Source organism: Nasonia vitripennis (assembly GCF_009193385.2).
Source record: "Nasonia vitripennis strain AsymCx chromosome 3 unlocalized genomic scaffold, Nvit_psr_1.1 chr3_random0005, whole genome shotgun sequence".
In the NCBI taxonomy this organism is placed as follows: domain Eukaryota; kingdom Metazoa; phylum Arthropoda; class Insecta; order Hymenoptera; family Pteromalidae; genus Nasonia; species Nasonia vitripennis.
Genome location: NW_022279624.1, coordinates 561,788 through 633,876, shown reverse-complemented (window position 1 = coordinate 633,876; position 72,089 = coordinate 561,788). Strand labels below are relative to the sequence as shown.

Below are 72,089 nucleotides of genomic sequence, written 5' to 3'. Positions count from 1 at the left end.
GAGCACTCGAAGCGGCAGCCTCTCCGCCCGCGCGAGGATTGCCGCGACCGTTTCCCTTCGGCAAGTTTCCCTCTTACATATCTCTCATTAATTTGTAACAACTTCGTTTAGAATGCCCTAGTTTTTGGCAATAATAGCAAACGAAATTCGCCGGTAAATTGGAATTCGGATTATTGGATATTTGATTATTATGATTGTATCTCATATTGTTATTCAGGCTTGTCCCATTATTCGGATTATAACGATTGTTGCCACTATTACTATTGTTGTAAGTATTCTGACGGCCTTCAGAACGATTACTGTTTCCATTAGTAAAATTATTAGGACGATTATTATTTCCGTTCTCGCGATTTTGAAAGTAATTATTTCCTTGGCGTGGTCTATCAAAACGAGAGTTATTAGTAGTGACGAGTCCTGAGCTGCGAGAAATGTTATTATAACGAAAGTTACTCTCGAATCCATTCAGATTATTATTACGATTGATTATTATCTCGATTGTTGTTATTATTTCCGTTAAAAGACAAGGGATGAGCGTTGTTCGTATTCCAATTCGATTGCGGAGATCGATTATTATTTAATTGTAGGCAAAATTTTAAACAATTCATTGCGACATGTCCAGCTTCATTGCAAAAATTTCACGTTACCCTGAGGTGGCTTCTATAACGTTTACTCTCCGAGTTTCTTTTGGTTTTTATCGCACTTCTTCCCTTCTCGAGTTTTCGTCACTCTCTCCCGTATACGCAAAGTCCCTCTCAATTTCTATCGCCTTCTTATGAGCTTTCTCTAGTGTTTTCATATCACCCATTCTGGTTTGTATCTCCCATCTAAGTCCTCGAATAAAAATTCTGATGCCGAAAGTCTTTGCGAGCACGTCGAGCACACATTCGCGCGCTTTTTTGGTGTTTTAGATAACATATTTTATCAGCATGTCTTGAGCCGAAAGAATGTATTTATTACCTTGTTTCGTACGCTCTAATGGTCCTTTTCCGGCGAACACGCAGTCAAAAAATTCCACGAAATTAGACCATTCGGCAGAAGTAAGCATCGCTAGATCGCGAATTACGGCGAAGCTGCGTATGCCCTCTTTTAGAACGACATTTCTGAGTGTTTTTAGACATTTGCGTCTCGTCTGTTCTCATCGCAATTGCGCCTGGCGCTGCTATAAGAGGTAGCGAGGCTGCTTATCGCATGATGTGTGGCTGCAGGCTTCGTGGGTGATTTCGGGTCTCGCGAGCAAGGGTCGCTTACCGTGTAATCAGTTTCCCGAGCATTTACGAATACCGATGCGTTCCCGGTCGGGCATTCGTACGGGCTGGCTGGCACCGCTGCTGAAGCAGGGGCAAATTGTTCACTTCAGCACCTTGTGACCGGTTCGTCCTGCGCGTCGGCGGTTTCAGTGCCCGCGGCTTTATCCAGAGGACCGGCTGCGCGTGAAGCTTTCTTCTTCGTTCGACTCTTCTACCCGAGTATCGGTGAGTTTTCCCTTTTGCGCTTTTCGTCAGAGGACGGGGATGAGTCGCGAGTCGGGTTTACCGGATTGGCGGAGGCTTGTGGGGCTTTTATCCGAATGTACGGAGCAATACAGGCCAGTCAAATTTAATAATGTAAAAGTGCGGAGGCATTCGGCACCACGATGTGACAGAACAGTCGCTTATCTCCTGGGAGATCATAGTAAATGCAAATGTTCACTCCGAACTCGTAGGCGAAAATGAACGCGCAATCGATAGTCCCATACTCAGCGTGAATCTTTATGATGTTCTCCGTTTTGGTCGGCACTTCGCACGAACTTAGCATCGGCGAGGCCAAGAGCCGTTGCCTCAATTATAGAACTGACATATTGAGCTTCATCAGTTTTATTAACTTTTTTTCATAAGCTTTTGCTAAGGCTCCTCACGCCCAGCGACCCAGACTCGGGGGGAACCTGAATGTCTGCAACGGCTCCAGCTCATTGGCGACTTTCCCCGACGGTGAAATTTGTGAATCCCACTTGTCACTGCTCGAGCTGCTGGGCTCATAAAGCTTTTGCGAGGCTGCGCCTCGGGATCGCTGAGTGCTTCGCGTCTCGCGACCTACCAGCTCTACATACTTTAAGTACGGTAGCACCTCAGGGGACATGATTGATGCTCCCGAGGTCGATGAAATCACGGATTTCACCGTGCGCATCGATTCATCCGAGTCCGTACTTTCCTCGCACGTTGGCGACACTGGCGGCGCTTGCACTGCCGGGGCCACGGAGAAAAATTCAATCGACGCGCGCAAGATTCCCCGGATTTGCGCAAGCTCGATTTCGCCCAGCGAGTATCTGTTATCCGCTTGTCTATTCAGCACCACGCTCGTCAGTACGCACCCGAACCATATCGCGTCCTTGTAATCCGGCGCGTAGACGAAGTTCTTGTCCTTTACTTCCGTGAACCATTGAATTTTAATTTTCGCACCCCCGTGATAAACATAGTGAAGCGCGCGACATATATAAAAATCGTCGTGTTCGTTTCGGACTGCGAAAAACTCGATTGTATAGAAAATTAGCGCATTTTCGTTGGGTGGTTTCTTGATCTCGACGTTGCTTATCGACGTCTTGCACTAGACGACTGCTGGCGAACTTTTACGTGATCCCCCAGTGGAAATAAAAAATATGCCAATCTGTGCCAGAGCTGTGACAAAACTGTGCCAAAATGTAAATATTTTGGATATTTGACACACTTATGGCACAGTTTTGGCAGTTTGGCATAATCAGTTTGAAATAATTAGTTTTACTACAATTTTCTACTCAATTTTCGTGCATTATGGCACATTTTGGAATGATATTGGCACAGTTTTGCTGGATATTGGCCCAGTTTGTCACGATATTGGCACAGTTTGGCATGACATAGGTACAGTTTGGCACAGTTTAGCATGATTTCGGCACAGTTTGGCACAGAATTTTTTTCCACTGAGGTCGGTGTCGTTTTACAGCACCGGATTGCGCGACAGCGTGTCGGCGTTCGCATTATTAACTCCGGGGCATTACACGATATCGAAATCGTAGCCGACAAGCGCTGCTTTTAACCGATTAAACCGTAGGTTCGGCTTTTTCGTAGTATAAAAGTGTTTGAGCGCTTCATGGTCCGTGCAAATCGTGAATTTCTGCCCATACGGGTAGCAGCGGAATTGCTCCTTAGCAAACACGATCGCGAGCAGCTCCTTATCATACGTTGGGTACCTAAGTTCGCTGCGCTTCAAGCATCTCGATGCATACGCGCACGGTTGGTCTGAACCAATTTTGCGTTGGCTCAAAATCGCCCCCAAAGCAAAGTCGCTCGCATCCGTAGTTACGAGAAACGGCTGCGAAAGGTCCGACGCTTTTAGTGCCGGTTCCTCCGACATGAGCTTTCGCAAAGAGTCGAACGCGGCTAGCTCGGCTTCTCCCCAGACGAACCCTACGTCCTTTTGCAGGAGCCTGAATAGCGGATAAGCAATTTTAGAAAAGCCATTAATGAAGCGGCGATAATAACTAAACAAGCCAATTGCTTGCTTCAGCCGCCGACTATATACCCGAGCACCTGAGCCTCTTTTTCAAGAACTGGCATTTTTTTGGCTCGACTGTTATATTTGCTAATAACAGTAGCAACCTTTACTTTCACGACGGAGATATCCGTACCGGATTCAGCAAAAAATTTGCCCGTGCGTTTTCTTAACTGCGGGCCATTTACGGAATAATAGGGAACAGACATGGTTCTGCTATATACATATAAATACTTATATACAGTAGAAAATAGCATAAGAATACGTTATGCATCAATTTTTTGCTGATTTAATACCTCTAGGCCCTAATATGATTAATTAAAAATTCTTATGTTTGAGTAGTTTTTAAAACGGCAGCTCTCCAATATGGCGGCTCAAAGGATAAAGACCTAACCTAACATACGGGCTTTTGAGTACATAAATTCAGTCATCATGAATCTATTTTGATTTTGAAGCATTATCCCTCACCTCTTATGATTTTGGAAAAAACAATAAGGTTATTTTTTGTATTAAAATTTACATGCGTTTATACATCCATATATTTTTTCATCCTTTGCGCCGCCATATTGATCACGTGAGCTCTCAATCGTTTAAACGTATCATTAGGATTTATTTTTGTAGAAAACGAGCATTGCTCCTCATCCCGCTCTTTGTCTAGACGCTTGTCGCTTGAGGATCGCGACAAATGTAAATCTAGTTTAAATTCCCGAAATTATTTTTGTTATCGCAATCTGAGTCTTGGTTTTTACTTTCGGCCGAGCTATCGCGACGATTTTTATTATTCCAGTTTTTATTATTCTTCTGGTTGGACTTATTGCCGTTGCCATTGCTATTATTGTTGTCGTTGTCGTCCTTATTCTTGCCCTTAGCGTTGTTGGCGTTCTTATAATTATTAGAACCGGCGTTGGCATTTGTATTGTTCGACCCAGCGTTCTTATTATTGTTCGAACCGGCATTTTTATTATATTATTCTTTTTCTGATAGGGGTTGGAGATCGCTCGCTCGGACGCGTGCCGGACCAACGCAACGCATGCGTCGACCGAGTGCCCATGCTGGTTGCAGTAAATGCAATGCGCCCGCGGATTTTCGTTCTGATCGGAACCTTCGTTCTGTTGCTGTCCGCCGCTTGCGCCGACCTCTTCTGCGGTGGCTCTGCGTATCTGTGCAGTGGGTTTAGCAACTAGAGGCATTGCATTTCCGGCATCTCAGCCGCTTTGTTTGCCCTCGAATTCAAAAGCTGCGGTGATTGCCGCGCTTAAATCCTTCGAGAACCTGCAACAGACCTGGTAGTCCAGTGGAGCTTTCTTGCATATCCTCTAAGCGCTTGGCCAAGTCCTCGATGCGCTGCTCGCAACGACCGCTCCTGCACCCGCTGCTCGCTGCGCTGCCTATCGAGCTGCCGCTATGCGAGCCCAGCTGCTCGTACCGCTCGCAAAGCTGTCTTAACGTGGGCGACGCTCAGCGGCTAGACTCATCTTCGCCTCCGGCGATATGCTCTGCGTGTACAACGCGAGCATTCTTTTGCAAGTAGTCCGAGTCGCTGCCCTGCGTGAGTCTCCCTTTCGTGGGGACGTTCGATTTTCCTCGCAGGCTACGCGGGTCGCCCGACGCTCCTGTCCTGGCCAACTGTATTGAGCTTGTGCCTGCCCTACTGAAAAAAATCAGATGACAATCAACTGATTATTAGCTAATAATCAGCTGATAATCGTGCCAAAACGTCAGCTGATTATCAGGTGATATCAGCTTAATATTTTTATTTAAGCTGATAGTTACATATATGCGATGAAATGCTAGTGCTAATCAGGTGATAATCATCAAAAATTGTTTACCTTTAGTATATTTTTTCGAAGTTGTTTTAAATATTTAAAATTTATTAAATGCACATAATGAGGGCCAATACGGCTTTACCATTCGGATAATAACACCAAAACACTGGCTGTGAGCTGCAAAATTTTTATTTATTACCCTAATGGAAATAAAAAATGTAATAAATTGTAATAAAATATAAGAAAATGTAACAAATCGTACCAATTTGTACGTTTTTGTTGGATTTCGGACCTCTTTTACGTTTTATTACTGATCGCTCTCCATCTAAACGTCGCGATCATCACATTGCTCTACGGTTCTCCAGTCCTTCGCGTACCTACGACTACCTCTCGCCCATCCTAGGTCCCGATCTCCCCTTTGCTGCCAACAGCATCGGTAATCACGACTATTATCCACCTCTTGCCTCAAACTAAACGGTCGACCATATTGTGTGGACGATGGCGCGATGATGCTAGGCCACTCGATTCGACTCGATACCCTCGACTTAAGTAAATTACTCACGGCGTAGAAGCAATCATTACCCGAATGGAGTCTCTTATATATTTCGACATTAATCTCGTTTATATCATTTATGGTCGTACCCAGATACCTGAATTCGCTAACCTTTTCAAAAGTAAAATTCCCAACTCTGACATCTTCCTCCCCTCTGCAGATGCCTATGTAATGTCCCACGTTTATATACCTATAGTACGAATGCGTATAACGCCTAATAGACGGCATCCACATACACACAAACCAACGAGAGCTGTACCGATTGCGACAATACACTACCGAGCGCAGAAAATCGGAGCGAGTGCTCTGACCTTCGCGTCAGCACTCCTCGCGCGCGAAACACGATTGCAAGACATACGCGACGATCCTGTGTGGCCGGTGCTGATTGGGCGACCGCGATCTTCTTCATCTAAATTACAAAACTGCTTGCATCGACACCGAGGCTTTAAAAACCCTGGAGCCGATCCACGCACCACCCTTTTTGCGTAGTTACTTGCTCACTATCGGTTGTAGTTGATTCTAAGGAGAAGCGGCGGTGTTTGATTGTGTTAGTGCTTGGAGCGTGCTAAATCCGTCCAACACCTTGGGAGCGTGCTAAATCCGTCCCTCGGCATAACAATCACCGGAAAGCCCTTTGAATCCAGACTCACACCGTAGAGAGAAGTACAAGCTAAGGTCCGTCGAGTGGAATCTCCGGCGTTAGCAGTGCAGTTGATCAACATATTTTATTGCCACGAGTAATCGTGTAGAGTAACTCAATCAGTATTGGCCACGTACGGATCGTAGAAAAATCCTGCGTACCTACTAAGATTATAATTGTAAGTCTTTACACTACATATTTTAAATACGATACTATCAACGAAACTATTAGATAAATGTCGAACATCAAACGTCTGTGAAGTGCTCTGGGTCAATTAAAAATAAATCAATAACAAATAATACAAAATACAAATTCAGCGAGTAATAAATTAATTGAAACCACCATAAATCATATCCTCAAATAGAAAGTCAATAGCTCCTACTAAATCATCATCGAAATCACAAAGGTAAGAGAGATAGCACTACGATAGAGAACTCGGATACATCGAAGTCCGAACGAAACCATCAAGAGCAGACAATACACCGTCCACGCACAAGAGTGTCCGCGCACAAGTAAGTCCGCGCCGGTCCCATCTCCAGACAACAACAGTGCATTAGAGAGTCCGCGCCGTACTGTCCGCGCACGCGTCCACTCGTGCTTAAAGACAGACAAATTATACACCCAGACATTCAGTATTATTCATTCAACCCTAGTACTCCCTAGTAACAATAAAGCTCCCGAGCTTATGCTAGTTTCCACGAACTAAATAATTATTTGTGAACTCGCGCAGCCCGCATTTATACCAAATACGGTCTTTACAAAATGGCATCCCTTGTGGGGAACTAGCCATTGTTACTAGAGTAACAATTTCTAGAATTTCTTCGAGAAGTCTTTAGATTAGATTTATTTTAGAAGTTTTTCTTTTGAAACCTATAAAAAGTAAAATACGAAAATGTCGATCGATTTAAATCAAACTAGAGAGCAGATTCTCGCTATTGAGGACGTGCAAGCTAGAATTAAGGCGTTGGACCAGTTTTATCGTGTCCAGCAGGCGGAACGTGATCGTCAAATGTTGGACGTGTCCCGTGGTGTCATGGAGGCAAGTCAGACTCAAAATATAGCTAGAGCGGTCATGCACATACCCGAATATGACGGAACTAATATGCATCTTAAAGAGTTTCTTCAGGACGTGGATAACGGATTTACGCTACTTCCACGAGAACAAGAGCCACAGTATTTAAGGTTAGTAATTTCAAAATTGAGAGGTAGAGCAAGGCAAATGTTAGAAGGCCACACGTTTACCACATTATCAGATCTCAAAAAGCACCTAAAAGAAAGCTTAGCTCCTAACAAATCATACGGTCATTATTTGAATGAAATTCAATCAGCCACAATGAGGAAGGGAGAAAACGTTCGGCAATTTTACGGACGTTTGAATGTATTGATAAATTCAGCTGTCACAGCCGTGAAAGAAGGATTGACAGAAGCACAAGCAGCTGTGGACCAAAGGCCGCACCTCGAGTTGCTAGCGCTGGAGTCCTTTGTTAATGGGTTACCGGACGGCTGGAGGACAGGTCTGGTGGACTCGGCTCCGCAAACCCTACAAGCAGCCTACAATTCAGCCCTCAATTATGAGAAAGCCAGGATAAAAATGACAGGTGACAATTACGTGTATCCCCGAGTACACTATGTTTATTGCAACCCTGATCAGAGACCGAGAGAAAGAGAAAATATTCCAGACTTTGTTCAACCAACGAACATCGCAGATAAAAATTATGAGGACGCAGTAGAAACTGTAACGAAGAGAGTAAATTTCCATGAGGCAACACACAGAAGAGACGAAATTGCTCACGCATACAACGCGAATGATACATACTTTCCAAAAACCGTGATTGAGAATGGGAGAATAAATGCTCCACCTCAATTGAGATACACGCCAGCACCCGAACCCACGGGTCCAATAAGTATATTGAAACGGCCACAAACCCAGTCGAGAAGCAGATCAGTGTCTCCAGCACGAGGATACCCTCCTGGGACTGTGGACCACGGACAGTATGGACATCCTTATCCACCGATGGGACCATACCCGTATATGCCTCCTCCGCCGTTTTACTATTACCCTCCGGGGAATACCCCTTTTGCTTTTCCATACAGTAATCCATATATGCAACATCCTATGCAAGGACAAATGCAAGGATATGGATACCAACAGCCATGGATATCAATGGAAGGCAAGGCGATGGAATTCAAGGGTGATAGGAACCGATCAGCGTCACCGTATCGGGGAGATAAAATTCATTTAAACTGGGAGGAAGCTCGTCGGAAGGATGCGGCGACGGGCTCATCGACACAGCAACAGCGTCCAGCGAGCCCGAGGCCAAATCAGACAGCAGAAGGCCAACACAGATTATACGACTCACGACGAGAGTCAAGAGAACTCCAACAGTAAAATTGGAAATCGAACAACTAACGGTACCAGAAGCTCTGTGCATCATAGATACCGGAGCTGAGGTAAATGTAGTTAAACATGACTCATTACGACCAGAAGTAGTCATAGAACATGATAACTTTATAAACATCATGGGAATAGCACCCAAAGGATTCGACACCTTAGGAACAGTAAAACTAACTGTTATGGGTAAGAAACACATCTTTCATGTGTTACCCTCAAGTATACCTTTACATGAGGACATTATATTAGGCAATCCGTTTCTCTACGGAGAGAAAGTGAATATTCAGTTCGGCGATGAGGTCCTAATCACCGAAAGCCAACCAATAACACCAGTGCCTTTTGTACATAAGCATTTCCCCGAAAATCAGGAGGACGTGGACATAAAATATGGCCAAATAAATGTTGAAGGACAATCTTCGGAAGGTAAAGAGACGGCCGTAAAAGAGTACGAATTTCCGTATGAGTCCGAAGCCATCGATCCTAAAGTTCAGGACTTGCCGACCAGACCGTACAATCCAAACGGATTCAAATTGAAAGCTAATACAGTTTTCAAGCTACCAGCTAGAGCCAAGGTTCCCGTGAGAATACCCGCTACGGAAGATTCAGTACAAGGGCAGGCCTACTTAAGGCTGATCAAGACCGTCCCGGGAGTATACATTGGGGAAGCTGCAGTAATGAATGAAAAGGGTTACTGTTATGCAATGGCCATAAATACCAGAGAAGACCCAGTAGAAATCGAAATCTCGCCGCAACATCTTGAAGAATTCGATTTAAGTGAAGATGATGACTTCCTGGACTTTCCACTGGAAGGCGAAGCTCCGAAAAATTCGGAAGAAAGAATAAATTTTATTATGGAAAAGGTTAGAAAAACGTATCATAAGAGACACGAATTGAGACAGATACAACGAATAGTGAAGAAATATTCACATTTGTTTTATCTACCTGGAGATCCAGCACCTAGGACATCTTGTGTGAGACATAAGATCCGGACGACGGATGAGGAGCCAGTCCGAGTAAAATATAAAAGAGGACCAACAGGACAAGAAGAGGAGTTGTTCAGTCAGTTACAGAAACTCCTGGACGCTCGAGTCATCAGACGTTCAAACAGTCCATTTTGCAGTCCGTGTAGAATTGTTCCAAAGAAACCAGGACCGGACGGTAAAAGGAAATACAGGTTAGTGATTGATTATCGCAAATTGAATGCAAAAACAATAAAAGATGCGTACCCATTGCCTAACATCGTAGAGATTCTGGAGCAGATAGGAAGCGCAAAGTACTTTTCGGTTTTCGATTTAGCTATGGGTTTCCATCAGATAGAACTAGAACCGGAGGATATTCAAAAAACTGCCTTTAACACCAAGTATGGTCATTTCGAGTATGTGTGTATGCCATTCGGATTGGCTAATGCGCCCCCAACATTCCAGCGTTTAATGGACTGCGTTTTATCGGGCTTACAAGGAGTAGAAATGTACGTTTTTCTAGATGATATAGTGATTTATGCAAATACCTTAGAAGAGCATGAGGAGAAAATTTATAAAGTGTTTGACCGGTTGTCCGATGCAGGGTTACGCTTGCAAATAGATAAATGTCAATTTTTAACTCCAGAAATAATATATTTAGGCCACATAATTGATTGCTATGGAGTAAGGCCAGATCCAAGTAAAATTTCGGCAGTTAAAAACTTCCCGAAACCGACAAACCAAACGGAGGTCCGTCAATTCCTTGGACTAGCAGGATACTACCGACGTTTTATTAAAAATTTTGCAGACAAAGCCCGACCTCTTAATTCACTTTTACAGAAGAACAAGAAGTGGGAGTGGGCTTCTGACCAAGACTCGAGTTTCGAAGTATTGAAACAGGCCCTATGTGAGGCGCCTGTTTTAGTATCAGTGGACGTCGAAAAGCCTTTTATATTGACTACTGACGCCAGTGATGGAGCCATAGGAGCAGTCCTTAGCCAAGGTGAACCAGGAGAAGACCACCCTGTAGCCTACATGTCCCGTTCTCTTAATAAAGCAGAGAAAAACTATTCAACAACCGAAAAAGAATGCCTGGCTATGGTGGAAGCTGTAGACTATTTTAGACATTACCTGTATGGCCGGCATTTTACTGTGTTCGGAGATCATGAACCTCTGACCTGGATGGACTCCCTTAAAGACCCAGTTAGTCGGCTCAATAGATGGAGAATGCGCTTGCGAAATTACTACTACACTTTTAAGTACAAACCTGGACGATTAAACATTAATGCGGACGCGTTGTCTAGAAATCCCGTTGATAAGCACGATCAAGAAAATTTAGGCAATGAAGGTAAAAATGAAGATAGTAAAAACCAGGGGGAGGAGGCGCGAGTAATGCCGATTAGGCCGAGACCAACAAAGACATCGTTAGTTAGACAAAATCGTAGCAAAAATAAGTCGGAGGAAACAAAAGAAACGAGCAAAAAGAAGACTGGACAGAAAACCAGTTCGAGGAAAGATGCGCCACCAATTCCAGCCGGAATGGAAGGCGGACAGGCTGATTTGGATGGAAGCACAATTGCAAAAAGGTTAAGACAGAGAAGAGCGGACACCGCAAAGACGGTGGCCTTCTCGGAGCCAGAGGTGACTGAATTCTCGTCCGCTAGTGAAGAGCAGTCCACGGACGTCACACTAACGGAGGACCACAGTAACGAAACATCAGACGCACCCCCTATACCGTTAAGGAATAGGTCGATTCTTCCAAGTTTAGTAGAAAATGAATTAAGGTCTGAAAGCGACATGAATTCGGAAGAAATTGCAAATTCAGGTAAAAGCTTGGGAGAAAGTGAAGTTGAGGAGGTTTTGCGAGATAAGCCGGTAAGAAAAAAAACGTCCGTTCCACAAGTCCAAACAAAAACTACGAAAAGCATTCTAAAAACACCTATGAAGGACTCATCGTCATCTAGTAGCGAGGGTGAATTAATGAAACCGCAGTTACACTCAACCATGAGAAGGTCTGTACCGGGACAAGTACATAATGAACAAGAGTTGGACGAGCTGTCTTGTATCGAGAATGCAAGAGGGGCCCAAGAGATGAGCGCAGAGGATCTGGGTTCGATAGAGGAGAGAGTCCAAGAAACAACTTTTAACCAGAAGTCCTCACTTTGTTGGGACAACTATATGGAACAACACCCAGAAACGGTAGTGCAGGACAGCTCAGCTGGAGAAGATCTTACAGATGAAGAGTGGAATATCGAGAATGCGTCTAGCTTAGTGCCAGAACGGAAGGCTAAGTCCCTTTCACCGTCACCGTCAAACCCAGCGGATGGATTTCCAGAAGACTTGGTTAAACTCAATAAAAATCATTCAATACCAAGCGGCGCAGTAAGGGAATGGATGCTTGAGTATGCACACAAGTATGCAAATCCAATTCGTGCTAAGTCCCCTCTAAAAGTAACTAATGCCTGCTCCACGGCTTGGCATGGAGAAATGACGGAAGTACCTTCATGGAAGAATCTATCAACAATAGAGCAGGAGGACAGTGAAGAAGAATCCGAGGAGGAAAAATTCGTTCACCAGAACCAGCCGAATAAACTAACAGAAGACGACGAGAAACTAAGACAACCTGATATTACGGAAAATCTAAAATCCACGGAAGACGGAGGACGTCCCACGCTTGTGTCGAACATTGGGTCAACCACGATCGACACCGATAAACAATTTCCAGCCACAGCACCGTTGCTCAATATAGGGGAACCAATTGTTGACGGTACTATTTTGAGATTATTAAGCACGAGAGAGTGTGTGACGTATTTAAAGGACAACATAGTTCACTTTGTGCCTAAAGACCTAAATCTGTCCACAAGCACTAATAGACTGCTTACCGATATAGAGGCCATTTATCGAGACGATCTGATGAAGGCTAAGGCCGACGTGGGAGACGTTATAATAACAATCAATCGTAAGAGATATGTATTTAGCCTTGTAGTAACTGAAAAAGTTGGAGACGAAGTTAAACCTAGTAATTTGCTAAAGTGCTTGAACACACTAAAAGCACTTATAACTGAAAAGAAACTACGATCGTTTAGGATAGCTAGAACAGGCGAACTCACGGATAAACTTCCTAGAAGAGTTTTAGTGCAAACATTCAAAGATTCCTTTAAAAATGTTAAAATAGCAATAACATTCTGCTACGGAACGTGCAAAGTGTTGGCTCCAGAGTACCGGTTAACCGTGCTACAGGACTATCACAACAGTCTGTTTGGAGGACATAGAGGGATGGGCAAGACGTACAGACGTATACGAGAAAGGTATCAGTGGAAGGGCATGAAGGAGGACGTACAGGAATTTGTCCGTAAATGTGAAATATGTCAAGAACAAAAATTGGTTCGGATAAAAACCAGGGAACCTATGGTTATTACTGATACGCCTTCGGAAGTTTTTCATAAAGTAGCTATCGACACGGTGGGACCGCTGTGTAAAACAACCGAAGGAAATATGCATATCCTCACTATGCAATGTCAGTTTTCTAAATTCTGTATTGCTGTACCCATCCCAAATATAAAAGCCATCACCATTGCAGATGCTTTAACGAGATACTTGTTTGCCCAACATGGAGTACCTCGCATAATATTAAGTGACAGAGGTAAAAGCTTCCAAAACAAATTACTATTAGAGTTGTCCGAAATTTATCAGTTTAAGCTAAATACTACAACCGCATACCATCCGCAGTCGAACGGATCGTTAGAGAGGAGTCACGCTGTCCTAGCGGATTTCTTAAGGAATAAAGCATCTAGCAAACAGGATTGGGACAAGGTTATTCCTTTCGCCATGCACGAGTATAATACATCAATACATGCTTCAACCGGCTTCACACCGTTTGAGCTAGTGTATGGGCGTCCAGCGAGAGCACCACACCGATTGCCGGATGAGTTTGAGCTTGAAACTTACAATGATTACGTACAAGAACTAACAGAATGTTTAAAAGAAATGCAAAGAATAGCAAGGAGCAATCTAGTAGATTCAAAAATTAAAAACAAAAAGTATTACGACAAAAAGGCTAGACCTCTGAAAATAGAGGTCGGCGATGAAGTCAGAGTATTAAAAGAACCAAGATATGGGAAATTAGATAAATATTATAATGGAGAATTCATAGTGAAAGAAATTAGAGAAAACAACAACGTGATAGTAGAATCATCAAATGGAAAACTAATTGTTAAACATAAGGATAAATTAGAAAAATTTTATAGATAAAGCAGTTAATAACAATCAAAAATTCATCTTTTCAGTGTGCCATTAAAAATGTGGAGGACACTGTTTCTGACGCTGTTCTGGTTGACGGACTACCTTGGACTAGATGCAGAGAGTCCACCTTTCTACAAACTTACAGAGCTAAAGCAAAACCCGGGTATATATTACGAATACATGGGCGAGGTGAAAATCGAGCGAGTAAAATGGAAAATAGCAGTCACCCTGGATTTTGGCAAGTGGAACGATCCAATCATTTGGAGAGAAAAACAAATGTTTAAAGTGGTTACAACCTGCAATGAACAGCTAAGTAAACAAGAATGTAAAGAATTCCTTTCAATTGATAAGTTCGAATTATCAATAAAAACCTTAAAATCATTACAAGAAGACCTTCATATATTCTTTGCATCTGAAGCAGCTATATCAGACAACAGATTTACGCCATACACTCACGCTTTATCTAAGCGAGGAGCTCCGTTAGAGTTTATTGGCTGGACAAGCAGACAGCTATTTGGAACTATGGATGCAGGGGACAGAGACCAACTAAATCAGGATGTGGACAGATTATACGAGAAGACATCCAACATTTCTACTTTATTGGCTAGTCAGACTCATATAGTGAAGTCTAACCTAGAATCGCTACATCAAAAACTCGACGACACTCAGAAAACTCTACATGAACAGCACTTGCAATTTTTAAGAGCACAGCATCAATTCGTACAAAACTCTCGTTAACACCATAGAGACTGCCACACGAGGTCACCTACATCCACTGCTTTTAACACACTCACAACAGCGGAGGAGCGCGCGGAGGGGGACAGTCCGCCGAGTCCGCTGAGTCCGCCGAGCCTGCCGAGTCCGCTGAGTCCGCCGAGCCTGCCGAGTCCGCGCGTATATGCACCATCCGACGAGCGCGCGGAGGGGGACAGTCCGCCGAGTCCGCCGAGTCCGCTGAGTCCGCCGAGCCTGCCGCGTCCGCGCGCTCATGTGTACGCAGCAGAGCCGGCGGAGGGGGACGAGTCGCGAGAGACGGCGAGTCCGTTAAGCCCGCCGAGTCCGCGCGTACAAGTGCGACCATTAGACGTCACGGAGTGGGACAATAACGCAAGTCCGCGCGCACGCACACTTACTGCTGTGAGCGCGGAAGGAAACGAGTCGCGAGAAACCGTGAATCAGCTGTGTCCCCCAAGCTTGACCATTAATTCAGAACAGCCAGCAAAGAAGAGAAACAAACATAGTGTGCTACAATATCAGACCCGGGAAGAAGAGCCTAAATTAAAGAAGGCAAAAATTGAAAACCGCTACATATTAGTCCCCAATCAGCAACGGTTATTCATATCAACCGACGTTCTGGAAAAGTCCAGCGAATAGGGGAATTGAGGAAGGACAACCGAAAACAAAAATTAATAAAACAAAATCGCAAAAGAAAGATAAGAAAGGAAAAGCTAAGAAAACGCATAATAATACTGAAACAGAAGAAGAAAAAGAAAGAAAAAGAGAGAAAGATAGAATAAGGAAGCGAGAGCAGAGAAGAAAACTAAAGGAAGAAGCCCAAAACTCCAGACCAAGAGTCCCTCTACAAAGACTAAAAATTACTACTAAACATCCATCATCTCCGCAGCCACCACTATTCACAAGCTGTACGGGTTGCAGAGAGGACTGCTGGTACCAGGGAATTGAACATCACACCACAAACTGGATACTCTGCGTTGTTTGTCGTACTAACTGGGCGAACGGTGAGTGCGTTCATAGAATTCCGTATGAGTGTAGGATTTGTAAGTTAAAAAGAAGATCTTAATAATTCATATATAGAAAACTTTTTTTTCATAAAGCCATATCTTAGATCTATTACACTACATGTAGACTTTATTTTCGTAAGTTATATTCATTCTCTACTAGCGAAACATAGTTTTAAAATTATTGTATAAAATAAATTGTACTCACCAAATTGTCCAGAATGATAAACATGGGACACTTTTTTTTTTTTTTTTTTTTTTTATTTTTTTGCCCCGGCTCCATTGCCGTGGGCGGCAATATTCTGGGGGGGGAGGTGTAATGTCCCACGTTTATATACCTATAGTACGAATGCGTATAACGCCTAATAGACGGCATCCACATACACACAAACCAACGAGAGCTGTACCGATTGCGACAATACACTACCGAGCGCAGAAAATCGGAGCGAGTGCTCTGACCTTCGCGTCAGCACTCCTCGCGCGCGAAACACGATTGCAAGACATACGCGACGATCCTGTGTGGCCGGTGCTGATTGGGCGACCGCGATCTTCTTCATCTAAATTACAAAACTGCTTGCATCGACACCGAGGCTTTAAAAACCCTGGAGCCGATCCACGCACCACCCTTTTTGCGTAGTTACTTGCTCACTATCGGTTGTAGTTGATTCTAAGGAGAAGCGGCGGTGTTTGATTGTGTTAGTGCTTGGAGCGTGCTAAATCCGTCCAACACCTTGGGAGCGTGCTAAATCCGTCCCTCGGCATAACAATCACCGGAAAGCCCTTTGAATCCAGACTCACACCGTAGAGAGAAGTACAAGCTAAGGTCCGTCGAGTGGAATCTCCGGCGTTAGCAGTGCAGTTGATCAACATATTTTATTGCCACGAGTAATCGTGTAGAGTAACTCAATCAGTATTGGCCACGTACGGATCGTAGAAAAATCCTGCGTACCTACTAAGATTATAATTGTAAGTCTTTACACTACATATTTTAAATACGATACTATCAACGAAACTATTAGATAAATGTCGAACATCAAACGTCTGTGAAGTGCTCTGGGTCAATTAAAAATAAATCAATAACAAATAATACAAAATACAAATTCAGCGAGTAATAAATTAATTGAAACCACCATAAATCATATCCTCAAATAGAAAGTCAATAGCTCCTACTAAATCATCATCGAAATCACAAAGGTAAGAGAGATAGCACTACGATAGAGAACTCGGATACATCGAAGTCCGAACGAAACCATCAAGAGCAGACAATACACCGTCCACGCACAAGAGTGTCCGCGCACAAGTAAGTCCGCGCCGGTCCCATCTCCAGACAACAACAGTGCATTAGAGAGTCCGCGCCGTACTGTCCGCGCACGCGTCCACTCGTGCTTAAAGACAGACAAATTATACACCCAGACATTCAGTATTATTCATTCAACCCTAGTACTCCCTAGTAACAATAAAGCTCCCGAGCTTATGCTAGTTTCCACGAACTAAATAATTATTTGTGAACTCGCGCAGCCCGCATTTATACCAAATACGGTCTTTACACCTAGCTTACCCACAATCATGTACTTTGTTTTTAATTCACTCACTTCTAACCCTGTATACTCCACCGCTTTTATGAGGATTTCCGCGTTTCTTGCTACCGTTTCCCTACAATCCCCCAGTATATCCAAATCATCTGCGTAGCCTAGTATCTGCGTTGTTCCATTAAGCGTTGCGCCCAGCTGGCTAACCTGCATTTTTCTAACGACATTGTCACGTCAGCCTACTATGATTTAAACTGGCCAGTCAATACTCACGCGAATACCACGCTCGACCAAAGGAATACCTCACCACGGTAAATGGATCTGTTCCACGGCAGGCATAACGGAGACCAATAAACCAGCAACAGTCGGCAATGCAGAGCATGACAAAACAGCCAAGCCACTGACATGCGCGACGGCAGATGAAAGGGCGTCGATCCTGAATAAACCAGGTCAAACAGGGGGAGACACCCCAGATCTAACAAACAATTAGGAAGCTATAAATCTCAGCCGAACGACCCAAATAAGCGGAAATCGATACGACAATGAGGGAAATTACAATAAAGAAAACTATTACAGATGGCCAGGCTAGGGGACACGTACTAAGGAACATGACTAATAAAAGGGGAGCCACCCCCGCTGAGACACACACCCTCCTTAAATCCTGATTGGCCAGAACCTTCCCTATGCTTATGCATTACCCTCATCCCTATAAATACCAATAGAGAGCAAGGAGGAGTAGCTCTCGTAGTCCGGAGTTCTTACTGGTAGGGCGAAGCTCTGTCCGACTCGCGACTTAAACTATTTTTCTGTAACCGGACTTAGACTCAGAGCGTTCGCCAAGTTTTTGGACTTAGTCATATTTCTACCTCCGACACGAGTTGAACTCAGTCGAGGCCTTATATCCCGTACTAATTATAATCTGACTAATTGAATAAATCACTTCACTCAGTTACTTAATCCTTGCGTACGAATTATTACATTACAAACTTTGCGCCCTTTTGAGATGAGCTACAGCGCCAGAACGAGAGCGAGCTAGCCAGTCGGTAACTACAAGTCCGCTTCGTCAAGGTAAGTCGTTCCTCCTATCATTATTCACCATTTCACGTCAGTGTCGCATGTAACGTTATTGTGTCAGTACATAGTGTCTTAATCTAGCTAATATCAACTCGTACAGAAGTCACTCTGAGTTACGCTACTTGGTGAGCTATCACTATCTCACCGTCAACCAGCTACCGGTCAAATCGCGCCCTTCTTTACCTCTTCCCTAGGCGGTATCGCGTGAGCGGGCTGCGCTAAATAAAAGGTCTCGTCGACTCGGAATTTGTAATTATTTCTATCGTGCGAGTAATCGCTCTATGCGGCCGCTCGGACGTAACAGAAATTGGGGGCCCCTTCCGGTCTTGGTTTTTTTTACTAGAAGCAAGCGCGATTAGATCAACGGAAGCATGGCGTTAGGCGGACCGAATAAAGTCGAAGAAGCATTACGAATTTTAGAAATAAATGCGAAAGCGCTAGAACCCGACACACACAGGGACGATTGGGACATCAAAAAGTACGCAACATACTTTCGCGAGCTGAGAATAAAATGTTCGAGCAAAAAACCCAGTCAACAGTGATACAAACACGCGCCGCGATATGTGACGCTTTAGAAGCAGAAATCGACAGGGAGGAAATTGAGAAAACGATCAACTGCAGCACATTAGTCAATGTAGTAGGGGATTTTATAGCAGCGCGCGTAAACCCGACGTCGCTAATTAAGTTCCTGGCGGGCGACGACGAGGAAGATTTAACATACATACCCGAATTAATTCTCAAACCAGAAATGACGGAAGACTACCAAACATTAAGCCTTCCGAGCAATAGATCTCTTTCTTCGATAATTTAAACAAAACGGGACATTCGTCGAATAAACAAATAAACCCGGACGCAGTAGAAGTCAACAAATTTCAATTTTCAACACTGCGAATAAACACCTTCAGGCCGAGAGAAAACATACTACAATCAAGCGCGGAAGCATATAACAACGCGTCGGTGAGCGTTTTACATAGTAAAGTAGCGGACAAAGTGATGCGAGACTTGCCAAGGTTTGACGGAAAAAACATACCCGTGCACGTATTCGTGTTGCGTTTACAACAAGCCGCAAACGCGCTCACCACGGAAGGAGAACTCGAACTTGCAAAAGTAATTTATTCAAAATTAGACGGCGACGCGTACAACTCAACAATCAATAAAACATTCAAATCGGTAAGAGAAATTAGTAAACATCTCGAATCAACATTCGGATCGGGAAAATCGACGGACGAACTACTCGGAGAACTCGCGAAAATAAGACAAAGAAAGGGAGAAAAAGTTGTTACCTACTCTAACAGAATCCGAATTTTGGACGTAAACATAAAAGCGGCAGCAAATATGGAAAGAAAGTCGAGGCCGAGTTTTAACGCTGAACTGAGTCGAAAATTAATATATTATTTCAAGAAAGGACTTGATTGGCCAATAACACGAGGCTTGGCGAATTTAATGACGTTAACGAAGCAATAACAGCGGCACACAAAATAAAAAAAGTTGTCTGCGCGAGAAATCAGACCTATCTATCTTTATGTTTTTCGGGTCGCTGAATTCGAATATAAGGTTAGTTAGGCCCCATCTCGTTAGGTTCAAGGTCAGTTCAAGGTCAAACTGAGAAGAAATGGTTAAAAGAAATAAAAATGCCATACATTTATGTTTTTTTGGTCGCTGAATCCAAATCCGGAATCAGTTTGGCCCCATCACGTCAGGGTCAAGGTCAAACTGAGAAGAAACAGTTTAAACCGATTAAAATGTCATATTAAAACTTTCAAAAAATGGAAAAAGATACCGAAAAATTGTAAAAAATCTTATTTAATCACATAATATCTTTCTTGTGTACAGAGAAAAGTTGCTTTCGTTTATATTTTTTTCTTATTTTGCTTTTTTCCACTAGCTTAGTAACTCTCGATGTCTTTCTTTACTCCTTTTTTCTCTTGTAACGAACTCTTTTTACTTCAAATGACCTATGCAATGGGTTTCTTCTTCTCTTTTTGTTATTTGTTTTAATGTCTCTCTTTAGTGTCCAGCAAAAATCTGCCATCATGTTGACATTCCATCTTCCTTGGTATCGATTCTCCATTACACTTATATCTTGATGAAATCGTTCTCCCTGTTCTTCACTGACATCTCCTAGATTAAGAGGGAAGTAATCAAGATGGGAATGTAAGACATGCATTTTATAACTCATCAAGCAACCCAAATTTTTGAAATCCTACAACATTTGTTCAACTAGTTCCTGATAGTTCTCACTCTTTTTATTTTCTAAAAAGTTCTCACGAACAGTTTTAAAACTTTGCCATGCAGCTTTTTCTGTGTCGTTTATTTTTGTGATAAATGTTTCGTCTTCAAATAGAGTACGAATTTGAGGACCATCAAAAATACCTTTTTTTAATTTAGCTTCACTTATTGCGGGAAACTTTTCTCCCAAATACTGGAAACAATCGCCATCTTTATCCAGAGCTTTGACAAACTGCTTCATGAGGCCAAGTTTGATATGAAGTGGTGATAGCAGATAGTTTGATGGGTCAATCAATGGCGTACGTATAATGTTCCTCGATCCTGGTTCAAAATGTGTTCTAGTTGGCCATACTTTCTTAAAGTAGTGATTTACCCTGTTTCTACTATCCCATAAACACAAGAAGCAGGGATTTTTAGTAAAACCTGATTGTTGTCCTAAGATCATGGTTGCAATTTTAAGATCACCACAAATTTTCCATTGATGTTCCAAGTACTTTATTTTTTCCAATACAATTTCTAAATTTTCATAGGTCTCTTTCAGCTTAGTCGAGTGAGCTATGGGAATGGATGCAGACCTGTTTCCGTTATGAATGCTTTGGTATTGAAGTAGCCAATCAAAATGTAAACTGGGTGCCACAAAAAGTTTGCAGTAGATGATATACGATGGTAACACGCTGAGAAAGAGATAAAACAGAAAGAAACTTGAAATTTACAAAACCAATGATATGGTCTTCTCCAACGTGTCAAAATGACTGCTATTTTTGTATTACTAATACCAAAGGTTTTAACACGGCTACTAAATCTAAAATTGTATACGCAGACGTTTCTTCAGTAGTGAAACCTGTGAGAATAGAAGTCAGGGATCAAACTGTTAGTATCGAACCCATGGATGTGAACCGCTCAGGCGAAGTAGAAGAAATGCAAGTTGATGAGTCCTGTGACGAAGAAGGTTCTGAGGTTGAAGAAGAATCTGACGAAGAATCCTCAAACGAAGAATACCTGCCAGCTAGTACAAGAAAACCTTTAACCAAGAAGAGTTAAGTGATCTTATTCGAAATTTAGGATTACCTAAAGATGGAGGAGAATATCTAGCGTCAGTTCTTAAAACGAAAAATCTGTTAGCAAAAGGAACAACGGCCTAACATGCGACTTTTTCGCGCAATCGGGAGCAAGTATCGATTACAAAAACAGCTGCTTAAAAATTGGAGAACATATGATAACGTTCGCTAATAAGATAAATAAGGAAATAGCGGAGATTGAAATGAGCGAGAAAACGGAAATCGAACACAAAAAGACGGAGCGGAGTGCGCTGATAGCAAAAAAATCAAATCAAGTTACTCTAGGAAGCATAAAAAATCTAAATCAAGGAAAAAATCAAGATAATATTCTAAATCAAGGGCGAAATCAAGTCGAAATCGAGAATCTAATTCAAGAACAAAAGCAAGACAGAATCGGCGGAATAAAAATCTAAATCAAGGAAAAAATCAAGATCAAAGTAACAAAAGCAAAAATCGAAAGCGGGAACAATGCCGGAATAAAACCCGAGAGCTAAATCAAGAACAAAATCAGGCAAAAATCGAGAAACTAAATCCGGAAAGAGATCTTGATCAAGAACGAAATCGAAGTAAAAAAGTAAACAAACTCGAGGAAATGGGAAGAGAAAACTCGGTCGAAAAAGAAAGCGCGCTCGAATAATTGGAAGCAATCCTGAAGGACGCGGAGCGGGTCATAAAAAAGGAAGTGCCGGTGGAGGAGATTTTTAATATGCACACTAAAATAATAAGCGTAATCCTAAGCCTCAACAGCCTAGCCGGGTACAGCTCGTAAGGTACAAGGATAGCACTAGAAAGAATATTGGATGCAATTAAACAAGGCACCTGGCGAGAAGCGAAATTCCACAGTGTTTTAGAGAAAGCGCACGAGCAGCTGTCAAAAACTCGCAGGGACCTCGGGTGAGCGGGTAGAGGCATGCGTATATTATCAACCCGCCACGATCATAAAAATCGAAAGGGTAAAAAAGGTGTCCGAGCAACTGCGCTTTGAGCATATTTCCGAGAGCGAGAAAATCGAGGTACAGAGGTTAGTGGAGGAATTCCACGACATATTTCATGTAGAAGGGGAAAGATTGTCAAAAACACCGTTACTTAAATTAACAATACCTACAGTCGACGAGGTACCGGTATCAACTAAGCCTTATCGGCGCTCGCCCGAAGAAAGAGAAGAACAGGAAAAACAGATAGCCGAATTACTCGACGAAGGCATTATCGAAAGGTCCACGTCATCTTTTTGCAACCCGTGTTTTCTAGTACCAAAAAAGCCTGACTCCAAAGGCGTTGTGAAATTCAGATTAGTTAGCGATTATAGCAAGGTCAATGCTAAAACTCTGAATGATCAATATCTAATGCAAAATATACTTGACATTCTCGATCAACTCGGGGGAGCCAAATATTTTTCGGTTTTCGATTTAAAATCGGGCTATCATCAAATAGAAATAGCAGAAGAGTACAGGCACAAAACAGCATTTGCCACGCAGAGCGGACTGTATCATTTTACGCGCGGCAGTTTCGGTCTACGCACATTGCCGGCGACATTTTCGCGCGCGCTCGCAATAGCACTGGCAGGCCTTACAGGCAGCGAACTCTTTATCTACATGAACGACATAATAGTACATTCGGATTCGTTTGAACAACATCTAGAACGAATCAGACGCTTGTTTGAAAGACTAAGAAAGCACGTATTAAAATTACAGGCAGATAAATGCGAATTTTTAAAGAGGGAGGTCGCCTATCTCGGACACATAATATCAGAAGCGGGTGTAAAACCGGACCCTAAGAAAATTGAGGCTGTAAAGGACTATCCCACTCCTCGCAATAAAAAAAAAATATAAAACAGTTCTTAGGCTTTGTAGGCTATTACAGGAGGTTCATTGACAAATTCGCAAATATATCAATACCGTTAACAGAAATGCTTAAAAATGACGCGGAATTCGTATGGACCGAAAAGGCACAAAAAACGTTCGAAATTCTACGCGATAAACTGTGCGAAGAGCCTATTTTAACGTTCCCGGATTTTAATAAACCTTTTACGCTAGTAACTGATTCGTCGGGTTATGCACTCGGAGCAGTATTGCTAAACGGAGAACCGGGAAAAGAGCATCCGGTAGCATATATGTCACGCACACTGACGGAGGCGGAAAGAAAATGGGACACGTATAATAAAGAGGCGAACGCGCTAGTATCGACAATCAAACATTTTCGGCCGTACCTGTTCGGGAGATGTTTCGATTTGATAACGGATAATATAGCGCTACAATGGCTGCGTACTCATAGGGACCCGAATTAGCGAGTTAACAGATGGAGATTGTTGCTCGCGGAATTCGAATTTAACATAATCTATAAACCGGGAAAAACGAACACAGCTGACGCACTTTCGAGAAATCCGGCAGAGAAGGCTATAAATATCGCAACGGCGGAGGATATAAACAAGTCACAGAGTGGCAAGTCGGCGGAGGACGCGGCAGGAGGCAAACCAACACGCAGTAAAGACACCACACAATGCAGACGCGCGGTCGAGGAAAAAGACTACAGGGGGAGAAATATAAAGAAGCTATAGCAGCTCTAATACCAAAAAAAGGCAGGCCGAAAGAAAATCGCTCAAAAGAACGGGTAGAAAAAGAAAACTCAGGAGAAAGTCGGGAAGAAAGCCCGGAGATAAAGCAAACCACCGCGAGGGGACAGGACGATGACGAGCGGCCGGGAGCGGAGGAGCCCGGAACCGAGACAACGGAGACGCGACAGGGTTCAAACGAGGGGGAGGTACAATCGGAAAGCGACAGTAGAGAAACGCAACAGGGGATCGATGTGGGGGAAAGCGACGACCCGGGAGAAGGGGCGGAACCCCCGAACACGACTGAAAATGGAAGCCAACGGGATATTCAAAACTCAGAGGAAGCCATTACCTGCCGAGAACTATTATTGGGAAAATTTAAAGGAAGAGATACAAGCTTTCGTGCGAAAATGTTTAGACTGCCAATTAAAGAAATTAGTTAGAGTAAAAACAAAACTCCCTATGGTGATTACAGACACACCAACAATAAGCATGGAAAAATTAGCCATGGACGTAGTAGGCCCGCTACCTCCGACGGATAGTGGCAACGAATACGTACTAACGTTCCAAGATAATCTGACAAAATTGTCAACTCTGTTACCATCAGCTTGTGCAGGATACTCGGGGCGATTAAGTCCGATTTCTAGACACACATATACTCTCAAAAATCACTTTACCGACTTCTTGCAACACTTGTAAGGCATGGACACTGCTTGAGGTAACGCCAGCGCGCGAGTGCGAAAAATGTCACAAGATTTATACCGGGCAGGCAGCAATCAGGAGGCCGACCGCCTCACATTTCGTGATCGGTTTCGTAAAACTGAATCCGAACTAATCAGAAATTACAAACGTGTTAGCTACCAATACGGATTAAATTTTCTCTGCGAACGGTGCTATTCGGAAACGGCATTCGAATTACGAAATTTAGCTTCACTTCACGTCACTCGGACAGTGGATGAACTCCGCAACGAAATCCCGCCCATCTGATGTGAATACTGCAAAAAAATCATCGGGTTCGATCGATGTCATTTAGATCAGGCGATCAAAAATAGACGGCGAAAATTCTCAATAGTGGGCAGAGTGAAAGAAAAGGTTTTAGCCACGCATATCGGAATCAGGTGGGAGTCAATCTCCGAAAGAACGATAGATAAGATAAACAGCACAGCAGTGCAAGAATCCAAGCGATTACGGGAAAAGAGAGTAAACGAGTACGGAAAGCTATTAGGTGAACAGCGGGCGCAGGCAGCCGACCAGGTACGCGCCGGAACAATTGTCTCGGCTGAGACGCAGGTAGTGCGGTCACTGAACCCTAAACCCTCAATACTACGGAGAAAGTAAAAATTACACGGTCACTACAGATGAACTTACGAAAGAACCCTTCTCGGGAAAAGCGCTCACAGGGGAAAATGAGTCGGATGGGACAGTCGAAATCAAAGAAGAAGTCGAAGAAAATATAGATCACTACATGATAACACGCACCGACGGTGCGATAGGAATTTGTTTTGTAGATAGGAACTCGGAAAACGCGACGCGTCTGGACTAAAGTAACTAGACAACATATTCAATCAAAACACTACGAGCTGACACAATCCAACATCGCGTAATTACTAGGTGAATTAAATGTGAACCTCGCATTAGAGATGAAGTGGAACGCATACGTGGGGACCGGACTTCTCCTGATCCTAGGGACAGTAATGGCGGAAATCGGCATCAAAGTATCCGGGACCAAAAACAACCCCGGACTTATGTATCAACGAAACGACGATATACGCCTCACCTCGGGAGAATGGATAATCGCCACCGGGATCGACACAACCCCCGTCTTCAACAGCGCAGGCTTGTTCCAGCGCGCAGCGGTATTCCTGACGCAGACCGAGGACTATCGAAATGCATCGAACGGAGTCTTAATGAATCAGATGTATCTACTACAGGACAAAATCTTACAACTGAATAAAATGGCAGTTTCGTTCGAAGCAATAAAAGGACCGTATGATATCCGCACGCACAAACACGGGGACAAGGACCACGAGCTATTGGAAGGTGAAGGGATTAATAACTTGATACTACTCGAGGATATGCGGCGAAATAAGAAAGAAGAATTGTTTCAACCTGCCGATCACAAGGTAGTCATAGAAAATGATCTAAACGAAGAGATAAGTAATCTAGAACTCAAGAGGCACGCTCTGATGACTCGACTGGGCTTGAACGAGGAGGACGACGCAAACGCAGTAGAAATCGAGGAGGAGCCGTCCATCGACGAAACCATCCAAGTTCTCAACGAAAACTTAGAACTAGCAAATAAATTGATCACCGTCATGCAGATTAAGGAATACGGGCTATCAACGAGAACGATGAGAAACGCGTTGGCCCGACTCCAACGAAAAGACGGACAAGCGCTGGCAACGCCGTTCGAGTTAATAAACCAAGGGACAATACGCGAATACGGCACGGTAGAAATGTACCTACTACAAAGCCAGCTAATAATCCAGGTAAAAATTCCACTAGTGACCGAGCAGGTATACAGGACCTACGAGCTCGTGTCGATCCCTGTTTTCGACCCACTCGAACTACCTCGGCACACCGCGATGAAAATTGTCCCGAAAGGTGAATATCTCGTAATAAATCCAGATAACAACGAGCACTTCTTTATGAGTAAGGAAGAAATGAGGGAATGTTTGAAAGTACACCGCGTTCGGATATGCAAGGCCAACCGAGAACTAAAGAGAGGCATGGACTGCGAGAGTAATTTGAAAGCATATCCAGAATCGTACAGGGCCCACAGTTTCGGACTCCGAAATCCAGGCTACTGCGACTCAAGAATCACTCATTGTAAACAAAAAAAAATCCCAGCGCTCGTCTGTTTCCTTACGTTAAAATACTTTTCTACGGTCCTATCGCTTCTATTTTGTAAGCTATCTAATTTATCCTTTTTGCGCCTTTCAAACCAGAGTTCGCACTCTTCGTCAAACCATGGTTTGCTCTTTGGCTTTTTCTTTTTACCCAGTACTTTGTTCGCGACCTCTTTTACCGTTTTTTCGATGTCCCCCCATAAGCTATTCGGTTCGTCATTCCCCTTCGGCGATGTGTTTGCTTCTTCAAGTGCCTGAAACCTGTTATTAATTTCTATCTGGTACCTAATTCGCTCTTTTCTATCTCGTTGCTTCTCTATATCGAAGCTTTCTACCTTGTTTGCTCGCTTACTATTTTGATTCGCTACTAGCCTAGCTCTTAATTTGGCTACTACTAGGAAGTGGTCCGAGTCGCGATCTGCCCCTTTGTAAGCCCTTACGTCGAGAACGTTAGTATGACGTCTTTTTTCAATGAGGAAATGATCAATTAGGTTCTGTGTGGCCCCGTCCGGCGATGTCCACGTTGCCTTGTGTACGTCCTTGTGTTTAAAACACGTAGTTTTGATTATAAGATCTTTTGCCGCCGCGAAATTTATGACCCTAATACCGTTATTATTGCTGGCTTCGTGGAGGCTTTCCTTCCCTATAGTAGGCCTAAACATTTCCTCCCTACCTATTTTACCATTGAAATCGCCTAATACTATTCTTGTGTCGTAAGGCGCGAACTGGTCGATTACCTGCTCTAAAGTTTCGTAATAGAGATCCTTAGCTTCTTCTTCTTTGTCCTCCGTAGGACATTGTACATTAATAAATACATATCTGTACCATTCACCTTTGATAATGATGTACGAGAGCCAATCGGATTTGAAACTTTTAACCGAATGTATGATGCTTTTGCTTACGCGAAATCCGGTGCCTAGAGATCCCCCACTCCCGGCCCCATATAGGTACATGAAGTTACCCGATGCTAGTACTCCGCCTTCTAGCCACCGCGATTCCTGTATTGCTACCAAATCTAGATTGTACCTATCAGCTTCCTTTACGAGTGCTTTAAATGCGCCTGCTCTGTATAGACTGCGAACATTCCAAGTTCCGACCCTTAAGTCCCTTTTGGTTCGGATTTGATTTTTTTGAGACATGATAGTATGTTAAACCCGCGCGCTTCGGATCCTGTTCCGATCGTAGGTGAGTCCACCGATCTAGAGGTGATAACCCCCATACCTCTCTAGAACTAGGTATGAGAGCTTTCCGACTTTGACGAGGACAGTGTCAACTCGTCGTCAGACATACTACGGTTTCATTCTCGCATCCTAACGCCCCCCTGCAAGGCAGCGCGCCTTCGCTGGCATCGTTACCGCGTAAGACCAGGTGACGAATCATTCTACACATCCCCTTTCGGGGCAGTTTTCATCGCTCCCGCATCCTCATCGACAGCAGGATTTTTGGCCATTTTTGTAATGTGTGATGAAAGAGATAGATTGAGAGATAAGAGATAATGTGAAGTGTTTTTGTTGTTGTGGTGCTTGCGTAGTGTTTCTAGATGAATGCGTTCGACAGTGTGGGCTCATCACACCCACGCCTGTTCCTATCGGCTGTCCGCGGCTGCTTATTCAATTTATTTGCAGCTAACCTCTTTCTCAGGGACTGTTCCTCTATCCGCAACCTAAGGACGCGCTGTGTAGTGGTGATAGGCACCCACCCGTCCGATCTGGACGACAACGCCCAAGACCCGCTTAGGGTAGCGGCATTGTAACAGGTTACATTTTACTATAAAATTAATAATTAAAAAAATTTATTGACTATATTAGGCGGTAAAATAACATATGTAATAAAGTGTAATAAAATGTAAAAAAAAGTTAACAAATCTGAAAATGTAAGAAAGTGTACAAAAACGAATGAGAAAAAAGGTCCGAAATCAAACAAAAAAGTACAGTTTCTTACATTTTTTTGTTTTATTACATTTATTACAATTTATTACATTTTTTTCCCACTAGGGTATTATTTAAATTTTTTTTTGTTTAAATCAAATTATTAAAAAATAAAAATTTTGCAGCTCACAGCCAGTGTTTTGGTGTTATCATCTGGATGGTAAAACCATATTGGCCCTCATTATGTAAATTTTGATAAAATTTATTAATTTAAAACAACTTCGAAAAAATATACTAAAGGTAAAAAATTTTGTATGATTAGCACCTGATAATCAGCTGATTGTCATCAGCATTTCATCGCATATAAACGCATATGTGTAACTATCAGCTTAAATGAAAATATTAAGCTGATATCACCTGATACTCAGCTGACGTTTTGGCACGATTATCAGCAGATTATCAGCTAATAATCAGTTGATTGTCATCTGCTTTTTTTTCAGTAGGGTGGGGAGGGCTAGAGTGATCGCGCGATAAGTCGCACGATTAATCGCGGAACGAATCGCGTGAATCATCTAAAACAAATTTTCAAATAAAATAAAATTGTTTAAAATGCTAAATTAGTTAGCGGGGTGGCCAGTATAAGTGTTCCCCGTTGGAACGATCAACGTTGAATTAATGCTGATTTCAATATTGATTTTAGTCTGAAATCAGTGTTGATTCTATACTGATTTAATGCTGAATCCATGTTGAATCAAAGTTGAATTAGTCCGAAAACGCAACGTGGATTCAGCATTGATTTTAGACTGAATACAGTGCTGGATTGCAAAGTTCAATCAGGACTGAAATAAAATTGTAAAAAAAGTTCGCTGAGACCTGGGCTCGAACCCGAGACCTTTTGAATAGTGGACGAATGACTTGACCACTTAGCCATTTCGACACTTACATTTATCTCATAATGGAACATAAATGGAATTTTATAGAGAATAGCCGAAAATTAACCTACTCTATCATGATTATTATAATAATACTAGAGTGGACGCTCGACTGGACCTCTCTGTGCACTCGGGAAGGTACCCAGGCTTCGAGACTATTTGCCACCTATAGGTTTCTGTGTATGTTACATTATGAGATATACATTGCAAGTGTCGAAATGGCTAAGTGGTCAAGTCGTTCGTCTACTAATCAAAAAGTCTTGGGTTCGATCCAGGTCTCGGCGGATTTTTTTACAATTTTATTTCAGTCCTGATTGAACTTTGCAATCCAGCACTGTATTCAGTCTGAAATCAATGCTGAATCCACGTTGCGTTTTCGGACTAATTCAACTTTGATTCAGCATTGAATCAATATGGAATCAACGCTGATTTCAGACTGAAAGCAATATTGAAATCAGCATTGATTCAACGTTGATCGTTTCGACAGGGTTAACATCCGGATAGTAACACCCCGCTTAATAATTTTGCATTTTAAACAAATTTATTTTAGATGAATCGCACGATTCGTCACGCGATTAAATGTTCGAATAATCGCACGAATAATCGCGCGATTTTTTTCAGGAGGGTAGCGCTCGTCCGTGATATACCATTCATGATTGTTAATTTGTCTATTAAATTAATCGAATTTTCCATTAAAATAGTACGTTTTAAGTTCTAATTGAACTATAATATAAACGTAGTGAAAAAGCGCCATATTTTATTACAAAATTTAATTAATTCAATAAGCCATTTTATAGTCATGAATGTCTAATATGCAGATAGTGGGCCTCTTCTTTGCTATGTTTTGAACAAGACATGGCTGAACAGCTGTACTGAACGAGCGGAACAGCTGAACTGAAACTATGGTAGAAAGGCTCTAGCAGTCCGGTTCGTGTTCGAAATTCCGGGTCTGTGCTGACGCTGTAAAATCGTTCCGCTTAAAGATCCTTAGGGCTCGGACACGCAGGAAACATAATTCGCGGGACACAATTTTTAACATTAGTTACTATATCTATATATAGCGGAATAAGTAACTTATTTCCAGTTATATCCACTTATTCCTCACTATATAGATATAGTAAACAATGTTAAAACTTAAGTCTGACACCTATGTTTTAGCGTGTCCGAGGCCTTAGTTCCGCGTCATCAACTGATTAAGTTTGTTCTCGTAGTTGTAACCTCTTAAATTGCTGCTTTTCCAGTGGAACACACCCATCGCCTATGATTTCGCGCGTGCTGTAGACTTCCACGCGCAAAACTTGAATTTTAAATTTATATTGAACAAAGTTATAACAAACTAAATTCGAATATTAACTCATTAGTATAAATATATAATATTTGTGTTGATAAAATCTCAAATATATTAGATATACACTGTATGATGATAAGAATACTGGAGGAAATAATATAAAGGTATGTATAGAAACCCTTGATTTAGGTTTACATTTTAGAGGATTATATCATGTATTAGTTAATTTCATTAAATTAGTGACAGCATTAACACAATTGTTAATATCTGTTAATTGTAAATGTCATACTGATGAGCGTAGTTTCCGCTCTGCCTGCTATTAATCGTAGCATCGACTATTTGACTGTGTTTTTTTTAATTTTATTTATTTATAAACAATGACATAGTTTACATTATAGCCTGAATCCTACATCTTACAACTCTTATAACTAAAATTGTCAAGTTCGCCAAGCCATTAACTATTAGCAATAAGCGCCAATTGAGCGGTTCTTGCTACTTCCGCTGGTGGCCGTGGTGGCGACAAGAGAGTCTTAGGCGACGGCAGCGAGCTGCGAAGCCTGCGACTGCGAGAGGCATCAGAAGACAGCGAGGACGCATTGACCGGCTAGCGGCCATTTTGAAGGGACGCTTTCGACTTTCGATAGTATATTTCGGAACAGCTTATAGACTAGCTAGTAGCTAATGAGTTTTAAATATTGTAATTTTCGTATAATAAGAGCGTAGCCTGCAAAGTGCATCTGCATCGAGCAAGCTATACTGGCTATAGGACAGAGAAAAATTATAAGTTGGGTTACCTCGATCAAGTTCGCCTTCGATTTGGAGAGTGTGTGTGCTATTTCACTCAACGTTTTTAATTTTAAACTATGAAATCTGAGGAGTAAGTAGTTCTCGTATTCAAATCTTCAAGCATTCTTTCAGAACCTACGAATTTTTTCTACCTGCGTTAATCTAAAATTACCCGATTATATTTATGAATCAGGCATGATTTCGCTTTTCATTACAGAAACACTATGTCTAACGACGACAGAGACAGAAGCAGAGAACGTGATAGAAACCGCAGGTCCGAACGCCCAAATCGTATCAACTCTGATAGTCGTGATCGCAGTCGAGAAAGAAACGATCGTGGAAGGAAGGTTGCCGACCGGCGTATCTATGTTTCGAATATTCCTTATGATTTTCGCTGGCAAGATCTTAAGGATCTTTTTAGAACAGAAGTCGGCAAGGTAGCTCACGTTGAGCTTTTCACTGATGAAAATGATAAACCCAGGGGCTGTGGAATTGTTGAATTCGAAGATTCTGATTCTGTCAAAGTGGCTGTTGAAAAAATGCACAGATTTGATATCAAGGGACGCAAGCTTGTTGTCAAAGAGGTAACTCATTATGTTTTCTATTTGTTTGTAATATTTCATTCATCTTAATTTTTCAATCTTGATTTTCTATTGAACCAACTGAACTATTATTTTATATTTATATAATAGGATTATGATGTTGAACGCGATAAGTATGGACGATTGACTACAGGGCGTAACAATGATAGAAGCCGTGATGATAGATTTAGGGATCAATCCAGGCCTAATTCTGGCAGGCAAAATATACCAGTTCCAACCGGTGCAACTGGTGCTGGTGGAACAGGCGCTGCTACTAGTTCCGATAACAAATTTGGAAATACTTATGGATTAAGCACCCAATTTTTAGAATCTCTGGGTATTATTGGTCCACTAGTCACAAGAGTTTTTGTAGCTAATGTAAGTTCATTAAATATTATCTATCTATATATTACTCATATTTTTCAAACATGATTATCTAATGTCACTTTGTTCCTTTTCTAGCTTGATTACAAAGTTGATGAAAAAAAGCTATTGGAAGTTTTCAAATTAGCTGGTAAAGTTTTACATGTTGAACTAGGTAAAGATAAAGATGGAAAATCTCGAGGTTTTGGTGTTGTAGAGTATGATCATCCAGTTGAGTCCGTACAAGCTATTTCCATGTTGCACAATCAACAACTTTATGATAGACGTATGACAGTTAGACTAGATAGGGCAAATGAACCAGATATGCCTCCGAAGCTACCAGAAGGTCATAAAATGAAATAATTCCTTAAGTCACTTCTCTATGAGTATTAAATTAAAATATTTATTATATTTTTATGATGATTTCAGGGCTTAAAGGAATAGGAATGGGACTTGGTGCAGGAGGCAACAGATTAACAGATGTTGCTAGAAACATTCCCAATGTGCAGCCTAATAATTCACCAGTGGTCAATCCTATTTCTGCACCTGTACTTACAACAGGAGCTTTTGGGGCTGGTTTAAATAATGTTGTTCCTGCTCAATTAGGTATGATAAATTTTTAACTTACACTAGCTTATATATTTATCATTACTTGGCCTATTTAGAAAATATTCATATCATACGGTGCCACAAAGAACGACTTATCACATGTGTATCGTACATTAGTCGATAGTACTGACTAGAATAAATCTGCTGTTACGCCTATCTGTGGTATTAGCAGTTCATGTTTAAAAGAATTGAATATTTAGTATTCTTTCTTCCTGCAACTTGAAAAATATAATGTTTATTAGATGTATTTATCCGTGCTTCATGAATTCATTTAATTAATTGGGCACTTTATCATACATTAAATATATAATAATTTTATGACTTGTGGACTAGATATTTTCGTGCATAATCAACTTAGTATAAATATCTGAATAAATATATACGAATATTTTGTAGTATGAACATCAATAACAAATATTTATTTTGTATTTATTTAAATTTTAACTATTGATGATTTGATTATTCTGTTTTTGATTTTGAAAATTTGAAACATAAAAACTTTTTGTTAATATAATATAGATTTTTTTAAATTAAATATAATTTTAGCAACAGCTCTTACAAACTCTAATGCAGCAGCTCTTCAGGCCAGTTTAGCAAGTGGCTTAGGAGCAAATCTTGCCACAACATCTTTGCTAAATAGCTCTTTAACTAATGAATTGGCATCTAATTTGAATAATTTTGGACAAGGTGCAGCAAGTTTAGCAAATCTTCAAGCATCACTTGCTAATGCACAATCAAATAATAGCTTTGCACCAAGAGGATTATCCAAATTGGATAATGAAGTTGCTTTTGGTGGTAATAATGCTTTTGGAAACAACACATTTGGTAGTAACAGAGATTTTGATAGTGGTTTTAATAGAAATGATTCAGAACGAGTATCTGTTGGTGGTGCAGCATTTTCTACTAATGCTGGTCAAGTAGGTGGAAATAGACAGAATAGCAATGGATCACGACAAATGTCTGACACAATTGTTATAGCAAATGTAAGTATTCACTTAAAAAGAAAATTCATAAAAACTAATGCTTAAAATGCTGGCCTAGAAAATGGTCGTGCAAAATAATATTTTACCTTAATAATCATTTTGCCCAGCTGCCTCCAAATACAACATGGCAAATGTTACGAGATAAATGTCAAGATATTGGAGAAGTCAAATTTGCAGAAATGAGAGGAGCTGATGTTGGTATGGTTCGATTTGCAACAGAATGGGATGCAGAACGTGCTGTGTGTATCCTTTCAAAATTAAATATAAAATGTCAACTTTTTGTATAAAACATGCAAATAGTTGTTAATTTATACCTTTTAGATAATTAATATTATTTTTTTTTTTTATCAAAACTTTAAAATATGTATGTTTTTTAAGAAATATAATCAAACATTGTTTACATAGATTTATAGTAACTATGATGAGTATGTAAATCTCTAAATGAAATTTTATAATTTTATTTGCAACAAAAATATTTTAAAGTAATTATGAAAGTGTGATTGTAGTAAGTAATAGCAGTATTTTGGTAAAAAAATGTCTTCTGGTATTCCTTGGAGCCAAACAATTTGAATGAACATGTGTTAAATGACTCAATTAAATGTATCTTTGGACATATAAAGTAAACATGTCGTTCTTGTGTCAGATGTTTTGTTGAGTTGAGAACTTTTACACATTGAAAACAATAAATTTTTTTACAGAAATATTTTATTAATTTTATTTCATAATTTGAATTTATATTTACTAACCTGTTATAGAATTACAATCAATTAATTAAGACATGAAGTCAATAAGGATCTACAAAGGGATAACACAAGGGGATACCAAGGGCTCCAAGTGATTGAGGTTTTCTTTTAACAAACACTAGAGTATCTGTAAGAATTCTGATTCCTTGCATATACCGTAGTGTTTGATATCATTTAAAATTCATATAGGTAATACAGATATATGCTGCATGCGTAAAAAAACGTTTCGTAAACCTTGGTTATAAAAGCCTGCAAGATGGAATCTTTGCAACTATCGTAAATTTCTCAAAAGGAATCCCAAAAAAATTTTAAGCAAAATTATTCATCTGGAAGCTACTGTCCTCTTTCTATAATAATTTCATAAAAAATGTTCCATTGCTTATAGTTGAAAGTTTGAGACTTGTATATGTCAGAATACTTTTCATATTAATAAATTTTATTTGTGGCCATTATACCTTAGCTTTGAAAGGAATAAAAAAGTTGCAATAAACATATTTTAGCTTAATTTTTAAGTTGTTTTGTAAATGCTTATAGACAGTACATATTAATAAGAGTTTTACTTTATATTAATTATAAATTATTCGATATAATACAAATCAAGATTTAAAAAGTTATGTTTAAATGAAAAATTTTTATTTTCAATATTTCATATTATTCCTTAATAATTTTACCATAGCTGTCATGAATCGGTCACGTATTGATGGTAGAGCCCTTGATGTACGTCTTTATTAAATGGCAGACTATTCTAAACAAAGGTAAATTATTTAATATATTTGTTTGTTTGAATTCGGTAGTAGAATAGATAAATTTTTTCCTTAAAATGCAATAACATTTATGTTTCGCAGCATTATTCACTGATCCTGATATGAAATTTTTAATACATTTCAATCCAGTTTTAAGAGGTGATGATTGTATGGTACAGTCATTTTAACTGCTCAACACCTTTTGCATCAACAATCAACATTGCTTTTTTTTGGACCTTGTTGCTGAAAACTTTTGAAATGGTGGCATCAGGTTGTATTGTAGGTGGAAGTTGTTTCCTGAATTTTTCGATTTATGAATTAGATAACTCGCATCGTAAAATTCGTTTAAAATCACTTATAACTTTTCTATTTAGTATTGATTTAATTTTTTTTTCCTTCGAAGAAATAACTTTTTAAATTTAAACATTGTAAACGTTGGTCGTTTTTTCTCAGCTTGTTTCGTCCTGTTTAACATTTGATAGCAAAACAATAAGCAGTTTCAATAATTGTAAGGATATTAGGTTTAAAATAGTTGCATAATCTGTATAGGTTTCAGTATGAATATTAAATGATTATGCAGAAAATGGTTTGTAAGCAGCTTTATTCTAGGAAATGATACTTCTTGTAATATAACTTCTTGTGGTTTCGTAGTTGTTCAAAAATTTGTGCCGATTTCACATTTGCTTTAGTGATTTCAAAATGATGTGCAGCATAGTAGCTTCGTATTTTTCTTTTGAAGCAAGAATTTGTGTGGTCAGAACATTGAAAATTCACTGAAAAATTTCAAATTTGCTATAAAAATGTTAATTAACATACAGGTTATATATAAAGGTTTTTATATTTTCGATTTGATTTTGAATTTCATCCTGTTGATGGACTTGTTTGTGTTGAATTGTTCATTCCTAGATTTTGACTACAGAAAATTTCCATAATACTTGACAAGTGTGCATACTCACACAAATATACATATCCATATTCTATTCACTTGTATACTCATCTAAATACACACACTTACACACACGCACGCACACACACATGCGCGCGCTCACGCTTATGCACGCATTTACATGGGCATATTTAATAATATGTATGTCACTTTAAAATTGGAGAATTTCATCAGGTTCTATATTCTATGAATATTTCCTCTTATCATAATAATCGAAGAAAATTTCTATGCATTGTAAGACATTCTTGTGTAATCAATTTATAAGATGGCCATTGAATAAAATTCAAATCCACGTTTGACTATAAATGAGGATATTGTGTGTTTTATTTTTCGCTACACCATACATGATTTTCAGCAAAACTATTGCATATGGTGTATTATGAGTAGTCAAATTTGGCAACAAGTACGAAAGTAATTTTTTTATTTTTGTTTCAAACTCATCATAATAAAGTCATACATTTGACATTTTAAATGAATTTAAATAAATATTTGAAATAATAGGATTCACTAAATCTAAGGTATTACTGTTAGAATTACAATATGAAAATAATATTAATTTTTAAATCGATATTGAAAATCTTTGCCAAATATCATGTATGGTTGTAAATTATTCTATGGATGTGTCGTTATTTTCAGGTCATTTTTGTCATCAATGTTTTTCAACGAAAATTTCGCAAAAAGTTTTTATACATGACTATTGCAGGTGAGGTAGTTTTTGTGGTGATCTATGAAGGTATTTTTCTTTTATAATTTGTAAAAAAATATCGTGAATAAAAATTTCATAACATTCTTTGTTTTGGTGGCTTCATTTGGAGCTTATAAATTTATAAAATATAGATATCCCAATTCTATTAAGATTAATTTTAAGTAATCTAGGTATTCATTGTATTGGTGCATTACTTTTCTTAGAATATGATTGTTTGGAAATAGATGATAAACAAATTCCATGCTGTCTAATTTCCTCCTGAAAATAATAGTAGTGGTACACACCTTACCGAATTGAATTTGACGTATTACAATTGAGTTTCTAATTCAATTAGATCAAATGGCACATTTTGAGTACTGACAAAATCGTAAATAATGTCGGTTTGTAAAAACAAATAGTGATGAAAAAAAAATTTGGGTAGTCCATGGTTTGCATTAATTGCTAAATAAATACAAGATATAAGCTCGCCACCTTTTCTTCTGTAGTGCATATACTTTTTTTTACACTTATACTTAGTGCCAGGAAGTCATATTTTGGTATTTGAGGGGCCTCCAGACCAACATTATATGTTGAATTTATGTATATAGTAAACGGGAAAAACAAGGATGTCTTTGTGCCATTAGATTTCTCTAACAAATGTGTTTTTGGAGATAAAAAAAAATACTAGACGATTTTTTAGTGTACCTATTTGACTGGGAATTGGGCTCAAGTTGCTCCTACCTGCGGCTTCTCTATAAAAAACGCTTAAAAATTGCAAAAATTTCATCTGCTCATGCTGTTGAAAACAATTGAAATTAGTATTCTGTCTTGATACGTAACGTTGAATTGCATTGTACCATCTTATCTTTAAGAAAAATCATGGCAAATAAATCATCATTATTTAATTTATAATTTAGCGCCTTTCGCATATCTTACAATGCTGTTCATATATATATATATATATATATATATATATATATATATATATATATATATATATATATATATATATATATATATATATATATATATATATATATATATATATATATATATATATATATATATATATATATATATATATATATATATATATATATATATATATATATATATATATATATATATAAAATTCTATTTGTATATTATAAAACCGTTTAATGAAATTAAATCAAATACACAGAATGAAAAATTTATTAACAACTTCTGTAAGAATTACTATTTACACGTGATTACAGAGAATGCATACATTATTGCTCGAAATAACTGTTGTATCTAAATATTTTTCATTAATTCTGATCTGACATTGTAAGCACTTTTTATCGCACCACCTATCTCAAATTTTACTTGTCGCAACAGAATCAGCATCGTTCATTAGTGCAAGCTAAACAACTATTTGACATTTTTTCTGATGACGATAATAATAAATTAGCAATCGAGGTTCTATACGTAGCAGGCTTGAAATCATTGTCCGTGATTATTTCTTTGGCTATAGATTGCATATAGTACATCACATATTATATTCTGTAACTTACTCCATCAGTTTGCATAGGCCTTTTTTTGTAAAATGTTACCATTTTCCATGGTACATTACATAAACAATTATTTTTGACCAGATTGCATTCTGTAAGATAGTTTTGAAAGTAAGTAAAAATTAAAGTATATCGTCCTTTGTTGCAAAGTCTCAAGGAATCGATGTGAGAAAAAGTTTTATTTACAAAATCGAGGCACCAATGGCCAGAGTGACAATAAATAAGGTAAAAAAATGGTTCCTGTAAAAGTCTGCTGTATATTGTATGTGTGCCATAAATGATTTTTAGACATATTTGATCTATCTCCAAATATAAAATTCGTAGTAGTAGTGGATACAAAAGATATATTCTTTTTTGACCAAGCACTATTCCACTTTATAATCATAAAACTGTCTATTCCCTACTGAAAAAAATAAGATGACAATCAACTGATAATCAGCTGATAATCATCTGATAATCAGTTGATAATCATGCCAAAACGTCAGCTGATTATCAGGTGATTTCAGCTCAATTTTTTTATTAAAGCTCATAATTATAAATATGCGTTTATATGAGATAAAATGTTAATGATAATCAGGTGATAATCATTCAAAATTTGTAACCTTTAATATATTTATTATAAGTTGTTTAAAATAAGTAATTAACAAACCTTATTTTGAGGGTGAAAATTATAAAACAAGGCTTTAAAATAATTTAAAAAAACGTTGAAAAAATATTCGCAGGTGGTTTTCGAGTCCTTTCGATCTCTACAACCGTGCTGCGATCATTCACCATTTCAAGGGTGAAAATAGGGTTGCGGGGATGAAAAAGTCTAAACAATCGCTAGATGAAGATTATTTCAATTTTCGGTAACAATTATCCTAAAGGATGTCGTCCCCAATTTCCCGCGAAATGCCCATTCACTGCAATGGCGCTGCGGTCAAACGGTAAATTTGCGATTCGGAGTTTTATGCGTCAAATACGAAAAGTATGAGTACTATTGTTGAAAAAGGACTCAGTAGCTCCGTGTATATATATATATATATATATATATATATATATATATATATATATATATATATATATATATATATATATATATATATATATATATATATATATATGTATATATTATAAAAAATATCCAGTTTTCCTGCCAGACAAGCTCTGGTGGACGTATTATTGCGAAGGGAGGCGAGCAAAGGCCAAAATTAAATCTAAAACTAAAATACTTAAGCCCACCTACCCTATGCACCTCTAGTATTAATACTTTGGCACATCGAAGGAAGGCGAGCCAGGTCGAGGATTAAATATAAAACTAAAATACTTAAGCCCACCTACCCTACGCACTGCGAGTATTAATACGTCGGCACATCGAAGGAAGGCGAGCCAGGTCGAGGATTAAGTCTAAAACTAAAATACTTAAGCCCACCTACCCTACGCACCGCTAGTATTAATACTTTGGCACATCGATGGAAGGCGAGCCAGGTCGACGATTAAATATAAAACTATAATACTTAAGCCCACCTACCCTACGCACTGCTAGTATTAATACGTTGGCACATCGAAGGAAGGCGAGCCAGGTCAGGGAATTAATCTAAAACTAAAATACTTAAGCCCACCTACCCCACGCACTGTGAGAATCTTCACGTGGCACATCAAAAGGAGGCGAGCTAAGGCGAAGATAAAATCTAAAACAGAAGTGCTTAAAAAAAAACTCCTCGACACATCAAAGAACGGCGAGCGTAGCGTGGAATAAATCTTTAACCAAATAGTAAATTTTCATCTATCGATTTTTCTAGACCTTTTCATCCCCGCAACCCTATTTCCACCCTTGAAATGGGGGATGATCGCAGCACGGCTGTAGAGATCGAAAGGACTCGAAAACCACCTGTGAATATTTTTTCAACGTTTTTTAAAATTATTTTAAAGCCTTGTTTTATAATTTTCACCCTCAAAATAAGGGATGATGACAAGTGGATGTAGTTATAGCTCCCTGCAATAATTACTTATCGCGCACCGTTCTAAAGTGTGATAGAATCACGTTTCAAATTTCTATCTTGCGAAAGAAACAATGAGATTGCCGGTTAAGAACAACACGTAAAAAGAGTCCCATTCCTTACGGCGCATGTGAGCAGCTCCCCGCGCTTGAACACTATCAATTCCTGCCTAATTGAATACTTTCAAGTTGTCTGGGATGACTACTTATTGACTCGCGCGCTGAATTGTCTCGTTTTTAAACTAGCTCTGAAGTAGCTGCTTCTTGGTACTTGAAAAATGAATCTGGTTGTTCGACGATTTTCTCAAGTACCTGCTTTCTAACACGCTTTCTGGAGTAGCTGCTTTCTGGCGCATTGTCTGGAGTAGCTGCTTTCCGATACTTTTTCTGGAGTAGCTACCCCCTGAAAATTTTTTCTGGAGTAGCTGCTTTCTGGCGCATTGACTGGAGTAGCTGCTTTCCGATACTTTTTCTGGAGTAGCTACCCCCTGAAAATTTTTTCTGGAGTAGCTGCTTTCCGAGACTTTGTCTGGACTAGCTGCTTCTCATTCTCGACCGTCGATATTGTGTACCAAAGGCGTGAAGTGGGCTTTTTTAGGCTGAGTGTGGATTGCCGCGTTTACACATACACATGTGTACATGATCATATACAAACACACACACATACACGTATACGTATACCCAGGGGAGAAAAATCACGTGATTTATCACATGATCAATCGCGTGATAGATCACTTGAATTCTCACGTTATTTATCACTTGACTATTTGGCGTGATTTCTCACGTGATTAATCACGTCAGAAATCACTCATTAAATTGAAGTATTTGTTTTAATTAAAATAAATTATTTTGTTTTTACTAAAAAATTATGAAAAATATATATTTGTTGATGCTAATCCAATCAAATTGACCGCAAAAAAGTGAAAAAAAACTTTGCCCTAACCGAGACTTGAACCCTGATCCTAAAGGTAGTTCACTTGGCCCAGTGATGCTCATTTCGAGGTTGAATTAGAAAATTAATTTTTTTAAATATTATGCAGTGTTATCAAGTGTGAAAACTCTAGAATATTTAGTTTTCTATATCAAAATATTGATAGAAAGTATTTAGAGCATCAAATATCCTCAAAACTTAGAAAAGTTAGAAATACTGCGCGCATATATAGATATACTGATAGGATAGAATTGCAACTTTCGATTGCTGTAACTTTTCAAAAAGCACCGCTTGCCCTATTAAATTTTTATTTCCTTGATTCGTATTATGATTTTACATCATGACCTAGTTTTTCAAAAAGATGTATGATTTATTTTCTTCGTAATTAAACATAATGTACACTAAATTTAGACTTATCCTATGCTTCCCATGTTGAAATACACAACTTCAAGACCCGATATCTTAAAAAATCATACCGCTTGGGGGGTACAAAATTTTACCACGTTATAGAGGACACTTACTAGGATATATTTACAAAATTACAGCAATCTGTATAAATATTAATGTTTTGAGTGAACTACCTTGGGTAAGGGTAAAAATTATGAAAAATAAAAATTAGAAAGGGTAAAGATTAGAAATTCAAAATTTATAAACTGAGATTTTGAAATGAAAAAATATATAAAACAAAAATGTTGAATTGAAATATTGCGAAAGGTGATATTTGTAGTTAAAATATTGCAAAAGCGATATTTTTAGGAATTTCCAAATTTATAGGTTTTTAAAATTATACCTTTCCAATATTCTGGGACTTAAAATTTTACCTTTCGTTATAATTTAATTCGTAATTTTTGCCTTTCAAATATTTATTTTTCAAAATATTTACCCTCACCCAATTACTTTAACTTCACAATCCATTATCTTACTAACTGCGCCATTTTTACTTGTCCTAATAATGATGACTATTAGATCATATATGAAGCTTAGTAATATATCATTTACGTGTATAGACTATCTTCTGTTATTTGATACAATAAGGTAAACAATTGCTTCCTCCTAGAGGAAGCTTTGTAATAGTAAAATTTTGAGTTTCGTCAAAATTTCTATAAAATACTTTTTAGTGTGTTAGAAGTTTAAATCAAGTATTTTTAGAAAATGTCCGTATGGATGTGTGTGTGTGTGTGTGTGTATGTATGTATACCGTAATATTTCTGGAACTACTCCGTCAATATCAATAAAATTTGACATGCATATCTATTTTTGTATTCTGAATTCGAGAAAAACAGTTCTTTTTATTTATTCAACTATTAATTTTTTTTATGACCATTTTTTGATTTTTGAAAAACACATTTTTGTGTTTTTTTTAATCATCCTATTGTTACAAACAATTCAGCTAAAATGCATTTGAATGAGAATAAAATTACTTACTCTTCCTCATTTAGTCCTCGGGATCGACCGCTTTGTTCGGCAGATAAAATGAAAAAGGTGATTTTTTTAAAATTCATATCTCTGAAACTAAACATCATAACCTCACGAAAAAATCATGTCGATGGGTCATCTGTCAAACTATATCCCATTAAAATTTCAAGCGATTTGACTACTTATTTTTTCAATAATAAATTGAAACCTGAAAAAAAAGAGTTTTTTGTGCCTCGATTATGGACGTAAAGAGGCCTTATTGTACTTCAAATTTTGGGAAAAAGTAAATATTTTATGTGTTTTGGCGAAGTTCATTGAGCAGCTTTCAAACCCCTATGGTTCTTAAGATATCAGTTTCAATTTTTTTTGAATTTATTTCATTCCTTATATCTCCAAAATAATGTAGTCAAATGCTTCAAAATTTTATTTGGTCATTAACCATAAAAAAGCCATCTGCTGCTAAAATTTCAAACGGTTTCGTCAAGCGGTTCTCAAGTAAAGAGCTAGAATGTAAAAACCGATTTTTCTCAAAACTTTTGCTTCTTCTTACAAGGGTGTCGTTGTACGTCGTTAAAGTCCCTCCCTATGAATTCATGTCATATTTTATATATATATATATATATATATATACAGGGTGGGCCATTTTAATCAAACCAGTCTAATAACTCCTAAATTAAGCCATGAACAGAAAAATTGTTCAGATGAAAGTTGTCCAGGATCAAGGGGGACATCTTTTTGTGCAATTAGTTTTGACCTTGAACTCAAATTTCAAGGTCATTTGAAGGTCAAATTTTTTTTGAAATAGGAACCCCTATTTTTGATAGCAGATTCGGAAAGAACAGGAAATTTTACGTCCGAAACGGTATTTCAAAATTTTTTTCATGACCTTCACAAGGTCATTTCAAGGTCAAATGTTAAGAAATACTGTAATTGCTATTTAATCGCATTTTCTGATAGAATAATCGTAGTTAATGTACTTTTATGATGAATATTCAAACCCAATGTGACAATGACCATGAAAATATTTACCTTGAAAACAAAATAATTCCCTAATTTCAGCGCTACCCAGGAACAACGACGTGGACGTATTAGGATTATGTTCCCTTTGGGGTGCTTTTTTAACGTGAGTCCCCTTGCCTCTCACTGGAGTGCTTGTTTACTGTTAGTCCCCTTGCCTCTCACTAGGATGCTTGTTTAACATTCGTTAACAAATTTTTAGTGGTCAAAAGTAAATTTTGAAGTAAACATGATAATTTTAAATATCTGAGTTCTTAATGGGAGTGGGAAATGGAACGTTAAAAATCAATGTTGTCAATTCATTCACGGTCGAAGCAGAGTCAATTAAAAGTTTCACGTTTCAAAAGCGTAAAAAATGGTTAAACAATAAACGTAGGATGTTAAAAAATACATTATTTAAGATCAAATATTAAACAGCATTATGCTTTTGTAATATTAAAAAAAAATTTTAATAATTGTATTTGCCAAAGTCCAGTTTAGATGTTTTTTTTTTAAGTTGAATTTCTTTAATCTAATATGAATTGTAACGATTGTTCTCATGCTGTCTTCAATTTAAATCACATTGTCTTGTGTGAATGAGTATCTCCCCGAATCGCAAAGGTATTTATGATACGCAGGGAGAATGGAGGGGGAAAAGTGAGGATTGAACGATGTAAAAAGAGAAAATATGTCTATTTTTTCAGTTTTATTTGAAGTAAAAAGTGTATATGTACAAAGCGTAATAACGAAGAATAACATGATAAATTATTATGATTTGACGATAGTGGTATATATATCCCTATAGATATCAAACAATTTAAAGGCAGCAATTTCACAAATAATTATATTAACCAATGATTCATCAATATCGTTTACAAACTTATTACCAACATTAATTTTAATATTATCGCTGTATAGAGTATAATATTGTTGAAATACCTCGTAGGTTTTCATCATAGTAGATTTGGCATTTTCAATCAAGTTTTCTCTATCATTTTTAATACATTCAATTAAAAATTCTTTAATATAAACCATGATTTCATTTACCCTAGTAACGCAGGCTTCAAGTTTCTCGAGACGTTCGTCGACACATGGTAAGACAATCCTCAATCCATCGAAAGTAACTTTCTGCATGCAAATAGCAGGTTGAATGTGGGAACGTTTTTTGTTTCTTCGCCCTTGGAGGTCGATATCTCCCGCCAACAGAAGTAGCATCACTACCACATGTAGCACTTTCAGCGAAAGCAGCGGAAGCGCTATTAACTTCGTCCTCGTCTTCTTCATATAGTAGAAGATTTGGAAAGAGAGGTGTTCCAACAGGTCTTTCCTCAATCAGTATAGACTTTGTGTTGTATGAAGTTGTAAACATCAGATCGTGGTTTTCCATGTATATCTTTGTAGGTCGTCCGTACTCACTTTGGAATCTGTACGCATCTTGGAAATAGGTATTCATAAGATCGAAGTAATTTTTAAAAACTTTCCAGCTGGCCACATCGAATTTTATGGATTTGAAGCTCCCTGTAGTTGAAGAAAGCTTAACTACAGGACGGAAGCTACCCTGATGACACTCCAATCCAAGAGAAATCCTTTTGGAATTCGACTTATTAACTGCGTAGGTTGTAGACAGCAGCATGTTTGGCAGGATATTCAGCAAACGAGGTTGGATAATGTCGCTTGATTGAACCATGGCAAATAAAACTTTTACACTGTGAACGTCACAAAGGTTCTTCTCTTGAGAAATGATTTGTGAACACCACAAGACTGTACTGATGTGGCTCCTGACAGTGCTCGCTCTTTTTATCCACTGTCGAATGAATCCCCCTACTATCTCAGAGTAAATTATTCAATTATAGTGGGGATACATTCCTGCACGTGTATTCGCAGAAGCACACAAAGAAGCCTGCTGACGCAACAGGAAAGAAAGTATCATATTCGCCAACGGTCAAAAGCTAGGGTTACATCTCGCAAACTTCTAAGAACAATATGTTTAGACTACGAGCACTTTCATCGGTTTGTACTTACAGTGAGAGCATGATGAAACAGGATGTGAAAGTAAAACATAAATGACTCTGGATGTCAACGGCTATATTGATAAAGTTCTTATATTACAGTATTTCAGATAACAGGAATGTAGAAGCAAGTAAGGTATTGTAAATGAGAACATTTTAGATATTTAAGATTGTAATTTATTCATATTTTTACTCAATGATATTTGACAATTGTTTCAATAATACGCAGATATTCTCGAAGTACATGTTTGATTGCAAAATCCTGAACCAAGAGAACGCTCAGTTCCGAATCTCTTAACATTTCTTGAACGCAGGCGTACTTTTTTATTTCTTAAAAGTTTTTTATAAAACGCATCCACTAACGCATCGTTCTTTTTGGAATCTCGTGAAAACTTATTACAAACCGTGTGTAAGTTAGGTATATTAACCATATGATAAAGAAACATAATGCAGTATTGACCACACACTTGCGAATCGATGCTTTGTAATTTTTGATTATTCCACTGATATCGTTTACAATTTCTTTTGAGTCTTTTAACATGATGTTGTGAGATTGGTGGTAATCCATAACTGTCAAAGTACGTTTCGTAACCATTTGCATCTATGTAAATAGCAATCCAATGTGTTCCTCGTTTGGTGTGATCATCTGTGTTTGCGATAATATCCGTAGAATGTTCCATAACATTAGGGATTCTATCTGTAGCATATACACCAACTGTCTTGGCAGCTAATGGTTTGAGGGCCCTTAGCAGTTGACGTGTATTCATTGTTTTAGCTATGATCAACTACGTCGCTTCCATGTCCACTATAAATAGATGTTGCTGTTCTAACACGAGAATGAAGTTTACAGTATAAAGCGTCGCTAAATTTTTCGCTGAATCTTGGGTTATATCCTCGACAATAGAGTGCAGCCACTTTCTCAATAAATATGCCTGGTTGACAGCACAATCACGAGTGTTTTTTATATATTGGATACTGTGATTTAAACACATAAATCTGTCCGGATAATTCTTGAAAAGTCGGCGCGTACATTTCTTCCACATTCACAACTTCACAAGACATGACAGTTTCCAAATATCTCCAATTATCGTGTCCACGAGTAAAAACACGTATAGCCACTTTTGCCATTTGTTGTAAATGAAATTGCAATTGTTCCATACTAATGTCACCTTCATGCCAGCGGACACCATGAAACTGATTAGAGATGTATTCGTTAGACCTTTTTATTTCAATAGACAATTCTGTGAAATTGTGGGGGGCCTTAACGTCCAGTGTCCAATAGCTCTATTTTTTAGACCCAGTATAGCTACTTCTTTAGGAATAAATTTGTTATTAAGATCTCTCAGAACTTGAACGTAATAATGTAATCCATGACAGTTTAAGAGCAATTAGCAGCAGCATTAGCAGAAGGTAAAGTAGCACTAGTGAACTGTATAAACGTTCAAAGAGAAGTGAGCATAGTGTGTCTTGCTCTCTTACCGTTAACGATGTAGAAGGCGCTGCTGTTGTTTCTCTTTCTATCCCCACCATCTCTTCCTAAGCATTGAAATCCGTTATGATTTGTCGACTTGAATCTATTTCCAAGACATTGTCATATTCGGCATAAATTATGCAGTTAATTGTTGCTGCTAGAGCGTGTTCAAATTTGACTTATACTCGAACACTACCATGCTTGATAAGATTCCAATGAAATGATGAGTTTGCAGATAAATCAGCTGTTAGATCAAAAGCAAAAAAGCAATAGCCCTTATTGTAATCTGTTCGTGTAACCATCAGTGATTCATTCAGAAAGTGTATTCCCGTACCAGAGAATAATGTATGATAACATTCTACGAATATTGGATTACTCCCCGTAAATCGTGGTTGTAGCGGTTTGCTGGGAATCTGTACTGCATCCACATAAAGTGAAAGATAGTTTATGTTGAAATGTTGAAAATTAAAAGGATTGAACTTTCTATTCCCATTAAATGCTCTATTATCTACGAAACCGATGATTATTCTTTTAGGAATCTGGCCTAGGATAACATTGTCAAGTGTATCGCCATGAACACCACTGTGCAATGTAAATGCTTTTACTTCTACACGATTTATTGTATATTTAGCCGTGGCTTTTGCGAGAGTGTTCGCTGTGCTAACATAATCCCTGGACTTTAACACGACGTACAACCAGTGATGCTTCTTTAATATGTACGTTAAATTTGTCGTTATCAGACGCATCCATCAAGCAAAAAGCATCCTTACTTCTCACTAATCGTAAGCGTAGTTCAACACCATTTAGCAAAAACTTATTTTGATTAAAAATATCGCAATGTAAATGTCCAATTAGATCAACAGTTTGGCCGTTAATTGAAAAATACTGACGATAAACGTTTCCCTTATTTGCTGTTGGATCAGTGACTGGGGTGTTGTGTGGTGTCTCCATATGACCAGGAGTATATAAATACCAGAGTGCTGATGTAAGATGAGAATTCATTGTAGGCGCTGAATAATTTAGCAGTGTTTCGATGTATGCACGGTATGGATATGCATTATTTGGCGGTGATACTAGTTTTTGATTAAGGGGGCACAACACCTTTGAAATCATAATTCATTTTTAAATAAATAACAATAATTATTTGAAGTTACAGTGAGTAAAAATTGAAAAAATTTGTTATATATATGTTAAAAAATTAATTTTTATGTTTAAATCGATATATAGGCGATATTATTCATTGATAAAAAAGAACGAAAAATCTACTTGAATTTTTTGAGACTGTCTTGTGACTGTCATCATTCCTTTCGTTCCGATTCCGCATGTCTACACCTACGCTGCACGGGTATAGTGTTGTATATACTGAACAGCTGATACATGCACTCAAATACAGCTATTATCAGCTATCAGTATATGTATGTCATTTTTTTTGCCCGTCGATAATTAATTAACAATTGTCAGTCAGTGTAAATGTGGATTATTTTTTGCGCGTTCGTGGGTGAATCCGCGAGTGTGATAGGTGCGTTTATATAGTGCGACGCTGTGCCTCCCAACACAGGTGCGCAACACTTGACGCCTCGTACGCGCCAAGATTTTTCATTAATCTCGGGATTTAACGTAATCGCCGACGTTTGGGAGAACGTGGGGGAAAGAAGGAGGAAGTAATCACACAATTTATTAAATTGTATTGCACGTATATTTATCCCAGCCCTTCCTTATAACGTGGTGGCCGTAGCCGCCCACACACAATAGCCACGCAGGGCTCGCCGTCACACCTCCACTCTCACATACACGCGCGCGCCTCGAAGCTCTCGCCTCTGACGTCGCGCAGTTTAACCCGTCTACTCTCTCTCTCTCACACACCCGAATTTCGGCTCGGCGCGACCCGCTCTAGTAGCTACACGGCCGGCGCGCTCTCTCTCTCTCTCCCGCACGTATACTCGCGAGCACAGCGCGCGCTCACTGCGGCGTTGTCGGCCGAACCAACGCGGTCCCCTCTCTCTACTCTCGGGCACGCACACACGTATCTACGCGCTCACCAACAGCTCGCGCTAGCGGTCCCGGCCTGGCGATGCCTGAACCGACGCCGGCGTAGCTATCTGCTTTCCCCTCCCTTCTCTACTCTCTCCCGCTCTTCTCGGAGCTCGCGCGCACCGACTTTGCCTCGCGTTGGCAGCAAGCCCGACCTGCTGCTACCGAGCAGCGAGGATTTCTCGAACGCCCCGATGCCTCTCTCTCTCTCTCTCGCTCTCGCACTCACACACTCTCCCGCGTTTCTTCTACGCTGCGCTGTTCTCTCCTTTTCCCGCTCTCGCGCAGGCTGGCCCGATGCCCCGCGTAGATGACGTCGAGGTGTGCGCCCGCACCGCACACCGCTCTCTCGTCTCGCTCACTCTTTCTCGTACACACCCGCGGCTTTCTCTCTCTCTCTCTCTCTCTCTCTCTCTCTCTCTCTTCTCTCGGCGGCCAAATGGCTCGCATCGAGAGTATCCCGAGCAACCCAAGGGTTCTTACCTGGTGTAGGAGAGACGAACACCAGTCTCTCGTCCCCCAGTGGAAGCCTCGCTAGCCCAGGAGGTGCTGGCTTCCCGTACTCTTTCTCTCTCGCTCTTCCTCTCTCTCTCTGCAGACGGGGGAATGAAGGCCTGGCTCCCGTTCCGGCTTCCTTCCTCTGGCTGAACGGCTGGACGGTCGTCTTCGGGGAGGGATCTCTTCCTCGGGGCGGTGGTCCAGGTCGTGGCGCTGCTGCTCTCTCTCTCTCTCTCTCACTCTCACTCTTTTCGCAATTCCCTTTCGCGCGCTCTCGTCACGTCGAAGTGTTATCGACAAGGCTCGGAAAGGAACTGCCGAGCCGCTCTGCCGCGCGCGCTCGGCGTCTCGCCGTCGGCCGTCGGGCCCGGCTGATAACGTAGCCCGATTGGCTGCGCGAGGCGCGAGACGTGCTAATTGGCTGCTCGTTTCGCGCCAGCTCGAACCGGCGAGCTCCCCCCTTGGGTACGTCGGCCAGCGAATTCCACGAATTCCCGGGACGTAGCTCGCGTCCGAGAAAACGCGGGCCTCGCTGGAACCGATCGCCTTTTCTTCCTCGCATCGAGTGAGGTTGCCGCGCAAACAACAACGCGCGATTTGCTCGGCTGCGACGTACAACGTCGCAATAGGTTAAGTTTTTTCAAAAAGTGCAAGTGTCAGTGAAAGTGTTATGTGATAAGTTTAAATTAAATAAATTAAATAGTGTAAGTGTAGCATAATGGCTAAAAGAAGAGATGCCAGAGGAAGATTTGCCAGCACTCATCCAGACAAAAAATATTCTCAAGGAAGGAATAAGAAGAGGCCAAGAGGATTTTTTGGCTCTAAAAACAATGAAGATGGTCAAGTGGAGAAGAGACCAAGACTTTCAGCATCTGCGAAGAAAATCAGCAGATCAACAGTTCCAGATGCTGCTTCTACAAAAAATAGGCTTATTGATATCAGCATTTTGTACAGTGAACTTCAAGATGTTTTGTGTTGTGGTGTCTGTCACGGCAATGTACATTTTAGTGAATCAAGTGTACAAGGGCTTGCTTTCAAAATTGATGTTGTCTGTGAACAGTGTGGTCAGATAAGTGCGATAAACTCTTGCAAGAAAATGGGTCCAAGAAGCAATGCATGTGAAGTGAACAGAAGAAGCATTATCGCTCTGCGTGCACTTGGTCATGGGCACGCTGGATTGTCTACCTTTTGTGGCATCATAGATCTGCAAAAGCCAGTAGCACAATCTGCTTACGGCACAATTAAAAATCAATTAAGTGAAGTGTGTCAAAAAATAGCTGAGGACTCTATGAAAGCTGCAGTCCAAGAGGAGATGGAAGCTACAGGAAACAATCAATTAGATGTTTCTGGCGATTGTTCCTGGAGGAAGAAGGGCTTTTCATCTTTACAAGGCCTTGCCAGCATCATTGGAAATAAAACAGCAAAGGTTTTGGATGTCGCCATCAAGAACAGCTTCTGCAAAGCATGTGATAACTGGCAAAGAAGACACGATTCCATATCAAGAATGGTACGAAGAACATGAACCAAATTGTAATGCTAACAATCAAGGCAGTGCAGGAAAAATGGAAGTGGATGGAATTGTCCAGATGTTTCAACGTTCAGAAGAAGAGTACGGTGTAATGTACAAAAATTATATTGGTGATGGTGACTCGAAAGTGTACAAAGCAGTGACAGAAGCGCAACCCTATGGCAGCAGGTTGACCGTTGCAAAAAAAGAGTGTATCGGTCATGCAGAAGAGGATGGGTACACGTCTCAGGAATTTGAAGAAATCACTAGGACGACAGACACTCTCGGATGGAAAAGGAATTGGAGGAAGAGGACGACTGACTGCCCAAGTGATCGACAGACTGTCTTCATACTACAGGATGATGCATATGGAGCAGGTGAAAATTAAATTTTGTAAGTACTTACATCTAATATTATTAATATTTTCATTTAATACTTTCAAGTATTTCTTTTTAAAAGTTATTTTTATCACTTTTCAGCAAATCTTGGACTAAGTGGGTTACCACAGCTGCCTCATAAACATGACAGTTGAGGTTATGATGGACAGGAGACACAAAATGCCTTGTGACTACGGTGAAAAAAAGATAAGAGCTTTGAAGAAATTTTATTAATAAAAACATGCTTTTAAATGAAATGTACTAATTTAAACTTTTTGTGTTCTAGAGACATCTACACCCCAACAGGAGTTTTTATGTGTCCAGATGCGACAGTCTGGTACACAATGTTATATTTTGATGGATATCAATGATTGGAGCAATAAAAAAATGATAGTGATAAGTATTACGGTGATTATGTATAAGTATTGTAAGTCAAAACTTTAATGCTGATTTTCTCCTAATTGTGTTTTTCTCAATTTCAGGTGCTGCACCGTAAGATTCCAAAGGAACGGATGGACCAAATGAGCTCAAATTTGGTGATATTGTTTAAAAGTACATTGGTTATGGTATGAATGAGGGGATTTGGTTTAAATTTCATAGAAAAAAAAATTACATAATAATTATGTTAAAATTAATCAAAAATTGATTAAAAAATCAGCAATATGCTTATAAAACTTTTTCTATGGAATTGAAACCAAATTCCCTCATTCATACCATAACTAATGTACTTTTAAACAATATCCTGGAGTTTGAGCTCATTTGGGCCATTCGTTCCTTTGGAATCTTACGGTCAGTGAATTATGGACACCCTACTATACGTAGGTATTATAGAGGTATATAGAAGGTCTAAAACAGTCAAAATAAAGGTAATTATAGGTAAGAATAGCAAAAAAAATTTGGTTTATTTATATAAGAAATTATAAATTTTTAATGGAAAATTTTGATTGTAATTTCAAAGGTGTTGTGCCCCCTTAAAGAACACATCTATCTGATTAAAGAGTGAGCGTAAAAGATTATTCACTGGTGCTACCTTAGAGTACTCTGTGACACTCTTATTAGCCGCAATTTCAACATTAGGTAATATCTGCAGGCGTATACTGAGCATTGTCTTCGCAAGATCAAGATAATCACTTCCTCCTGGAACGACAAATTCCAATGGTCCATCGTCGGTAGGAGATGAAACGGGCATGTAATGTATGAATTGTGAATTTTCCACTGACGTTTGCGTCCGTGGTAAAGTAAATAAATCTAATTCGGATTCCATGCACTCGCATGAGTTTGAATGCAGAAAAGCCATAATGTTGATGTTGTTTATCCAAAAATATCAGAGACACTGCGTTTCCTCTTCTTTCTATTTACTTTTTTTTCGAGCTTCTAACTTTACTCTTACTGACACGTCTTTTCTTCACACTACCGCTGATGCTGCTGCGTCCAGTTATACGACTCTTACGCGACTGACGTTTTCGCTTCTTGCCACGTCGCTTATATCCAGACCCCTTCATCATTTCAGCTATTTTATCTGAGGCCATATGTTTAAGATATCGACCATACTCTCGTGCATGCGTATTCACAGCTTGTTTAAAACTGAGACCGTGATTACCCACATCATCTAATACATTTATTCCTGCTTTAATAGCTTCTTTACCTACAGCTTTGGCACCACTAGTGAGATATGGTAAGACTCTTCGAAATAAACCACTCAAGAAATGTCCTATACCACCATGTCCTCGCTGATAGCTTGATCCTGCAAACACTCGTCGTACACCTTCTCTACCTACCCCAGCACCAATTTGATCGGAATAATATTCTATGTAGTAACTCATTTTTGTTTTTCATGCTCTACTGACAGCGTTTAAAGTGAAGTGTAACTGTCAACGTCCCGTACTTGAATGGTATATGATTACCATGCTGATCTCTTATATCTATTGTAACATTTTGAAACGTGTTGTTCAGCAGTGGTATGTAATTAGGAGGTGCAAATTGTTTGACCATAGTTACACCCGGTTTATACTTGGAATTATCCAATACCACTATACGTAAAAGTGATGCTTGAATATCACCGACTGTGTATGGAATGCAAATATCAGAGTAGACAAAAAATTGATCTGATATAGCTCTTGCTAAACAAGCAGGTCTGTTCCCTGTGATTGTTGTATATCGTGACTCTGGTGACTGTGGTTTCAAGGTTATAAAATCTTCTAGCCTAGACTTCTCATTCTCAAAGCCAAATATACGTTTAACTTTTTCGCTAAAACTATAGTAATGAGCTTCCTCACATTCGCAGATTTTTCGTAGGTTGTAGTAGCCTCTTTTCTTTTTTGCTGGCGCTATATGTAGATGTCTGTGAAGTTCAGGTACACTATTTATAGCCTCCGCTAGATCTTTTAGGCTGTCGTAGACACCAGTTGGAAAAGAAGTATCGCTGTACTCTAAATTTACAAATTCATGCGTGTGTTCTGTCCCACTTCTTTTCTTCTACTTTTTCTTATGCTTCTGTTTCTCATCGTTAGCTGTTGTTGTTGTTGTTGTTGTTGTTGTACTACCGCTACTACTAGTTTTGGTAAATATTATTTCGCATTCATCTTTTTGAATATGCACCACAGTGCATAGTATATGTATTTCCGTCAGTGCAACAGCCCAGTTCCCAGATAGCCGGACTTCATGAGATAGTTGAGTGTTAAAGCAAGACGTAGTGTTATCTGGAAAATATTTCATATTACTGTTGCTTGGTAGTACTAGACAAAATTCTTCGCTAGACATGTTTCAGATTTCTACGATATCGTTTGCTTTAATCCACGAGTTAAATTTATCTGGATAGCCAATCCACTTCACAAATAAGTTCTTATTTACTCCTCGACCTTTAGTGCTAATTACTCGTTCAATTTTGAATTACTTATTTATTGCTACACGATCATCACCGACACGTACGAGTTCTTCTGGATAAAAAAATCCATCAATTATTTCTCCATCTAGATCAACGAGTTCGTAGGTATAAAGATTCTGTCGACGTGAAACTCTATGTACTCTAAAGATCTCTTCGCTGTAGTTCTCCTCGTATCCTTTGTCGAAGGTACCTTTTGCTCGACTAATGCGAACGTGCTCACCTACTCTATATACACCTACTCTAGACTGTTTACGCTGACTTAGTGCTCTTTTCTGTAAATTTTTTCTAGCCTCATCGGCGTTTCGCATATTCACTTTGGCAGGAATCATTTTTATACCACTGTGCAGTGTGTGATTGTAGGCATAAACAATATTTTGAATAACGTCAATATATCTGTGTGTATTTTTATGTGTGAAATACCTAAACATTCTTTCTTTGAGGGTTCGATTAAGACGTTCCACAACTGCTGCAACGTCAGGATTACGCGCATCTCGAAAATTTATATCATGCTGTTTTTTGTATATTTTTGAAATTCTGAACCAACAAACTCTTTACCTTTATCTGTTTGTACAAGTACAGGGGAGCGACCACTAGCTCTTTTAGTATTTTATCAAAAGCACTTACGACGCTCTTGACACTTTTGTCATAAAGCGGCTCGACCCAAGCGTATTTACTAAGAATATCTATTATATATATACAAGAATATATGCAAAGTTATCGTTGTAGGTTTTGAGACCCTGCATGTCACACAAATCCATCTCCCAACAATCATCCACATTACTGACATTGTACATGAGTCTAGAAAATTTTCTTCTAATAGGACGATGAAGCGTGTATGTATCCTGATTGCTTAACCAAATATTAACGTTATTCTTATTTTTTTGCATATTAACATGAATGAGGTTACGTGCACCTGCGTAGCCAGCCTCGTGTTTAGTGTCAAAATATTGATTTTCATAAGACATTCTTAAATATTATAGCTTAGCCACTTATCACCAGCTATACTATGTTCTACTTTTATCGAAACTTGTTTTTCGGTACATACACGTAGTGCAACCTATCATCGGGAAAAATACAGGTTCTGAAACGAAATTCTTCGCTAGTGGACTGTTTTAAATCTAGCAGAAGATATCCATGAGCAGTTGATGTGCTGTCAAGATATGCTTCTTGCAAAAATTTTGGATCTTCAGGATATACTTGACGTGCAAGATACTGAATTTGCGAACGATCTCATCGATTTTTAAAAATAACGAGTTAATTAGCGTTCAATGAAATATCACGATGTCCAGCTCCTTTGTGAAAAAGATTTTGTGTAATAAAAATTACGCTTAAATTTTTGTGATGACTACCCTTTGTAAATAGATCGAGAATAACTTCTCTCATCAAATCATCAATAATCAATAATTTTATCCTATCATTATCGTTTGAATAGTCTGAAGGCTGAGGTAATACCTCGTGAAATTCAACAATTTTCTTTTTGCTGTTTATACTACCTCCTGGTATAAAGCCTGTTTCGTACGTAGATTGCCATTCTGTGTAATAGAGAAGTATACGATCGAAAGTTGCATTACACATAAGCAGTAGATGTTTAAGAAACCGTTTGACAAAGACTGTTTTACCACATCCTGTAGGGCCACTTACAATACAGGTAAAAGGGTGCTTCAAACGCGTATCCATTTTAGATACGTACTAGAAAAAATCACTGCTACATATAAGCGGACGGTCGGCGGCGGCGGCGGCGCGGCGCGGCACACGTAAAAAATAAGCTAATTTTACGTGTGCTGATAATCGTATCCAACAAGCTAAATGACACCGCGAGTAAGCTGAATTATGCGTTAAAATGAGCTAAATTTCCATAAGAAGCGTTCTCTTTGATGACAGAAGCTACACTGAGGATATAAAAATGTGTTAGGGATCTTTTAAATGGAAAATAAGGAAATTATATCAAAATTTGTGTTTATTTTTTATTTACAATAAATACATCCAAAAAGTTAATTATTCTTATATCCAAAAGGTAGAGACTTACATGACATAAGGTATCGTCGTTTTTTCAATACAACACAACATGTTTTCGGTTCTTCACGCGTTACAACTTCATGCATTTTAGTTATTCTGATAGCTTTGAATTTTAAGCGTATTTTACTACATTCATCATTCATTTTTTCAGATTCGTGATCTTCGTTTGCAAAGGCATCGTTAATCAAATTCTTAATGCTATCAAAATTAATTTTTACACCGTTTGAGAAGTTTAATGAGATACCTTTTACTTTACAACATTCAATTTTATGATCTTTATTGGGTGTTATAACTGTGTAAGCGTAAAACTTTGGTCCTCCCGAAACAAAATTACTTATATACGTATTCTCACCATAACCATAAAGTTCATCTGTCATATCACCTAGTTTAGAGCCAATAAAAGGTTTATACTCATCCGGAGCATCGTCATGCGAAACAAATATACAAGAATCTGTGTCATAATAAAGAATACGATCACCTAACCTTCTCAAGTAATTATATAGTTCTAAACGTGCTTGGGCAGTGGTGTAAGCCGCAATCACGACACTCGTATGCGGGGCAGGAGTGACAACCTCATCCTTGTATTGCCAATTCACGTACAGTATCTCATCATTAATTGCTAGTATATCATTAACATCTCTTTCCGGACAAGTAAGAAGTTTTACAAGAAATTCACGTGATTTTACAACTTCAGTTTGTTTCAAATTACTCCGTTGTCCAAACTTACCCGAAACGAATTTAAGCCCCAAAAAAAGTTATACCCTCATCGAGTCTATACTGTTCAATGTATTGTAATTTAGTTGCTTCGTCAGTACACCATGAGGGACATCCGCTAGTCTCTTGCTTGATTTTTGAGAAAGTATTTACGTATTCGGCAAAAAGACGTCCGCTACCATCAATTTGATTATACTGTGTCATCTCATATTGCCAAATAATATAAATTTTCGTAATTCTGTAACCGAGTTCAACAGCTTTACGCAATTCATCAGCAACCCAGGTGCCCGTGAATTCACGCATTTTTAGGTCTTCGTGATTGTAGTCACACTGCTGCATTTCTTCGCAGCATGAGCGGCAAAGAGCAAAAAGAAGGCGTCCGTGCATTTTAATTGGTAAGAGTGGAATGTGCAGGTCGCGCGGTGGTAAGATACTACATTTAACTAATCCTTCAATATTGTTGAGATTATTGTTATTCCCCTGCGTTAATTCCTTGCAGTCTTCACCAATTAAAATTCGCGGATGTCCTACGGGAAATCGACCTGTTTTACACACGTACGGATAAAGAGAGCATATATCTGTATATTGAATTTTTTCGTTATTTCCGATCGCGTATTCAGTAACTATATTCTCCGTTCTACCTCCAAAAAAAGCATCGCGTGTATTCAACGTTATACGACTCATAAGAGGATGCTGTGTTACATATTCGTAGATTTCGCGATTCTCTGCTTTTATCCGATTAAAACTACATTCCCATATCTCTCGAACTTCGTAACCCAGGGCTTTTATTTTTTGAATTTTCCGAAAAGTATTCTCGTATGACTCATCCATAGTTCTACCGTATGACATTGTTTTATCTCGTCGTTTATTAAAGCGAATAGGGCAACCGTATGTGTAACATCCTTGATATTCATAGACAATACCTTTAGCATTATCATTTTCCGGAGGTAAATAGCCATCTACAAGAAACCCTTCTGGAAGCATAAATTCACGTGCTCTACCCGCGTGTATGATTTTCCGACCAATCTCACGTTCACACTGTAACAGCCACTGTATTGATTTTTGCGAATGATTATCAGCGCGTCGATACCTGCTGGAATGATACCGATAGTTTTTGCGCGTAAGAATTTTTTTGTATACACAATGGAGCATGCAGAAGCTATGGTCGTTGCCTCTGTAAACGGACAAGTATTCCCGCACTTAATGAAAAATTTCCGAAAAGACATGCATGCAAGTCTTAAAATTTCTACATCCATACGGCAATAATCGAGTATTTCACGTTGAAAATCAAACCCATAAGTATTTCGTTTCTCCTCATACCATACAATAAACTTTTCCCTCTCAAACGTCGACATGGCATTAGGTGCGTAGAACGATGCTTCGGGTAAAGCCCCAACATAATTTTGATTTTCTAAAGTATTGAATAGATGAGGAAAATATCCTTTTTTGCTAGCTGGCGGTAGAGAAAAGGTTTGTGGTAAAGCACTTAATTTCATGTGAGAATAGTTTAATCAATAAGCTATCAATAAATTTTGTTCGCCCGCATTGAAGCATAAATATATTTTGTCCATTCAATATTACGTTTGGTACTATTGACGTATTTTCAACGATTTCTCTCAAAATAAATTGCGTATCAAACCCACGACAGTTATGAGCAATACAAATTATTTGACCGAAGGTTGTTTTCTCACGTACTGTCAAACCTATTAATTGTTTAACTGGATGATCGCGAAATATATGCTCTCTTACACCACACGTATGGCATAGTATATTTATATTTTCATTATCCATGCAATCATCGCAAACCTATTGTACAACAGATAGATTTGGAATGTATATTTTTATCTCTGCATGTTCACGATAAGCAGAATCTTGACGCGTCTCAAAGTCATAAAAAATAAATAAGTTTTTCTTTGGGGATTTACAATTAATATGTGCGTTAACATTACGTTCAATGGGTTGAATATAAGAATTGATTCCACACTTATGCTTTGACTTGCCGATATTAATTCGTTTGCAACACATATTACAAACTTTTACTACATCGCATATTTTTTATTATTTTTTTTTTGTATGACCCATCTATTTTGTGACGGTCGAAACATATTTGTCCGTAAAATTCTCTGTTACATTCTACACACTTTATAATATCTATATTAGAATTACACGTTGGTGCACAAAAACACCTGTCCCATTTAGCTGTGCATCTATGCTCATCTACGTATCTATAGCTTTTATTACAATGTTCGCAGAAAAAACGATTGCGTGCAGCACCGGTTAAATTTAATATTGTATCGAAATGTCGCCTTCGCCCATCGTACAAAAGATTTATAACGTCAAAAGAATTTGAATTTAACAGAGGTCTTCCATCGTAAAATGGCGGTCTCCACTTCTAAAAGATAAACTATCGTATATTACAATAGCGATATTTTTTGCAACATAATACCGCTGATACGTCTCTATTTCTCGTATACCGCACCCGTTTGCAGGAATTACGACGTTTGCATTAATAGTAAGGAGATTTGCGCGCTCTTTTTGCATACCACGTCTGCTATCTTTGACAATATTCCAAGTATCAATGGCTTCATTTGAAAAGAATTTTGTATACATCATAAAAACCTCCCCGACAATTAAAGCTCTTGGCAAGCATAAATTATCGTTATTTCTTATAGATACAACCGATCTCTGAACTAAGCTATCAACATTTATCCTCTTTCTACTTCCACCTCGGCTACCATTATCATGTCGTTTTCATGACATAATGAAATTATATAAGAATAAATATCGCGAATAACTAATTCCAACCAAACTATCAGATTTATAGATCCATCCTACGGTGGAGATCTTATTTTTAGCACAATACGTCTACCTTCTATTTTATACTTAGATATATAATGCGAATTTTGTTGGAAAATATCAAAAAGATTACCAGGAGGCTGGATATCCTCATCTCTTTCCTTATCGACTCCTTGATAATTTATATTATCGCCTGTTTTGCTTCTCTCCTCATCCTCCTCCTCGCTGATCTCCTCCTCCGCCTCCTCATTCTCCTCACTGGGCTGATTATCCTCTTGTTCGTAGTCAGACAAATCATCATTATTGCTGCTTGAATTTTCAATTCTTCTTCTTTGTTCTCTACTACCTTGAATAGAAAAATCACTTTCATCGGCCTCGTAATCCTGCGATTCTACAGAAGTATTGGTGTTCGAAGATGATATAGATAAGCGAAAAATGGTTGTAGAAGAAGAACAAGATGAATCGTCAGAGTGATTATGTTCTGAAAAAATTTATTGAATACAAAATATTTGAATACCCTATTTTATACTTTCTTATTTTTAAATTATTCTTCTGGTGGTCCTGAAAAACTGTCCCAGGCGATTAAACACAGGTAAATTTTCAGTGTCGAACAGTATGGAATTTTTATCTTTACAAGCATTGAAAAACCAACGTATTTCTTGTGCTCTTCGAACATACATGATACGTATGATATCTTGTTTCAAAGCCCTGGGGTACTTAGCAAATCCTTCGAGACCACGTCGAATAACTTAAATAATATTTAAAAATAAGAATTTATTTCAAGAAAAATGTATATTTAAATACAGCATAATACTCGCGTTCATTAATTTGACGATCTCTTGTAGTTCCCTGGTTAAAAAAATGCTCGGTGACCAATCCTCCAGCGCTTCTCGAAAATTATACAATACGAACGACACAGGGTGGTCACGATTGTGTGTGTGTGTGTGCGCGCGCTCGCGTAAGTGTACGTATGTGTACACATGTGTGATTGGATTGACATTGTTTATGATAATTCAAATAAATATTTTTTTTATAATAGAAACCATTATATATTGTAAGAAATGTTTTTTTTTTATTTACTAACTTGGTGTGTGGAGACAACAAATGATATCATTACTAACGTATCCTTATCTTATCAATGTAAACAAATAATTAAGTCAAGGTATTGTTTCTTTACATAAATAATTAAAATTATCTATATTACATGTAATAAAGATAATGTTAATTACTTGTTTGTATAAACAAACATGATACCTTATCTTTATTACTTGTTTACATTGATAAGATAAGGATGCGCCAGTGATGACGTCATTTGTTATGATTCCCCATACCGGCTTACTTACTACTTCTGGCACAGTAAACGCAACTTACCAGATTAACTCTACTACAACTGCCCCCGTAAGCCAAAGAAGTTGACCTGCAGTCTGAGGACCGCTAAGCGCCTTTTACAATATCGGGCTACGTCCGTATTGTACTTGCCGGTTAGGGCGCATCGCGTTTCATAGTGTGAATCTATCACACTATATTTCTAAGAACTAGGCAGTACTAACACGAACGCTTAGTTACTGAACTGTGTTGTGTCAATTCTCTAGACCGTGTCGGATTAATAACTAAGTATATTTTTTTTCTATGTTCTAGTTTCATTCGAACAATAGACTCTTGTCCCCCCGAGAACTACAGGCAATTCAACTGTTGCTGAGACATAATTCATAAAATAAATAATCGAAACTATTTCAATTTACTTCGTACTATAAATTACTTTTTTTTGAGAATACTGTTAATTACTTGCATAGATTCAATAAGCATAATTAGATTCATTTATTGAGGATATCGTATTATTTAATCATTATCTTACTTAGCTTCCTCCAACTAAATTTATAGGTATAATGAATAAAATATTGTTTTAATATACAGTGTAATCTGCCTGCTAATGTAAGAGGCGGTTTTTCATAAATAATTTAATGTATAAGTTTTGGGTAGTTCATTGTCCGAAAGTTTGCAGACCCCTCTGTTTCTTTATTATAAAATACGAACGCTGTCGTCAATTTTTTTCACGATATATATATATATATTTTTTTTTTTTCTGAAGGAAGCTACGTGCCAATGAATTGGCATCAGTCTTTTATTACATAATAAAAAAATTAATTTATCAAGTAAACATACGTTTATTTTGTGTTTTAATCCTTATAAATTGTAGTGATTCTTCTATACTAAATAATATATATTATTATTTAGTAGTACAAATTTAGATTATAAATATCAATCTTAACTTCAAAAATATTTTAGATCTTTTCAATTTTTATCTTGAAGTATACGTGTAAACTTTACATAGTTATAAATCTAACATATTTTTAGGTAAAAGTAGCATAGAATTTCAAGGCTTACTACAGCACAAATCGCTTAGGCAGTAAGATAATAGATTATGAAGTTGAGGACCGGGGTTCAATCCTCGGTTAGGACTTTTTTTTAATTTTTTGTAGTCAATTTATTTGAATTAGCAACAAATCTATTTTTCATAATTGTTTAGTAAAAATAAAATAATTTAATTTATTTTAATTAAAACAAATACTTTAATTTTATGAGAGATTTCTGACGTGATTTTGAAGGTGATTAATCACGTGAGATTTTAAGTGATTTATCACGTTATTGATCTGTGATAAATCGCGTGATTTTTCTCGCCAGGGTATTTAATGTGAGCTATTGGCCATTTTTATTGGCCAAAAACGCGAAAATCGTGCTTGTGTTGCAAAATAGTATATTGTGTACCAAGGGCGTAAAGTGGGCTTCTTTAGGCCGAGTGTGGAGTTTGCAGTACGAGTCAAGGCGAGTTAGTTTGAGCCGAAGACGAGGGCGTTTACGAGCCGCAGACAAGACGATTAAGATATATGTCATGGGAAATGACAAATCACAAGGGCAAACATTTAACAAAGTTGGTGTCTATTACCAAATCTAGTTTTCAGTCATGGTCAATTATATGTAGCATTATCCAGGGTAACGTTAAAATAAAATTAACAATATTACTTTCAAAAAATTCAAGTTTCGAGGATAAACGTAAAAATAATAATGATTCAAATAAGATATATACGAAAAACATCGTATATCATAAAATATTAAATAAATAATAAACTAATAAAATATGTCAGTTATTAAGATGTGAGGTGAATGGATTCACGGCACACAGGTACATTAGTATACTTTAACATAATAGTAGAAATATATATACAGTATGTCTACGATCAAGCGTACAGATACTTAAATTGGTGATTTTAGCAAAATTAGCGGGGGTGCAAACAAATCTTTTTTAGTGAAAAGTTAGAGCAAACTTAGCTCTAGCTTCTGTCGTTTGCTCCGTTCGATAGGATTTATCAGTAAAAAAATTGTCCGAGGCTAAAAATAATAAGTGCAAAAAAAAGTATGGCAGGATGTTTTTTACCCTTCCATCGCATAGGCCGTGGCCAATAATGCTTAAAACCACCAAAAAACATTATCGTTAGATGTAGATTTTATTTTTTAATAATTAACGAAATAAATTTTGTAAGATGTGAATTAGTTCGCGAGAGCTAGACATGGCGACCACAGCGGAACGCGGAACAGGGCGGACCGAAGCAAGACGGTACTACACCGGTTTGTTATTGTTATGACTCAAGGTTAGTTCGTCTGCTAGAGGTGTCCCTGTCACAACGCTCGACTCCGAAATCCGAGCACAGTTTTTCGCGAAACGTCGGTAGATCGCTAAAGAAGCGATCTCGGAGCTTTCGCGAAAGAGTGCTCATTGAAATTTGATTTTTCGGAGCTCGTAAATCTGTCAGCAGCGGTGCTTTTCCTTTTCAATAAAAATCCAAGCCCAGTCTCAGAATTTAAAAAAAACATAGTGCTCTGAATTTTGGAGAGGTATCGAGTTAGTTTGAGATCTTGAATGTCAGGCGTCCTTGGCCTGACTCGAACGTTCCTTTTTAAACGTCATCAACAATTCTCTGGGTTTGAGAGCAAAATCTGCCGAATAATTGAGTGTGTATGCTAAGTTTGTATTGTAAAAGAATTTTAAAGCATTATTTTCATTAGTGCTTTAGAAAAAAAATTACTTGATTGTTAATTTTTAGATATAAGTTACAATTTTCAGAACCATAATCTAGTAAGCGGCCAGTTTGAACGGTAATTAGGACAATTTAAACGCGTGCTCATTGTGCAAATAAAAAGTATAATCCATACAAATTCTTTACGTGACAGATCGTGTAAGAAGTTTATTCGGGCTGCTGGTCAACTGCCAACCTCTCCTACATCCTGCTGCGAATCCTTTTCCATCGGCGCGATCCCATACTACTCCTACTCAGTGAATTTGCTCTCTACCTTCTAATCAGCTTGTTTTTGACGAAGTGAGTTGTTTCATTTTAAATTTTCAATATTTTTTAAGTATCAAACGAATTGCAACGAGTGTTCAAAGACACCCGTTTGTGTATGATTTACTCCTTCATCTCAACCTCTTAATTAACATGCAGTCGTCAATACAGAAGATGAATACGCAAGATCCGTTACATAGCCCAGTACCGAAGTGGCCAACAAGGTTGAACTCAGCGACTTTGCAGATACCGTAACCAAAGGTTGCTGTTCAATAGTTTAACGCGAAGATGCAAACGTCTGCTCAAGCCACAGCTAGCCATCGAAACTAAATGCTGCAGAAGTTTTCTACAAGCATCATTATAGGAAACGATAATGATGTTCGAGATGATCAGTTGGCTACACCTGGACGTAAGAAAATCGGTACGGGGAGACGCAGCTCATGTTAAACTGCTATAAAAGCAAATTTCTAGTTCGTCAGCTAACACCTGCAAAGCTCTAGCAGACTTGCAATACGACAAAGACAAACGCACACTCACACTTGAGCAAAAAATTCATGCGTAATTGGCATAGCTATAACACTGACAGTCATAAATCGATGAACTTTTCATTTAACTTGATCCTGTAAGTGATTTATAATGAAAATAAAATTTGTAATAAAGAATGAATGTTTTATAATGAATGTAGAGGTCAGCCAGGTAAGACCTATACAATTTGAATTTAATTCTTCATCCATAAAATTATAAAATTAATTTTTTGTAGCTCTAAAACCTGCCAAAAGTAGCACTACCCGTATTTTATTAAAATCCGAGAATAGTTGTTCAGAACTTGTTATTTGGTCAGGAGTGCTACTTTTCTTTGTTTATAAAAATCCAAGCACAGTTTCTAGCGGAATATCGATAAATCACTCGAGCAGCGATCTCTGAGCTTTCGCGAATGAGTGCGTATTAAAAATTGATTATTTGGAGCTTGTAAATCAGTCAGCAGTGCTGCTTTTTCTTTGTTTATAAAAATCCAAGCATAGTTTCTAGCAAAATGTCGATAGATCACTCGAGCAGCGATTTCGGAGCTTTCGCGAAAGTGTGCACATTGAAAATTCATTTTTCAGAACTTGTAAATCGGTCAGCAGCGGCGCAACCCGTTGTTCATGTAAATCGGAGCACAGCTTCTCGTGAAACGTCCGTAGATTGCTGGATCTTCTCTCTTGGAGCTTTTGCGAAAGTGTGCGCATCGAAAATGATTTTTTTAGAGTTCGCTAAGCGATCAAAAGCGTTGCTTTTCCTATGTTAATGAAATCGGTGCCCATTTTATAGCGAAACTTCTGTAGATTACTGGAGCAGCGCTCGCGGAGTTTTCGCTAGAGAGTATGCGTCACGAATCGATTTTTGAGTGCTCGAGAATCAGCAGGAGCAGTGTCTCCCTTTCGTTTATATAAATCCATTCCTAGTTTGTTGCAAAAAGTCCGTATATCGCTGAAGCAGTGCTCTCAGAGTTCTCGCGAGAGTGTGCGCATATTTAATATTTTAGAACTTGTTAATCGGTCAGAAGCTGCGCTACTCGTTGTTCATTAAAATTCGAGAACAGTTTCTCGCGTAATGTCAGTCGATCGCTGGAGCTGCTGTCTCGGAGCTTTTGCGATAATATAAAAATCCAAGCCCAGTTTCTAGCGAAATGTCGATAGATCACTTAAGCAGCGCTCTCAATCGCTTGTAGCGCTTGTGCATTATGACACAAACGTTTCTTGCAGTTTTTGGAATTTTAGCTGCACGATGGTCTCGGAACCTTATCTGAAAAGTAAGTGCTATAAATGATACACCTGAACCCTTTGTTATGTTTAATAGATAAGGGGTTTTTAAAATTCGATTTTCAGTTACTTGTGTACATAAAATAATGTACGAATTTTTTTAAATGTAAGAAGCGAACCGAGCTTTTTGGCTTTGCCAATCGCGCCATCGGCCTCTGGCGCGTAGTCCTTAATACAAGCCAGCTTGTTAATGGAGAAGAGCAAAATCTCTGTAGCGAGCTTCTCCGAGCTTTGGTGACAAACTGCTTACTATCAATCCACTTTTTCGACGCTGCAAATTGGGCCTTCAGTTTCTGTCGAGCCGGCTTCAAAAGTACAAGCCAGTTTAACGATCAAAAGTCATTGATGAATAGCCCTCTTCAGGGATTTTTAGCTTTTTGATTGATAAACTGGCTTATGCTTTTGAAAGCGGCGCGTCAGAGGTCGAAGGCTTCATTTGCGGCCTCGAAAAAGTACGTTAATCGTGAACACTTCTTTATTAAAGCTCGAAAAGGCTCAGTCCAGGGATTTTTCTCTTCTTCGTAGACATACTGGCTCGTATTTTTTGGAGACAGCGTGCCAGAGGCCGAAGGTATAATTCGCCAGAAGAGTCTCTCTCCACAGCATACGCCTATTTTGTAATGAAAAACAGAAAGTCTGCAAGCTCTAGGATTCTGTAGTAAGGGCGTGAAAGTTTTTTGAGTAAACTGACATTTTTTCTTATGCCGAATTGCCGGAGACGCTCAAGATAAGTCTCTCTTCGAAGCTCACCTCTATTCTCTAGCAGAATACAGAAATACCGCAAGTTTTGCGATTTTAGATCTAGCGCATGCAAGTTCTTGTAGTAATTCTTCTTTTTTCCCATGATGAATCGTCTGAGAGGCTCAAGAGAAGACTTAACAAAGAAAAGATTATCGCTCGCCATAGCACACGCGAGATAAGTCTCTTTTCGTTGCTCAGCTTTATTCTTTAGTAGAAAACAAAAAGACTGCGTGCTTTGCTATTTCTGAGCAACTGCGTGAATGTTGTTTAAGTAAGCCGACTTTGGTTTTGGAGCTTTGATTCTCGCTCTCGCTTGCCTTCTTCTATTCGCTATCGTATTTTTGAAATAGAGATTAAAAAAGTCTAATAAAGAATCTCAGAGCGTGAGGTAGTTAGTTTTAAGAACATTCATTTTGAAGTTTGGTCTCGATCTCGCTCGTTCCCTTCGATATGCTATCATATTTTTTAAAAGGAGACTTTCTTATACGGAATTTCGGCTTATGGGGTAGCTGGATTTAAAATTTGTTTGTTTAGCTTCGTCACTCGCTCCCGCTTGCCCCCCTTGATGTGCCATTATATTCTCTTAAAAAATACTCTTTTATAAAGAATCTCGCGACTATGAACTTACTTCTACTGTTTTATATCTTTAAAGAATTGGCCAGTTAAATGTAAAAGCAGACTTAAACAATTTTTTATGGTCTTTATTTAAATTACATAAAAGTGAAGTATTTTAAGCACACAAAGCACACATAAATACACATACCTTATTAATTTTTTTACTGACTTAATCGAATCAGAATGTCTTTGATAACAAATGAAAATCATTACCGAATTTCACGCGATACCATTGATTTGTTCTACCTATTAAAACGGTTTGAAATTGAAGATAAAAATTGAGCTTTCTATAATCGATTGGTTAAAATAGTAGTCCACTAGATGCCGAAGACAGTTTTGTTTAAGTTTGCTGATAATCCTTGTAAATATAGAAAACTGATAGATGTTTTATCGAGAGAAAAAGATATTCCAGACTTTCTGTCGTCGACGTTTTTAAGGACGATTTTCTCCGAATTTTTTTCTTATCCTCCTTCTTCTGAAGAGGTCCAACAGTTGAAAGATTTTTTTATCTCTCGTAAAGAGTGTATTCAGCTGCACATGCAGTGAGTATTTCGATTTTAACATATCTAATTATTAGACCAAAAGCGTATATTAAATGACGGTTATAATTACTACTTGAAAGTGCTACAGATGTATGTATGTAATTATCCCTCTAATAATTGCGTTTTCGATTTAAATTTATGCCCAAGTATAGCCTTTTAACATTGAACTCAAATATTGTAGAAATATGTTTGGTAGCAATTATCAGGAACCCAGAATCGTTTTGTATACACTAGAGGAATTCATCTTCAAAGTTTCAGTTTATTCTCTTAATTAACTTTCGTCTAACCATAGAACATCCTTACATACAACTTTGATCTTATGAGCGTTTTCTTTGACTCAAAAGCGCTTTATATTAAATTTCATAACTGCGCATAATTAACTAACCTATATTTTTCTAAAGTTTATGCAAGGTGGAAAAAAATCCTAAAATTTTATTGGATGAACAAGAAACAGAAATTTCTAATAAATTAAAGCTCTATCACGTCATTATTAACATGACAGTTGATACTCCACATTTCGGATCTGATTTGATGAATGTAATAATTGAAGAAGCTTGGCAATCTGAATCTCCTAAAAATGGCTTATCCATAGTTAAAAGCTTTCTGAAAAATCACTATCAAGCAATGAAGAATGACAAATACTTGCCTATTCCCGAAAAATGCAGAGGATACAAAATTATAAAGGTATTTTGTAATCCTAATTCAAGATTAATACTCTTTTATAATTACTATCAGTTGCACACGCGAGTATGAAGTTAAAATCTATACTACTAACAATAAATTGAAAAACATAAACGTTATACTTGAATATTGATTTTAATATTATAGAACAAACTAGTCTATTTTGGAGAAGACAGCGAAATTTCAAAAGAAAAGTACAGGTGCATGAATGTTGTAGATCAGTCCAAGACTATGTTAAATTGGATGCAATTTTCAAAAGAGAAAATCCGTAATTTGACACTTAGCGAGTGTGTATTGGAAATTACTGACATAGATAATGCTCATTTACCTGATTCATTTTTAGACGAAGACGTAGACATTTGCATTTTACAAAATTTTATGAAAAAATCTGCTTTTGAACAACTGCAACAAAGAGTACAGGATAAAAAAACGAAACAAAAATTCACGTGTATCAAATGCTTTAAATCTGTTCATACCAACTGTATTCAATGTGATAGTTGCTTATTATGGTTTCATTACTCATGTGTAAACATAGAAGTACCTAAAAACGCATTGTATTTCAGTGACCACGATTGGTACTGCTGCAAATGTAATTCTATCTGATGATTCTTAGAAATGTATGTGATTCAACTATTAAATATAAATAAAATTGATATTATTCTTGTATTTTTTATAAGTAAAGAAAATTGTATACGATATTTATGCGTTACGTAAGTATACACTACTCAGACTTGCTCTTTTATCGCCATTCCACTTGCGCGGGAATCACCTACTTTGCACACTCATATCGTACACTGTACTATTCGAAAGCTACGAAAACTCGTAAAGAGACACCCTTGTGAAGTGTTACCTTATTTTTTAATGAATAAACAAACCACAACTAGGTTCTCGCCGAGCTATTGCGCAAAAGATCTTCAACTAAACACATTTTTATCTAACAGCGAATCCCCAAACAAGCTACAGATAAGTCTCCCTTTACATAGCGAATCTTAAGCAAGTCTTGATGAGTATCGCTTTCCACAGCACACATCTACACTTAATGAAAAGCAGAAAGACTGCAATCAGTAAGATTTAGAAATTAAAAGCAAGCGCGTGAAACTGTATCTCAAAAATCCGTGAGAAGCGCCGCTACCTTTTGCTCATCAAAACTCGAGCCCAGTTTTTAACAAACCGTTGATAGATCGCTAGAGAAGCGCAGCCCCTGGTTCATCAAAGCTCGAGCACAGTTTCTCGCGAATCGTTTGTAGATCGCTAAAGAAGCGCTCTTGGAGCTTTCGCAAGAGAGCTCGCATGCGAATTCTCTTTTCTGAGCTCGAGAATAGGCAGCAGCAGCGCTACCCCTAGTTCATCAAAGCTCGAGCACAGTGTCTCGCGAATCTTTGATAGATCGCTAGAGAAGCGCACTCGGTGCTTTCGCAAGAGCGCTCGCATGAAAATTGTCTTTTCTGAGCTTGTGAATCGGTCTGCAGCGGCGCAACCCCTTGTTCATGGATAGCTGAGCACAGCTTCTTGCAAATAGTCGGTAGATCGCTGGAGCTTCTCTCTTGGAGCTTTTGTAAAAGTGTTCGAATCAAAAATTTATTTTTTAGAGTTTGTAAAGCGGTCAGGAACGGTGCTTTCTTTTTGTTAGTAAAAATCCGAGCACATTCTCTAGCGAAACGTCGGTGGAGCGCTGGAGCAGCGATCTCGGAGCTTTCGCATAAATATGCGTACCAAAAATTGATTATTTAGAGCTTGTAAATCGGCCAGGAGCGGTGCTTTTCCTTTAATAAAAATCCAACCCCAGTTTCTAGCGAAATGTCGATAGATCGTTTAAGCAGCGCGTTCGTAGCTTTCGCAAAAGAGTGCACAATGAAAATTGATTTATCAGAGCTTCTGAATCGGTCAGCAGCGGTGCTTTTCCTTCATTGATAAAAATTCGAGCCCAGTTTCTAGCGAAGCATCCGTAGATCACTGGAGTACCGCTCTAGGAGCTTTTGCGAGGCAGCTCGCTTAAAAATGTTTTTTTTAGAGCTCAAGAATCAACAGGAGCAGCGCTACCCCTCGCTAATCAAAGCTCAAGTCGTGTTTCTTGCCCAGCGGTGCTGTACCTTTTCAATGAAAATCCGAGCCTACTTTATAGCGAAATGTCGGTAGATCGCTGCAGCAGCGCTGTCGGGGCTTTCGCGAAAGTGTGCGCATCAAGAATCGATTATTTAGAGCTCGTGAATAAACATCCGAGCCCAGTTTCTAGCGAAGCGTCCGCAGTTCGCTGGAGCACCGCTCTCGGAGCTTTTGCAAGACAGCTTTTGTAAAAATTGTTCCTTTAGAGCTCGCGAATCGACAAAAGTGGCACTACGCCTTGTTCAATAAAGCCCGAGCACAGATTCTTGCGAATCGTTGGTAGATCGCTAGGGAAGCGCTCTTGGAGCTTTCGCAAGAGAGCTCGCATGCAAATTCTCTTTTCTGAGCTCGAGAATAGGCAGCAGCAGCGCTACCCCTAGTTCATCAAAGCTCGAGCACAGTGTCTCGCGAATCTTTGATAGATCGCTAGAGGAGCGCACTCGGAGCTTTCGCTAGAGCGCTCGCATAAAAATTGTCTTTTCTGAGCTTGTGAATCGGTCTGCAGC

General features: G+C 38.7%; 2 protein-coding genes across 8 annotated transcripts; one reads left to right on the top strand and one right to left on the bottom strand.

Annotated features, from left to right (window-relative positions):
* The first annotated feature begins 31,058 nt into the window (after positions 1-31,058).
* Positions 31,059-70,138, top strand: LOC100119632 (myelin expression factor 2). 7 transcript variants are annotated; one of them, XR_004345235.1, is made up of 10 exons: positions 31,575-32,044; positions 32,147-32,537; positions 32,646-32,912; positions 32,997-33,243; positions 33,327-33,503; positions 34,053-34,489; positions 34,597-34,732; positions 35,909-35,987; positions 69,201-69,483; positions 69,628-70,138. XR_004345235.1 is itself a non-coding variant. In XM_032601771.1 (9 exons), the coding sequence occupies exons 2-8, from the start codon at positions 32,178-32,180 to the stop codon at positions 35,962-35,964; spliced, it is 1,674 nt and encodes a 557-aa protein (XP_032457662.1). In that variant the 5' UTR covers positions 31,059-31,331; positions 32,171-32,177; the 3' UTR covers positions 35,965-35,987; positions 36,078-37,233. The 7 variants fall into 7 exon arrangements, 6 of the variants coding, with proteins under 6 accessions (XP_032457662.1, XP_031781764.1, XP_031781763.1 ...); XM_032601771.1 differs by lacking the exons at positions 31,575-32,044; positions 69,201-69,483; positions 69,628-70,138 and adding exons at positions 31,059-31,331; positions 36,078-37,233 and having other exon boundaries at positions 32,171-32,537; positions 34,059-34,489; XM_031925904.2 differs by lacking the exons at positions 31,575-32,044; positions 69,201-69,483; positions 69,628-70,138 and adding exons at positions 31,059-31,331; positions 36,078-37,233 and having other exon boundaries at positions 32,171-32,537.
* LOC116416708 lies at positions 54,192-67,745 on the bottom strand. Its single transcript, XM_032601807.1, has 3 exons — positions 67,652-67,745; positions 60,896-61,153; positions 54,192-54,781 (listed from the first exon to the last, which is right to left on the bottom strand). Exons 1-3 carry the CDS (start codon positions 67,743-67,745, stop codon positions 54,192-54,194), a joined length of 942 nt encoding a protein of 313 aa, XP_032457698.1.
* Positions 70,139-72,089: the final 1,951 nt, after the last annotated feature.

Bases quoted from the DNA above. Each gene is read 5' to 3' on its own strand.
- LOC100119632 (XM_031925901.1), top strand. The intron at 32,913-32,996 runs GTAAGTTCATTA...TTCCTTTTCTAG, and splicing joins CAAGAGTTTTTGTAGCTAAT to CTTGATTACAAAGTTGATGA. The intron at 33,244-33,326 runs GTCATAAAATGA...TGATGATTTCAG, and splicing joins GCCTCCGAAGCTACCAGAAG to GGCTTAAAGGAATAGGAATG.
- LOC116416708 (XM_032601807.1), bottom strand. From the start codon at position 67,745: ATGGGAAAAAAGAAGAATTACTACAAGAACTTGCATGCGCTAGATCTA. The intron at 61,154-67,651 runs GTGAGCTTCGAA...ATACTTCTGTAG, and splicing joins TATTCTGCTAGAGAATAGAG to AATCGCAGGATTACGAGGCC. The intron at 54,782-60,895 runs GTAATCTTTTTG...TTGTAAATTTAG, and splicing joins TGAGGATATCCAGCCTCCTG to AGTACAGCGATACTTCTTTT.